The sequence below is a fragment of the Cupressus sempervirens genome, chromosome 9 (assembly GCF_028749045.1).
Source record: "Cupressus sempervirens isolate cs-2001-9-10 chromosome 9, ASM2874904v1, whole genome shotgun sequence".
Classification (NCBI taxonomy): domain Eukaryota; kingdom Viridiplantae; phylum Streptophyta; class Pinopsida; order Cupressales; family Cupressaceae; genus Cupressus; species Cupressus sempervirens.
The window spans coordinates 407,183,228-407,255,316 of record NC_143126.1 but is presented as its reverse complement, the minus strand read 5'-3'; the positions used below and the strand labels follow the sequence as shown (position 1 = coordinate 407,255,316).

General features: G+C 34.7%; 1 protein-coding gene across 1 annotated transcript; it reads left to right on the top strand.

Annotated features, from left to right (window-relative positions):
• The first annotated feature begins 22,873 nt into the window (after window positions 1-22,873).
• On the top strand, window positions 22,874-61,569 carry LOC149538983 (Trm112p-like protein). Its single transcript, XM_089800371.1, has 3 exons — window positions 22,874-23,292; window positions 23,381-23,435; window positions 60,924-61,569. The coding sequence occupies exons 1-3, from the start codon at window positions 23,225-23,227 to the stop codon at window positions 61,098-61,100; spliced, it is 300 nt and encodes a 99-aa protein (XP_089656497.1). The 5' UTR covers window positions 22,874-23,224; the 3' UTR covers window positions 61,101-61,569.
• The last annotated feature ends 10,520 nt before the right edge of the window (window positions 61,570-72,089 follow it).

The window sequence follows — 72,089 nt, the reverse complement described above, 5'->3', positions numbered from 1 at the left end:
ACATCATGTGATGAGAACTCAATTGTCTTTCCAACGCTTGAATGAAAAATCTGAAAGATAGACAGGAGGTTCGTAGAAATGGCTAGAACCAAGAAAACATCCTGTCATAAACCACCTTCTAAAGAGATAGTTCCTGAAGCTGTGTAGAATTAACAATTACAATTTATGTAGTAACACTTTGAGCAAGTGAGGTAACCAAATCAAATGAGTGTATCATATGATGTGAAGCTCTAGAATCAAGAATCCAAGTAGTTGTAGAGGACAATGCTCGTACAAAAAAAGCATGTCCTTTCCCTAAAGGAGGAGGTGGTGGCTTCAAAGAAGCAATACTGTGTTGTTGCATGGTCTCCTCTAAAGCCTTGAGACATTTCCAACACTTGGAAATTATATGTCCTTCCTTGCCACAAAAAATGAGAGGATCACCTGTGAACTAATTAGTATTGGAGGAAGACTCACCAGACTTGGAAGATTTACCCAAGAGGGCTTCTGAGCATCTAATTTAGGAGTAGGCTTGGAGGAACTCTCACTACCTATTCAATTTGTCTTGGGCTTTGGTTTCTACTTTTGCTTCCCTCTAGATGTATGAGCAAACAATCCCAATGTCTTTGAATTAGTGATAGTATCCATGTAAGCTTGGACTGCTGTCTAGTCAATCGATCACAAAAGACCTCAAAAGTGGGCATGGTAAATCTGGGACCAAGTAATCCATAGTGGAATGGAAGGTAGAAGAGAAAACCTAAAAGTTTCCTCGAACCTTGGAGAGAATCAAGTAGATGCACTCCTTATCTATCTTCTCTTTCCTATATCCCTATAACAAAGTCCTCTACTACTTGAACCACATAAGAAAGTCCTCAATAGAGGGGAAAACATCAGGTACAAGAGAAGTAAGCTTTGCCTCAATCTGAAGTGCTTTGAACTCGTTAATGGTGCCAAACAAATCTTTAAACTTGTCCCACATTTCTTGAGGAGTGGAACACTCTTCAAGATGAAATTGTAAGTTGTCTAAAATACTCAAAGAAATCAAACCCATGGCTTCATCCATCTTATTCTTGTGCTACAAAGTCTGGTATTGACTCTGGAAAACTGACTGCACTATATCTAGACAAAACCACAAACCCTTTGAACGGAGAAGTCACTGCATATGGGTTTTCCATGTATGATAGTTGTGCGGGTTTAGAAGTACTAGAAAAGAAGAGATCTCATCCATTTTTTAGAAGGGTTTTTTGAACTTTTATGATATTTTGATATAATAACATAAAGTAATATAAAAACACCCCCCACAATGCAAATAATTGAACCCCAGCTTACAAGAGGAAAGTGCAAATGAGAAAAGAGAAAAATAGCTTTAGATGTGAATCAAAAATACCTGGTACAAAATACTAGTGAAATGACAGAGAATATGGAAAGATCTTGAGAAAATATTTTTGGCACATTTTCTAGATAGAAAAATGGAGCTAAAAAAAAGAAGTTGTGCCCCCCAGAAAATAGAAGTCATCAACAGACTTCAAGCACAAAAATAGCTACTAAATTGGAAAAAAATCTCAATAATACTTGCTCCATTATCTTAGTCTCTGAACTAGCTTTCTAGTGCTTCTTTCGGATCGAAAAAAGACCCTTCTATGCTTAAGATATCTCAAAAAAAAACTACACAGCCCCTAGAAGCAATAAAAAATGATATATATATTTTTAAAATAATTTTAAAAATCATACACTGGTGGCAACGCGATGGGTAGGTTGAGCTATGGTGGCAAAGGCTAGTGGAGTGGTGGGCAGGTGGTGCTCAAGATAAGTGGTGGCTATGGGAAGGAGGCCAGTGGAGCAAAAGGTTTGATTGCGGCCGAAACTGCAAAGCGGCATCAAAAAAAGCAAAGCGATGACCGATGAGGTGAGTGCATCAGAGTTTTTTAAAAAATTGTCGGTTTGATCAAACTGTAGCAATGTGTTTAAAACCATCATGCAATTTTAGTTAAATAGGTTTTTACAACTCTTTTTCCCTTTCCAATTTATTTATTTATTTTTTAATTCTTCAAAAATGTGTCTTGATATGCATATAGAGGTCATACAGCCCTATTGTACAATTTTTTTGCCTCCTAGATCACGTTGTCCAAAATCAACAAAATTTATATGAAAATGGGGGTTTTGACACCATATGAGTCCAACCTTGAGGTTAGTTTGGCCTCAAAGTGCTTCAAAATTTTGAGACCCCCTATTTTTACAAAAAATACCCAAAAACACCAGATCTATTCTATCAAACCCTCATTCTTCTTTTTCTCCAAATACAAAACAAGCTACAACTGATCTGGCTTTAATACCATGAAGGATTTGAGGAATACAATCCCAAAAAGCCTGAAGAACACCTACATGTAAAAAGTTGTCACAAAGAAGAAAAATACCAGAGGAGGCAAGGGTTTTGCTCTAAAAATATGCAAATTGTATTCTTAGAAATGAAAAGGATAAGAGATAATTACAAAACATCAATCCTTATAGAAGGAAATCAAAACCCGAAAAAGGGTAACTTAAAAGGTAAAATCCATTTAATAATTGCTAATTCATTATTAAATGTGAATGCATAAGTGCATAAAGTGAAATCTTAAAAAGGGAGTAAAGCTAATTTAATAAATTAAATTAAATTAATGCTTTACTCTAACATTCTGGGCCCCAATACTTGTGGTGAGTCACTCACCTAGGGTTTCCTACCCTACTCCAAAAACTAATACAACATGTCATAAAATCTAAGAACAATCTAATGTCTTTCAAAAATTCTAGGTAAACAATAGCAAACATCAAAATCATCCCAACAAAGGAGATTGACTACAAGGTATCATCAGTGAACAATAGGTCTAGATAAATTTATAAAGCTACACATTTATTCCTTATAATTGCACATCTATTTCTTACTAGTGTGCTTTTATTATATCTATGTGTACATCAAGTAGTAAGGGTCATCTATACATTTTAACTATGTGTTTATCTATTATACACATCCATCACATAGAATGACACATTTACAAAGTAGAACTATGTTTTTCTTATATCAACATATTTGTTTAGTAGGGTTGCGCATACATGAGGCAGAAAGGCACAAACATTCAACAATAGGTTGATTGGCGATTGACAAGTTTAGGTATACAATGTTTCACCTATAAATAGTATACCTATGTATATAAGTAGTATATCTACACATCTGTACCAAAGAACATAATGAATCCTATGAATTGAATTCCTAGATTTGATTACATGGAGGAGGGCTTTCTAGCATCATTTGGGCTAAAATCCTAGACTGGAAACCCTATAGCCAATCTAAATTGAGAGCTTCAATTCCTAGCACTCTCTTTCCCATACAAATTTATCGTACAACCATACATGAAATGTGAACACCTTACAAAACTAACCATAATATACATGATACACGTACATAATTAATTCAAACAACAATATTCATGTAAAACATATCAATTATTTCCTATTATTAATTTACTTAGTCTCCACATAAGAGGTAAGAAGACAAATACCTACTTCATTTTTCCTGAGATGAGTTGTGGAGAAACCTATGTGTATCCTTAATCTCTAGGCCTCTTGACTCTAATTGGGTCTAATATTTCTTCTTTCTCCAAGTTTTTTGAATTATAGTTCTAATGTAAATTTTCTTCCAAAATATTTACTATTGCATATGATTTTTCCTATAGTTTTAGCATATATTTTCCTATAGTTCTTGCTTCTCTTCCCCCCTTTTTTACTTTGTCAAGAAATCCTTATTTATAGGGAGAAAAAAATGTTTCCAAATGGTTGTGTTCATTGCAATTGACACCCTCCCTAAGGTTTGATTAAATAAATCAACCTTTAATTAATATTTTTTTAGCTTCCAAAATAACTACTGGGTCTCTAGTTTCCAACAAGGCCCTCATTCAAATAATTGTCATTTCCCAGTGGTGAAGTCTCTACTATCTTTCCAAAGAGGTCAAGGGTTCAATTCTCGCAATCTTTTATTAAATCTAGATTTTACTAAGACATAAATTAAAATATGCTTTCCATGTTATGTTTTACTAAGAGATACATGGTTGAGTTGGTTGAAGGTGGAATCAAAAGGTAGAAGGTTCAGGGTTTGATTATCTTTAACATTTTAATTTAATTATTTTATTTTATTTATCCACTCTTTTATTATTTAGTCATTAAGAGATTGACACGCGCGCACACACACACACACACACACACACACACACACACCCATATATATATTCGGGTATATATGTGTGCACCCATATATTCTTGTATAAACATATATTGAGACTTGAATTATAAAACTCAAATCACAATAGAGATGTAAGTAAAACATCAAAAGAGAATAAAATCCCCAAGTTCCCAAACGGGTAGCTGGATCTCTTAATATGACTCCTAGGTTTAAGGCACCTATATGGATCATCGTTTCTTTTATGAATTAATAGATAGTGTAGAGGCTTTTAGTACATGTTCTTGCATACACTTTCATCACCAAACCAACACAACAAACATCTTCACAAGAATATTATCGAGTAGTAATATAAACATAAGATGGGTTAGCAAGGTTAGAAATCTATAGAGTTTAAAATTCACATATGAAAGAGATAACTACTTGTAGAAGCATAGTTCAAAACTCAAAATGGAAGTATAAAATAAATGGTATCTTTTAATCATAATCATATAAAGTAATTTTAGTGTCTAAATAAATTCTAATCATGTACTAGGGTGGCATTACACTAGCTCTTATTTTATGGATCTTACACAATGTTCATTCTTTATGGATTCCTTCGATCTTGGGTTCAAACTGTGATATTAGACAAATACATTCTCTGATTTTGTTTCTAGTTAGTACACATACATTTCTATCACCAATTATCTAATCTATAGGATAATTTTTTTGACATACCTTGGCCCAAATCTTGCAATTTCTTCTTCTATCAGTCAACTGCTTCTTCCACATTGTTCTATTCTATTGATTTAGGCTCTTATAGTTCAACAAATTCTATTGCCCATTATCTTCTATCTCGTTCCTTCTTTTTCCTTTCGATCTCTCAAGAAATTCATCAATCTTTACATTCACACTCTTAATCAGTTTGTTATTTCTTTTAACAAAACATCTATAAGCTCTAATTTTGTTGAGTACCCCAAGAATATTTCTTTATCACTTTTTCGTTCAAACTTTCTTGAAAAACCATCTCTTTTTATGTAGCACTTACTACCAAAATCCTTGAAATACTTAATGCTAGGAGAGTGACCATACCACAGTTCATGAGATGTCTTGTTTTCTCCCTTATTTATCTACACCTGGTTCAAAGTGTAAACTATAGTACTTATTGCTTCTCTCTTATAGATCTTTGGCATATCTACCTAAATCAATATGGTCCTTGTAGTATCTACTATTGTTCTATTTCTTCTTTTTACAACATCGTTCTTCTAAAGAATTCTTGGAGAAGACATATGTATTTTGATTCCATAGTCCTCAAAACCCTTCATAAACTCATTAGATGTGAACTCACCTCCTCTATCTGATCTTAGACACTTCAAGCTTTTGCTTGTTTCCTTCTCCACCAATTCTCTAAAATATTTGAACTTGATTAATGCCTCATATTTTCCCTTAAGAAAAGTTATCCATATCATTCTAAAATAAGCATTAGTAAATAAGATGGAATATCTATCTCCATTACAACTTTTTTGTCTTATAGGACCACATAGATCAGTATGCACTAAATCAAGTAGATTTTTTGATAAAAACAACTTGCTCTTGAAAAATGAACTAGTTAACTTACCAAGCTGACATTCCTTACACATCGATGCACTAAATCAAGTAGATTATTTGATAAAAATGACTTTCTCTTGAAAGATGAACTAGTTAACTTACCAAGTTGACATTCCTTACACATCAAGTTATCCAGTTCCGTGAGTTGTGGAAAAACCCTTACTGCATTGGCCTTTTTTACTTTCACCAAGATATCAAAATTCACAAGGAAGAACCTTATATGACATAACTATCTATCTTTCATTCTATCCACCAAATAACTATTAATAGGGTTATTCAATTACAATAAGTTACCTCTAGTTTTTTCCCAATAACTATCTCATCATTGAACTTTTCAATGATTCTACATAAGCCTACTTTAAATTATAGCATCTTGTCATTTTCATTTAGCTATCCCACAGTTAATATATTGTGCAATGAACCTTCAATAAAATATACATCATCAATGGTTCCTTTACCATTAATATAAATAGTGCCTTTACCCTTTACTATACATGGTGATCTATTCCCAAATATTACGATTCCACCATCAAATTCATTGAGCTTATGAACTTACTCTTGTTATTAGTTAGGTGATATGAGCACCCACTATCCATGATCTAGTCATCACTTAGTCTAATCTGTGACACAAGTACCTTATGTTCATTTTTGTCTTCTATGGAGTGATCCTCTTTGATTGCAAAAAATACAATCTCTTCTCCATCATTTCCATTTGAATCTTCAACAATTTCCCCATCATCCACAACTACATAACATTACTTCTTGGATTTTACTTTCTACTTCTTGTATGTTTCCTTCTCTTTCTAAAGTTCTCCATTTGGACACCTAGCATAAATATGTCTAGTCTTCTTGCAAGAGTAAAATATTAAAGGTATTCTATTCTACTTATTGGTTCCTCTAGGTACCCTTCTTTATATCAATGGTTCAAGTTCTCCTTGTTTTCTTTCTTCCTCCAAGACTGCATTAATTTCCCTAGAAAGACTACAAAAGCTATTAGATTTAGAAAAAAAATCTCTTTACCTCCTTGAAATATTACTTACTATAGAGGCCTTGAAGTTTGTTTCAAACTGTGGAATAATTTTGTCAAAGTTATTGAACTCAAAATAAATGAGCTTATTATTAGTCCATCAATAGATAAAAGTTAAAAACTTCTTTATTCATTAATAGTTGACACTCTAATGTCATAAGCTAGTAATAAAGTTCTCAAAAACTTCTTTATTCTAACACCATATTGAGCTATGTTCTCTCCTTCTATCATCTTCATGTCATCATACTTGCATTTGATACTTTCTTCTTTAGATTTCTACAAATGGTTGTCACCTCCATAGTCTCGTTCTATATTTTTCCAAACTTGAAAAGTATTTCTAAGACCTCTAACATCAATATAATCAAAATCTAAAAGGGTACTTACAATGGCCTCTTTTTCTTATGTATTCTCTTTCTTCTCCTTTATTTCATCTACAAATAGGGTTCCCTCTAGCATCACATACAGAGTTTCCACATGCTTCTAGTATTTTTTTCTCATTCCCCTGATGTATAATTCCATCCTATAATTCCATACCAGGTAGTTTTTATTTGTAAACTTGGGAGCCTCTCTTTTAAATAACTTGATATTTGAATTTTTTGCCTCAAGTGGTTAAGCTTAGTACCAAGAGGACCCAAGCTATGATAAAAATTGATGGGATAATCAGGCCCAAAGACCACTGATGGGGGTGGGGGGTGGTGAATCATTAATCTATCAAAAAATAAAACTCAGACCTAATAAACAAATTCTTCGAAGTAATCACCACATGCTTGCAATAATAAACTTCTACTTGTAAATGAACATGCAAAAACAAATAATCATCCACACAATATTAACACATAACACTAGATTTTTATCATGGAAACCTAATTTGGGTGAAAACCATGGTATTATTCATTCCCATAAATGTGAAATGTACTATTTTGAAGTACATTGACGTAGGACAACCCCAAATCATGAAATTTAACCAAGAACAACTATTTTATTATTTTGAAAATCACTAATTTCCATCCCTATGAAATAGAATAGGTTTTTTTGTTTTGTAACTCACCTATTTACATTCTTGTGAAATAGAGAAAGTATACTTTTTTATCAAGAAGACTCATGAAATTTCATTGAGTATAAATGATATAGTAGTACTAGGAAATTGTCAAGAAATAAGGCTTGTTTTGTAGGCAATTATACATTGATCAACTTTTCTCAAAGAGGAATTTAAAGTCAAGAGGAGGTCACTTAAATCCTATGAGTATTCCTCAAGTCATTTTAGCAAGATTTGACAGGTTAAAAAAAAAGAAATGAAAAGTTGAAAAAGTTGCTTGTAATATTGTTGTTTTGTCTACTTATCCTTTTGCTTTGCATCCTTCTACCTACATGAACTTAACTTAGCATGTTTGTCTAAGTGGATCACCTTTTTTCATCTCCTTTGATGGGCTTCCTCTTATTCTCAACTCAAATTACCCTTATGAGTCAAGTTGCATATTAGTGTGCTTTTTCGATTGTTCCTCTCTACCAATCTCGATTCCTTCGTATGTGTTTCCAATAATAACAACACCTTTGATGACTAAGTCTACCAGTTTATCTACTAGTTAGTCTTTGAGACACTTAGGCAAACACTATCATTCTTTATGATCCTTTGGTTGCTTTTTGTGAAGCCCACCTAGCTTGCCAGGGAGATACAACCCCAAAATTATACATATATAGATCAAAGTGTTGATATGTCCATAATGGGACAAACATTTTATAGGGGTAGATCTAGCAAAGTGGAACATATAATGTATTACATCACACAATACAATCAGGGAAAGTGGAAAATATAGATTATAGAGTCTCCTCTAGATGTAAATATGATGGATGTTACACATAAGGATTGCATGATGAAAGAGATAGACATAGGAGAGACTACCAATGATAGTGGTAGAGCACTAGAGGCATTGGTCCTCAAGAAATTAAAAATGAAACATAAATCCAGGAATTAAGGAATCAAGTTCAAGCTCTTAAGGAATATATAAATAAGGTTGTAGGTCCTATTGGAAAGACTAATCTAAAAGAAACAATACATACTTTCCTCAAGAAGAGATTGACACCAAATCCTTCATTCAATATTCATCATTTTTTTGTAAAGGCATGTGTTGATTAGAAGTTGAATTTCTAAATATTCATATTGAAAACAATAAAGGCCATATTCATTCATTTGAGGAAACATTTCTCAAAAGAGATACATTTCATTAACTTATAGGAGGGAAAGGAAGGTATCCATGAGTGTACTAGAAAAGTGTTGGAACCTAAAAGAGAATCTTCATGAAATAAAGAGTCAGAGAATAAAAGTTTTATTTTCATTATGTGAGGGTGAATATTTAGATAATTTTGAGGTATTGATAACTTATATTGAGGTTATAGTTCAAGAATACCAAAAATACCTCATGAAGATTGAGAAGTGGATGACACATGCACTATTGTGGGTTGAAAAAATTGAGAAGTTATTCAACAACATTGATGTCCATGCATATCAGGAAGAGGATCAAACGTAGTTATATGAGGAAGAGGTGATAGTGTAATAGTTTGAAAGTACACAAGAAACAATGAAGACTAAAGAGGATACTCAATCAATGTTCACTTACAAGTATAACATAGAGAATATAATTGTACACAAAGATAAGATTTCAGATTTTGAGGCATGTTTAACAAGGTTTCAAAAGAAGCAAGAAGGGAAACAATATGCCTTATAATTTCCCAACTAAAAAGAAGTCCTTAAGGGAATAGAAAGGTTTCACAAGGTGCTTCCAAAAAAAATTTAAGAATATTAAGTGCAATAATTTCACACTTAGTCATTTTTTGGACTCAAAAGTTTTGGACATGAATGCACCTTCAAAAATTTGAGTTGCATTTTGGGACTTATCCATTTTTCCAGAGTTGAAATTTTTAGACATTAAATTACCCTCAAGATTCATTAACTTCGTTTTGGGGACTTGTTGAAATTTTGAGCCCATATTTTTTGCACTTGATAACATCCTCTAAAATTCCATGGTTATGATGTAAAACCCTTCCAAAATAATGTTCTTAGAATTTTATTGATTTCATCTTTAATGCTTAAAGGCAAATATATGCAAGATAGATAATATATTAGGATTGTTGTCAAGATTGATTTGAGCATAGTTGCTTTTCTGGTTGAGGACAACCATTTTCCTTTCCATGATTCAATTCTTGGTTTGATCGTAGTGGTGTCCCAAGGTTTTTTTTTTTCTAGTTCCTTTATCTTGGGGGAGATATGTGTGTTTAATAGGTAATGCCCCTTTTCTAAAGTTAAGGACTTTGCAGATTTCCTCTTCATACTTGGGGTCCATATTGAAGAAAAAATTCAAATTTTGAATTGTTAACCTCTTTACCTAAGGCCAAGGAATAAGTGTCTAATATATTTCTCAAGTTTCTAGCATCCTGACCACCACTTCTAACATACAACATGGTATCATCAATAAATTGTTGATGTGTAGTGTGAACAATACCATTAGTTATATTGATGCCTTGAAGATGAGCATTTTCCTTAGCCTTATTGATGGTTTTGCCCAATTCTTCTATCATTATAGTGAAGAGAATGGGGAAAGAGTGTCTCCTTGTTTGGTTCTCATAGAGGTGAGAATAAAACCTTCTAGAGTGTCATTAATCAAAACAAAGAACTTGGGAGTAAAAATGTATGCAAATTTCAAGTTGACCTATTGTTTAGAGAAGCCAAAACCTTCAAGTACTTTTCAAAGGAACCTCTAGCATATTTTGTCATAAGCTTTGCTTACATCTAATTTTATTAGCATACTTGAATTTCTATTTTTCTAAATAGATTGTATGATCTCTTGGGCTATTATGACCCCATTATAGATGGATCTACCAAGAAAAAATATTTATTCCTCCCTATTGATGAAAGGAAGGAATTTTTTGGATTTTATTGGCCATCTTTTTTGTGAGAATCTTATAGATAGTATTGCATAGTGAGATAGGCCTAAATTAATCATAAACCCTACATATTTTCCTTGTTTTTAATTAGTGTTAAAAATATATTATTGATTTCTCAGAGGAGGTTGCATGAGTTTATAATTCCTTCAAATGAATTTGCAACTTCATCTCCTATGATATGCTAGCATTTTTGGAAGAAAAAAGTTGGGAACCCATATGGGCCTAGTGTCTTGTCATGTTGCATTTGTTTCAATGTATATTCAATCTTTTCCTTGGATAATTTTGCATTCAACATATTGTTTTCTTCCTTTGTGAGAATCTTTCATGTTTTTCCAAGTATATAGTTTTGTTGAGTTAGATTTGGTCTATCTACATTAATTAGGAGATTTTCAAATGATCAAAAACTAAATTTTCTATACCTCGTGGATCCTTAGTAAATTACCCATTTCTATATTTAATTTTATCAATTCTATTAAGGTTTCTTTGATGTTTTGTGCTATTATGAAAGAACTTAGTGTTTATATATATGACCTCCAATTATGTTTTAGTGGATTTTTGGCACCATAGGTGTTGGAATTACAAGTGGGAATAGAGTAAACTTCTGGTGGGGAAGTGAATCAAGAGTTTAAACTTCAACCCATAAAACTTTAACCATTCATTCATCACATGCATTAATATACTGAAGTAACATGTAAAGCATAAATCATGTAAACATGTAATCAATCACACACATAACACTAGATATGATCACCCAGAAACCCTCCAAGTGAGAAAGTAAAATTGGGGTGGGGATGATACCCACAAATCTTCACTACTACAATAATAAAGTGTATCTAATGAAGGTTACAATGATTTGACCATGAATCATGATCTTCCTTGTGAAAGGCCTACCCTGTTAAAGGCTTACAAAGACTATTAAGTCCCACCTTGTTAGAGGATTTCAACACCTTGTTAGGCATGTACCTAGTTAGAGGACTTCAACTTACAATTAAGTAAGCACCTTGTTAAAGGATTTCATACAGCCTGTTAAGACTACTCTATTAAGAGATTTAACTGAAATCATCTATTAAAATGTCTTAGCATAGATCCTATGGTTGACACTTGCTTGCCTCATAAAAAATCACATCTACACAATCTCTAATTGATCCTTTACGATCTGATGTATCAATGTTGTATCCTTCTCTATATCCTCTGTTCTTCTCTAACTGATTCTATAATTCGCTCTCCCAATTCAATCATTCACCCCTTGTACACTGTAAACAGTTTAGGGCTTAATCCTCCTGAAGAAGACTATGGTGGCTTAGGGTTAGGTATGAATCTATGGCTAAGATTCATCCATTTTGCCACTTAAACCTTCCCATTTTCTGATTGGTTGCATGTAATTACATAGGGAATCCAACTATAGATTTGTCCTTATCTCCAAAAGATCGTGATCTATCCTTAAGTCAGCTTAAAAATGGTTTACATAGTTGTTTGTGCCATTACAAACAAATATGTCAAAACTATTTCACTTAGCATATGAAGTCACTGATGCTCAACATGCATTGTATTTCTGTTCTTGACTCGACACTTGCATTACTTGGCATCCACTATTTAATCGGCACTTGAATCACTTGGCATGGTCTATCTGCTTGGTACTTGAGTGACTCGACACTCATTGCAACTCGACATGGTCTAATATTTACATGTTGTGCTTGGCATGTATTACTAGTTTGGCATGAACTGAGTAAATGGCTTAAGTGTGTTGACACTCACTTGTCAAAACCAATCTGAGATCAAAAATCTCCCCCTTTGACATGAGTGTCAAAAACACTTAAATATACAATATTCTACTTAACTTCTCAAGCATAACATATCCATGACTCGACTTATATACAAAACTTCAAAATTCTACAATAACCTATATACCTCAAAATTGATAACTCCCCCTAAGTTAATGTGTCTGTCTCATATCCAAAATGTGTGCTCCTCTCCGACTTCAATGTGTTGTATCTAATACTCTTTCATCTGATATTCTTTGTCTTGGCTAATATCTGTATCTGTTTACTGCTTTCCTTAAAAATGAATTTCCAAAAATGTATATCACCCTAATGATATAACCTAATATTATGCTTTGTCTTCCTCTGTTTCTATCTCTCCCTTTCATTTATTCTTCCCTTGTATTATATCTCCCCCATGGTATATTTCTCCCTTGCTTTATCTCTTGCTTTATCTCCCCCTTTGTTATAATTCTCCCCCTTTTTGACACTTATGTCAAATGGGTTATACACTTATAGTGTGTTTGTCCAAAAAGGATTTATGGACTTCTAGTATGATCTTGAGAGTTGCATCCCAATTGTCACATACAACATCCAATGACTTGATTTAGATTGCAAGCTTGATAACAAGGTGCACTAGGCCGTCTAAGCTAGAAAGATTGGGGTCTTTCTTTAGTAGAGTCTCGACATAAGCTAGTTCCTTGTGCAGTATTTCCATGTGTGGGGTAAGGGATTCCTGTATACATGTCAATTTGGCTCTTATGCTAGCCTCGTCTATTGTTAGTATAGCTAATTGACTTTGTGTTTGAAGCAACATTCTAAAATGCTTCTCACTTTGAGCTGGGTTCTGAGGTAGCTTAGTACTTGATATGTTGAGGTTTCTCTCCAGACTCAAAATATGGCTCTTGGTCTCTTGTGTGAAGAGTGTAGGATCACATAGCTTGGTGTATAGTGAGAATATATTCTCAAGTACCTTCTTCACATTTTCAGCCTTAGTTGCTAATGCAACTTGAGTTAGTGCTATCTCACCAGATATATTTCATTCATTTTTCCTTGGAACTTCTTCTCAAACTATTGTAAAAGTTTTCCAGTAATATCAAGGTCTTCATTACTGACCTTTTCCACTATATCTATCAACTGTTCAATCAATGGCTTGGTCTCTTCAGGAGTTGGTAGGCTCAATGCATCTAAAAAGATGTCTTTAATATCTTGAAGCGCTTGTTTCTGCCTATGTTCTCTCTTGAGCATTTCTTGATGCTTTTTTTCTCTAAGGCTTGTTGCAAAATGCCTATTTGTTCCAATACCATGGTGTCATAGTCAAATTTTGGAATAACTATTTCTTCATCAAGGTTTATGTCTCCATAGTGAATTACCTTATTAACCTTTGATGAGCTAGGGCTTGGCACTGAGATTTGTAATGGAATGGCTTCCGTGCTCGACTTCTGAAGAACTTGTGTAGAAGGACTGCCATATATTTGTAGAGTTACCAATGTTTGGATGGCTTCTTGTTCCTTCACCTTAGGTGTTTGCTCATGTTCTTAAGGCTTGCCTTGATCTAACACTATGACTTGAATAGCACCGTGTTCTTGTGCTTTAGGTATAGATGAGTCTATCTGTCCTATTTTTTGTTGTCTTGCAATATCTTTTTCTTCTATCTGCTTCTTCTCAATAGTATCATCTTTGACACTTGTGTCAACCTTAGTAGATGTGTCTATTATTGTTTGAATTGAAGGTTGTACACTAGTAATTGAAGGGATGACAAAAGATGGTTCTTGTGTATTCACCTTTTCCCTTGTGACCTTAATTACTGCCTTTTGCAATTCTTCCACAATGACCAAAACTGGATTTTCACAGAGTTTTGCTTGGAGTGTAGATTGGTCTAGAATCTTTTTTAGGTCTTCTGTTGTAAGTGGATTGATGTTTTGAGATGATGCATCAGAAACATCCTTTATAGTTATGGTCTCTGTTGTTATACTTGTGACATGAGGGGGACTGACACTTGACACGTGCGTGTCCTGCACACTGTTCAGTTTGTCGTTGTTCAATTGTTGCCTTGTCATCATCTTGCTTTTCAGTTTCCTCCCCAATTATATCATCTTTTTCTTTTTCATCATCATTGTCATCCTCTTTATCATCAAGTTTACCTTTAGAGGGATCAACTTCTCCTTATTTCAAAGTGGTCAACCCATAGGTAAGTTTCCATATTTGGGTTGATTTCTTGACCACATCTTCAATATTATTTTGAAGAATGTTGAAGGGTCTATATTTAGGTGTAAATCTAACAACATATCTTTTGACAGCCTTAGCAATTTGTCCCTTTGTTAGCTCTGGCATCACCTAAGCTAATGTAGTTTCTCCAATTTGTTTTTCCAAATTCAAATAGTAACGCCACTTTTGCTCAACAATATCTTATAAACCTTTTGGTATTGTGTTGGAAAACTCTAGTGGAGTGTTCTTAAATTTAGACATCATGGCATATAATGCCTCTTCCACTTGATTCTTTTCTTCTTTCCCAAGTTTATCTAAATCAATATTCTTTAAACCAGATAAATCTGCATTACTTTTGATATTTTCACATAAATTTTCAAGATTAGATAAAGGGTTGTGACTTACCACTTTAAATTGGTTGTTTTCATTTGATTTTATCCTTTCCTCATTTGAATCAAGTTGTGCAACATATTTTCTTCTTCGTTTCTTTTGCACTTGGCCACCTTGCTCTATTTTCTTGGACTTATCCTTAGCCTTCTGCATTGTGGCACATGTGTTGGCTCTAGTGGTAGGTGTTGTGGGCTTGGCTAGGCTTGTTTTGACAATTTTCTTTGCCTTTGCCACTAGCTGTGCTTTAGCTTTTCTCTTCTTTAGCTTGGCATGAGTAGGTGCTTCCTCGACTTCTTCTCTCTTGGCACCTTCTATTTTATCCTCTTCCTTATTCTCTCCCATGCCTTGAGTCAATGCAAGAGGTTCTTGTGCTTGGGCTTCTTTTTCATCTTCATCCTTTTATTCTTCCTCTTCTTCCTCTTGTGAAATTTGTATGCTGGTGTGAGATCATTGCTAAAATCTTTGAAAATTCCTTGAATAAGTTTCTAAATCACCTTCTGCTCCTCTTGCTCTTGCTTGAATTCATAATGATGAATAATGATCAGAAAATCGATCATTTACCCTTTGAATACCTTGCATTTAATTCTTAGTGCTTACACAGCTCTAAGTTCGGCATCAACCATTTTTTAGAATTATGCGGCATCTATTGATATTTCCATCACTTGACAACTACCACAAACTCAACATCAACTAGATAATCTAGCAACTTGGCATTAACTAGCATTCTACTCGACATACATAGGAGACTTTTCATACTTGGCAACAACATGAAAAACTTGAAGTTTTGACTTGAATTTTCAACAATATCTTGCATCTTTATTCATGCTAATGTAGTCTATTTAGTACTATCTCCTTTTGGAACTAATGTATGATATTACACTTGAATATTAGTCCCACATACCTCTTGATTGTCTAGTTTGATGAGGTGTGATCACTTGACCCATTGAGTGAAGTGATCCCTTCTCCATTTGATGTGCTGCAAGCATCTTTCTTTTTCCATGTCTTGTTCATCTCATCTCTAATGTGTTAAACATATGCCTTGTCTTTGCCTTTATCAAATTCACAACTTGGTGCCTTTGAACTAGTTGGACAATGCTTGCTAATATGACCAGTCTTTAAACAAATAAAACATGTAGTTTGACTCAACCACCTTTTGTAGTTACCACTAAAGTGTGTTCTAATACAATTCTTAGGAATATGTCCATATTCTTGACAATAGTGACAACTATATCTTGTATTATAGTCCCAATTATAAAAGTTTCCATTGTTTCTCACCTTTGTTGGCTTGTTTGATGACCACATGGTTTTGGATCTGCATTCAAAAGCTCTATGTCCATATTTTTGACAGTTGTAGCAATATCCTTCAAATCTTTGTTTTTGCATGGTCCTAGTCCTGCATTCATGTGCTTGATGACCTTGCTTGTTGCACTTATGACAATGAGTCATGTTCTTAGGCTTGACATTTTGATTTGTATTCTTGCTCGTACACACATTAGCAGTATGTCCTTTCTTACCAAAATTATGATAAGTAGGTTTGGAGTTCTTGCCTTTGATGTTCCTTTCTTCAGCAATTTTGGATGATTTTCCTTCTTCAGTGCTTGTGTAGCCCAGTCCTGATGTATCTTTGTTGGATCTAGGGGATCTTGGTAATTGCTCAAAGTATTTGATGGCTTCATTTGGCTTGTTGAGACTTTCAACAAATTCCTTTTCTCTTTTCAGGTCACTTTGCAATTGTTCATTCTGCAACTTCAATATAGTTATAGCGATGTCCTTGACATTTAGTTCATAGTTGGCATTCAACATTTGACTTAAAGTATCTAATTGCATGTTGGAGATCTTGGTTAGCTCTATTGACTTTTCTTCCAATCTGTTTGCCAGAACTCTTTTGTCTTCTTCAATCATGGCTTTGTCTTCCATGGCTTTCTTCTTCTATTTAGTCACCTCACATAGTAGTATAGCTTGTGATTCTTGCTCTAGCTTGAGATTTTTGATTTCCTCAACTTGGATTCTATTCTTTTCCATTAGATCTACAACTGCTACATCAAATTCATTCGTGTTACCATCTACAAATAGCTTGGTGGTGTCTATCTCTTTGTATAGTGTGTCATTCTCTACAATAGTAATATCTTTCCTTCTCTTCAAGGATTTCTTTAGTTCCTATCTTGCCTCATTCAGTTGATGTAGTATGAGATGTATTTCAATCTCTTGGTTCTCAATAGTCTTTCCTAGCTTGTAGACTTCCATTTCAAGATCTTTCCTCAAAGTTGCAAAGCTTCTCTTTTAGAGAACAAGGCTCTGATACCAATTGTTGGAATTACAAGTGGGAAGAGAGTAAACTTCTGAGAGGGGGGGGGGAGTTCAATTAGGAGTTTAAACGTAGACCCATAAAAATGTCACCATTCATTCATCACATGCATTAATATATTGAAATAACATGTAAGGCATAAACTAATCACACACATAACACTAGATATGATCCCCTAAAAATCCTCCAAGTCAGAAGGTAAAACTGGGGTGGGGATGACACCCACAAATCTTCACTACTGCCATAATAAAGCATATCCAATGAAGGTTACAATGGTTTGACCATGAATCATGGTCTGCCCTGTGAAAAGCCTGCCCTATTAAAGGATTACAAAGATTGTTAAGTTCCACCTTGTTAGAGGATTTCAACACCCTATTAGAAGTGTGCCTGGTTAGAGGACTTCAACTTATAATTAAGTAAGCACCTTGTTAAAGGATTTCATACAACTTGTTAAGACTACTCTGTTAAGAGATTTAACTGAAATCACCTGTTAGATCCTACAGTTGGCACTTGCTTGCCTGATAACATATCAACTCTACACAATCTCTAATTGATCCTTTACGATTTGATGCATCAATGTTGTATCCTTCTCTATATCCTCTGTTCTTCTCTAACTGATTCTGCAATTCACTCTTACTTCTAAGTAACCTTAAATGCTCTACAAACTATCTTGTTCACTCTTCCAATTTGATCATTCACCCCTTGTACACTATAAAGAGTTTAGGGCTTTGCCCTTCTTAAGAATACTTTGGTGGCTTAGGGTTAGGTATGAATCTACGGCTGAGATTCATCCATTTTGCTACTTAAAGCTTCCCATTTTCTGATTGGTTGCATGTAATTACATAGGGAATCCAAATATAGATTTGTCCTTATCTCCAAAAGATCGTGATCTATCCTTAAGTCGGCTTAAAATGGTTTACATAGTTGTTTGTGCCATTACAAAAAAATATTTAAAAACTATTTCACTCAGCATATGAAGTCACTGATGCTCGACATACACTATATTTCTGTTCTTGACTTGGCACCTACATAACTCAGCATCCACTATTTACTTGGCACTTGAATCACTCGGCATGGTCTATCTGCTCGACACTTGAGTGACTTGACACATGAGTGACTCAATACTCATTGCAACTCAGCATGGTCTAATATTTACATGTTGTGCTCGACATGTATTACTAGTTCGACATGAACTAAGTAAATGGCTCAAGTGTGTTGACACTCACTTGTCAAAACCAATCTGAGATCAACACAGAAGGTCTCTTCTTTGACCAAAATGTCCACATATTTTAACTTTATCTCTTTTTATTTAAGGTAGGGTTTTTCATCCATTCCATTGTCTAATACCAACTTATTGAGATTTTCAAGCTCATCTTCTAATGAGATTTTGGCTTCAAAGATGTTTCCAAAAACATCTTTATTCCAAGATAGGAGTTTATTTTTTATATACTTCATTTTAGTGATAACAAAACACGTTATAAAGCCCTTAACCTTAGCCTTAAATAACCATTCTTCAATTAGTTCCAATATATTCTTCTCTTTGAACCACATTTTTTCAAATTTGAAGAGGCACCTACTAGGTTGAGAATCCTTTATAATTAATGATTAAATAGGGTAAATGATTTCATCCTAAATATGGTAAGATTTTTGCCAAAATATTGAAGGGAATTTAGAAAGGATCAAGTTTCTCTCCAATATTTTTGAAACCCTTCTTTTCTATTGTTCCATAAAAACGTGTCACTTTTTGACCCAATTCCATTTAATTGATTCCTATAGATCCGATCTCTCAAATCTAAATGTGTTGTTGAAATTTTATTGGTGCCTCCTAATTTATTTTTTGGGTCTAGAATGGCATTGAAGTCTGCCCCCAAGAATATAAAAATGATCTAGTATAGTTACTAAAAAGGTATCAAATTCCTTCCATACTATCCTTTTAGCTATATTCTATGTGGGGCCATACAAATTAATAATTGTGAATTGTATCTTAGATCTTATACTTTTAACCCTTCCACTTATCCAATTTTATTTGAACACCTTATAGTGTAGGATATCTACCTTGGGCCCCATGCAATCGTGAGTCCCCTTGAGGAACCTTTGGATAATAAATTCTTGTTGATTTCTAAATACCCATTTTTTTAAACAAGTGCCTACTTCTTCCTTGCTTGCTTTTGTTTCTTTAATTGAAACTACTTTTGGTTTAAATATGGAGATACAACATTTCAGGGTTCGTTGCTTGTTAGGGGCATTGAGACCCCTAACATTCCATGACATGAGCTTCACATCTTAGTGAGAAGGTATTGCCTCTTCGCTGCATGTAGTAAGGATGTAATCTTAAGTTGGTTTCAACTAAGCCATATTTTTCTCTTAACTTTGTTAGAGGTTTCTTGTCTCTCTTTTGCATTCTTTGCATAGTCTAGTGTATATTTTTCAAACTCAACGATTGTAAAACCAAGAATAGGTTCAATTTCATTTCCTTCTCTCCCAAAGTTCAACAATCTCCTCTTCCATGATTTCTTGTGATCTCTTAGCTTCTTCTAGTTCTATCACATATATTTTGATCGGTAGTAGTTCTATACATTTTTATATTAGGATTTATTATTATTATTAATAGCTTCAATATCAATCATATCTACAATACTATTATTAATATTCTCCTTAAGTTCTCCCTCACAATATTCCTCAACAACATTGGTTTTCTCCAATGCTTGCACAAATATTAAGTCCCCTTGCTTTCTTTTGGAGTTTCAATCCACATTCCTAATTTTTGATTCTATTGAATGTTTACGGGTGGTTCCTCCCTGATATTATTACCTACCGGGGTATATGAAAAATCACCTTCTTATACCTCATAGTCCTTCTCAATCACTTCTATTCTAAATGAGGAAATTCTTATTTCCTCTTCATATCTCTAGTTTACTTCAATAAGAAAAAGTTGAAATGTGTATTATATTATAATATCTAAAAGGAATAAATATTTCAATAATCATAGAATGTATTTCTTCCTTCAATTTTTTAATGAATAATCTCTTTTTCTACAATTCAAAATTAATACTCATGTACATATAAAATTCAAAAGAAATAAATTCACTATAACTTTAAAGCTTACCTTTAAATTTAAAATCCCTAAACCATGCATCATACTTTAAAATAACTATCACATTCAAGGCTTGGAGTCTTATATTTTGTTAGCATAAATAGAAACGATGTTGTCTATTGTATACAATTTAATAATATATAATTCATATTAGTGTAATAGACTAAAATTATTAATTCATCTATAATGTATACCCAACAATATTGGTGAAAAAAGAAATATGGAGGAAGCCTCTTAAAAAAACATCCCCATAAGATAAATTATTTTCAACCAATGAGATTACAAATAAATAAATTTTTTATTTGAAAAATTAAAAAAATTAGTTTAAACGTTCTAAAACTTGTAATTATTTTAAATATTAAAAAATCAAGTGTTATCATTGGAGCAAAATAATTCACTAATTGTGCATAGGTGAATACAATAGTATATTGCTTATAACAAGTACAATAATGTATAACATGCTTCTATAGAAATACATCTCCAATAATAGAACTTCAAGCAACATAACAAAATATAAAACAATGCAATGAATTTTTCTTTGTCAACTTTAATGAACTTTAGTCTACAATTTGATCTATAAAACAAATCATGAATATACAATGACTCTCTATGTTAGTAAGACTCTTCACCATATCTCACGTAGAAAGTTATATTTTCTATCCTATCAAATGACTCTTAGTCACCTCCATATCCTAACTAGTTCAATTCCTTAACACCATTCTATATGTAATCTTCTCCATCATCCTTTGTGCAACCTCAATCATTACTCTTTGTGCTACCTTCTTCTATATGCAAACCATACTCTTCCTTACACATTTCCTATATGAGGATGCTTGTATGTAATTCCCGAATTGTTTCCTATCTCTTGGAAAATTTAATCACCCAATATCTACGCAATCATTCTCTTTATTATTCTCACCTCCTCCTTATTAATGTTCTTGCATCTTTCATTTCCTCCTTGCACATATCTCTTTGACGTCTCCTTCTTGGAGACTTTACAAAAGTCCATTAATTGAAACAAGGGTCTCACATCCTTATCTCTCTCCTCTCAATAACTTCTATTACTCCTTCAAAATTCTCTATTGTATATGATTAGAGAATACAAAATTTCTCTACCAAATTCCAATGATTCCATATTGTACATAATCTACAATCATTACATTCCATAGGATTACATTTTTCATTTGCAACCATTTTTTGTGTAGAGATAAAATGCTAACTTGAGACACTTTGGTGGGTTAATCATACACCACTAGACATGTGTCTATAGAAAGGGAGAAGGTGAACATTAAGGTTCGTGTCAACATCCACATAATTACATGCCAAGTTCTATTGTGGGTTCTATGGCATCATATGGAAGCTATAAGAGTCAAAATAAACCAAAATTGATACAAGTGTAGTGGAAATATTTTTAGTTGATGTCTATTGGCAATTTTTTCTAGATGCTCTTGCACAAAACTCCCTTAATAGGAAAGTGTTGTGAGTATGATTTACAAATGGAGTTAATTCATAGGACTATCCTCTGAGGTTGCAATGACCTACAATGAACTCTATTACTAATGTAGATGATCACTGTTCTTCTTCCACCTCTTCCAAAACTTAGCTAAGGTTCTTGTTGTCCCCCTCCACCAAGTTCATCATCCCATCCTCCTATTCTCATGGACTCATGCCCATTGTAGCTCAACCTCATCCATATCTCTCTATTCTCTACTCTCCTCCCTTTCATCATAGAATCTTGTCCAATATTAATTGACTAGCTTCATTAATGCCCTACAACATCCTCCACATACTTAACATGTAACCAACTTTCATAAGAAAATCTAGAATGATCTTGTCTCCTATCTTAAAAAAGGTAAACTAAACTCAATATTATAAAACTCATAGAAATTTATGTCTCTTTCTCTACCCTAACATCCTCTTTAGTTTCATTTATATCATCTACAACCTTCATTGTCTCATCTATCTTTATCCCAGTAAGCTTTTCCATCAAGTTTTGGTATATTGTAGAGAATTGTGCCCACACATCTTCCTCCCTAGTTATATTTTATGGTTCTCTTTGAAATTTTAGCTCTGTAATGTTTGCATCACACCATAGTTTGCCTTCATCGTTTTTAATCACTCATACTCTAACATTTACTTCTTTATTTTTATTTCTCCTTCTTTTCTCCTTTCATCAAAATTCTTTAGTTACCATTGCTACAACTTCATCTATTATTGCACAATACAAGTGCTCAATCCTTTAAATCTTTTTCTCGATCAACTGTTTGTTTCTTTCAAAAAGGTTCCTCATCAAACATTAGTCCATTATATATCACTTTATACTCTTAAACTTATGGTCATCTTCTACATCTATGTCCTCTAAAGGCCATGTTATTCTTCCCATTCTCATCCCCAATTTTATCTCTTCCAAGACTTCTTATACCTCTTGCCTCAATTTCCATGCTTTCCTCTCAAGAGTCATCCATTTCTTCTCTCTCTTCCTCCAACACAAAGATTATCAAAATTCCACCAATCAAAAGCTCCTCACTTCTTTCTTCTTCTTTTCTCCGTTGATAAATCCGAGTTTCTCCTCCTTTCTCTATTTCAACTTCTTTCACACAACTGTCACTACTATCCTCTACCCAGGAGTTGCTAGAACCTTTGTCCCTTTTGAGAGTTTTCGTGGCTATTTACCCAAGTCGTAGAAAATGCTCTGAGACGGTGTTAAACCGGAGAAACAGGAAGTCCGAATATGGCGAGGCAATTAAGCAGCAAATTAATGGAGTGCCTGGCATGCCCCTTGTCCAAGGAAGCATTGAGGTAAACTGTACATGTAAAAAGTATTTCTTCTTCTTGTCATAAATTAAAATGCCAGTAACTTTGTCCTAACCTAATCTTTCATTTTTAGGTTCTGTGCAAAATCAAATGCTCTAATCAACGATTCGATGGGTGTTAGTTATCCCGTGAGATCTATCCCTCCATGCGATAGTAGATTATTGCAATCACACTTCAGTTGTTAGGCAAATATTGTTTCTTTTCTTGTTGAATTGTTAGCAATTTCTTTGAAAAGGGGAAATTTTCATTTAGTCTTGGCCGTTTCATTTGCAGTTTACATCACTTTGATATCAAGTTTTCAAATATGTTTATGAAAAAAAAATTGTTTTGCCTGTCTTGCGATTGTTAAGCATTGTTGTTGTAAAGGGTTTATGTAATGGCGTTGTAATTGCTATTACAGGTGACGGTAAGTATTTTGGCCTTTCTCTACCTAGCACACATGCAAGGTTATGTTACGAACAATGGAAATTTACAGAATTTACTTGCATATAATTTCTTTTACTTTGTATTCCTTAGGTTTCTCCTAATGTCCGAGGTCAAAATTAACCAAGACTTTTCATTTCAGATACACCTTTGTTAGTTTTTGGTTGTTTAGCTTGGAAGGTGGAGTAGAGTTGCTTTAAAGCAATTTGAGTTGGATATTTAGCAAAATAAAAAGCCAGTCCACACATAGACAACACAAATATAAAGTTTGAGGGGTTGGGAAAAACAAGAAGTGATTTTAGATATGATTTAAAGCCAAAGAGAGCAAGGAATTTTTTTATTATTACAAGCTAACTAAAGCAGTTGGGCTCTCTATATATGTAAGATTAATGTAGCAAACTTGCATTCGATTTTGTTATATTTTGAGAGAAAGATGGTTGTTAGGTTTTTCCCAAACTAGGGTTTCCAGGGTATATTTGTGTTGTGTATGTGGATTGGCTTATTTTATTTTGCTTCTACTATTAGTTTTAGTTAATTAATGTAGAGTATTGATTGTTATAAATCAAATGGTTTTTTTTGTGAACTTATTGTGCAATTAATATGTAGCTGGAGAAAGATGGTTGTTAGTTTTTCCCCAAACTAGGGTTTCTAGGGTATATTTGTGTTGTGTATGTGGATCGGCTTATTTTATTTTGCTTCCACTATTAGTTTTAGTTAATTAATATAGAGTATTGATTGTTATAAATCAGATAGGTTTTTTTTTTGTGAATTTATTGTGCAATTAATTTGTAGCTGGGTTATGAGAAATTAACATAGTATCAGAGTGAGGTTGAGAAAAATGAGATTAACATGGTATCAAGAGCTATGAGAATTTAACATGGTATCATAGCTCTAAACTCTAAATACAATGCCAATATTTATGACACAGATTTCAGAAAAAAATCGTCTCAAATTTCTTTTCGGCTATGGCAACTAGTTTATGAATAAGAATGAGTTGTAGGGTGGCTATGGTAATCATCCTTTGGCATAGGGTTTGCAGTGTGCAAATCCAAGGAGCAAGGATGAGGTCCGTGGAGACATTGAAGAAAAGATTGGAAGAGATTTCTATGATATATCAAGAGGAAGATCTTTCCTATATACATTGTAAGGAAGAAATTTCTAAGAGAAACTGGGGAAGAAGGGGAAAGAAAATTTCAGCAAGGAAGTGGATGTAATTATCCATGTAGAGAGAAATTGCTATACTTTTTGCTATGAATTTAGATTCTTCAGAAAATAGTTTTTGGCACACGTTTTTGTGTGCATATTCAGTGAGAGTTGTTTTCTTAGTAGAGAGAGGATTGTGAGGATGAAGTTATTTTTGTATAACTGCTGTGGCAATCTTATAGTCTGTTATTGCTCTTGAAGCTAGATAGAAGGTGTAGTTGCAGGTTTTCTTCATTAGAGATTGTGTAGAGAACTAGATTGTGAAACTTCAGTACTTTCCTAGTTACAAATAGATAGTATATATTTTGACAAGGCTTTGGTGAAGAATAATTTTGTATTCCTCAGGGATAAGCTAGGTATTATGTAGAACACCTTCCTTGCTAAGAGGGAGTGATAGTTCTTTGTGGTTTAGCTCTAAAGGTGGAGTGAGTTTCTTTAAAACAACTTGAGCTGGATATTTAGCAATAACATTGTTTTTATTCTTTAAAAGAACATTTTTAAGTTTGTGATGTTGAGAAAAACAAGAAGTGATTTTATATATGATTTAAAGCCAAAGAAAGCAAGGAAAAATCCTTTATTGCAAGGTAGGTAAAGCAGTTGGACTCTCTCTATATGTAAGATTGATGTAATAAACTTGCATTGGATTTTATTGGACTTTGAGAGAAAGTTGGCGTTTAGGCTGAATAGAAGATCCAACATTTGTGGACTTTCCCCAAACTGAGTTTTCCTAAGTATATCTGTGTTATTGTCTATGTATGATTGGATTTTGTTTGTTTGCTTCCCCTATTAATTTTAGTTAATTAACCCAGAGTACTAATTGTTATAAATCCAATAGAATTTCTTTCTCTGAATTTATTGTGCAATTAGTCTGTAGTTGGGTTATGAGAAATTAACAACCCTCAAGATTCCAGGCTTAAGAGCGTGCATTTATAATGATTCTTAAACTTTTCCTATAATGGGCCCAATGAAGATTATGGATTCATGACATTTTATGTACTCTATGCGATTTAAAAAGACATTGAATCTTAAGAACATAAGCAAATTGATAGCAACAAAATGTGAAAAAAAGGAAACATTCAAATTATATTATATTCCACTTTTCAATGTGTTGGAGTGTCATGCCTCATTTTAGATAAATCTTTTTAATCCTTTTAACTGGATTTCCCTTGTAAATATTTTGAGATAATCTTTGTATCCACAGTGTTATTGAATAAGTTTTCTTTTTTCATTGGTTTTTCTATGGAAAATAGTTCTCTTGATTCTTGGTTAAATGAGCAAGATATACATGATTGAGTCCTTTATACAAAGATGCCAACCATGGCAGAAGAATCACATAGCCAAGGGTGGAATTTACAATGTCCAAATAGCTACAAACCTCAAAAACTCAAAGTATATGAGATACAATTGAAGACACACTAATTACCTTACTTAATACCAATTCGATCCTTGTTGTGCCCCAAGACTGAGTCTCATAATGAACTTTTGACATTTGACTTGTAAAATTATTTACTTTCTTCTTTAAATATGTATTTGCAGCTACCTTTACAGAATAATATTTTGTGGGAGGTCCATATGATAACATGGCTTGTCAAGAGTGCTTTGCTGACTCTATTAGTTTGACATGTGAACTACACATTGTTACAAGTCCTCTTTATTCTATGGTAGTGGCATTGGCCCACCTTTTGATATGAAGCTCTTTTTGGTGTTTAGATGTTGTACAACGAGTTATAAGGTCCAGTAAATTTTTTTTTAATTTTTTATATTTTGTTGATTTGTCCAGCCAGTCTTGTGAGTCTACTTAGTTTTTATTGATGTTTAAGGATTTGCTCCAAATGTATTAAGCACTACCTCATTAGGTATGTGTGTTCCAAATGCAACATCCTCTTAGATTTATATATAGAGAATAGACCATGAATAGACATGTCTATCCATTAATCAAATAATTAATATAATAACAAATTTAATCACACACACAAATATTATTCTTAGTTACCGGGTTTTGCTATTTAGGCCTGGGTCTTGGTACTGGTACAATTTTGGTACGGGTTCTTCTGGGGTACTTCACCGGTTCTCTATGGGTCCTTCTATGGAGGACCTATAGTGAACCTAGGCACCTAGGAAGTACCCCAAGGCAGTAGGTTAGTTTATGTACGTATTTATGATTTGTTCATCAGCATGTTCTTTCTATCAGCTTTAGATACTGTCTTGCAACAACTTGGTAATATTATTCAAGCCAAAATTGTTCTATGTAATGCCCTTTGTTTATGACAGTAGTGAATAACAATCTACTTCGATTCATTTAAGGTCAGAGATTGATTTTTTTTCATTTGTAGATCTAAGGACATGACTGTTGATAGATTTGTAAAAGCCAACCGATAGTTATGTTTGTTGATCATGTTCATATTGACGTCAATTGCCAATGCATGTAATCTGAAACTGTATCAGTATTACAATTAATTTATTTAAAACTTTATTGGCCATTATGAGTTAATGAGTATCATTCTTCTTTTTTATTTGTAATTTCAATGTTTTAACATACATACATGCATACATATACAGACGAACCCAAACCTACAAGGGAGGAAAAATTGTTGTACCCACATACCCAAACCTCATACCCGTACTCGAACCGGAACCCGAATCGGCAACTTAGATATTATTATATTAATTTTTCTCATATAACAATAACCTTATATCTCAAATATAAAGATCACACACACACACACATATGTAAATTATATCTCATATACAATAGGTTTATTTGATTAAAGCTATCAAACATCAACACTCCCTTTTAGCTTAGAAGGATAAATACATTAGAATAAATATTACTTCAATGTAATATTACAAATAACAATTTTAAGGATATCTCATTTGACATCTGAGAAGATTTTCACCATTTGATATCACATTCGATATCATGAGTATTGGTCTTTCAGAATATCAACACATGCTATTAACCTAGTACCCAGATAAGGTTTCATATCACATATGATATAAAGAGTATTGGACTCCCAGAATAAAGACATTCGATATTCACCAAGCACTCAAAAGGTTTTGATATCACATTTGATATTAAGAGTATTGGTCTCCCAAAATATTAATGATATTCACTAAGTACTCAAAATAAGGTTTGATATCACATCTAATATCAAGAGTATTGGTCTCCCAGAATATCAATAATATTCACGAAGTACTCAAAAGGTTTTGATATCATGAGTATTGGTCTCCTAGAATATCAATGATATTTACCAAGTACTCAAAATAAGGTTTGATATCACATATGATATCAACAGTATTGGTCTGCCAGTATATCAATGATATTCACCAAGTACTCAAAATATAGTTTGATATCACATCTAATATCAAGAGTATCGGTCTCCCAGAATATCAATGATATTCACCAAGTATTCAAAAGATTTTGATATCACATGTGATATCATGAGTATTGGTCTCTTAGAATATCAATGATATTCACCAAATACTCTGAGTAATGGCTTTCTAGAATGTTGAGATCTAAGACATTCACCATACACTCAATTTGTTTGATCTCATAATACAAGTTATTTAAGATTGTCACATTACAGTAACTTCAACAAATACAAACATCATTTGGAAGTCGTCACTTCCTTATGATGTACACAGGGGTAAGGCCCATTAGAATCATAGCATGAATGCTGATGATACTACTTTGGGGGAGCATCCTAAGCATTGGAGAGTATTGACATGTTGCATTCATGATTATGTTTGTCATTGATGTCAGCATTGCATGAAATTTGTAAATATTGGCTAAGTAGCAGACAAAGATTCTAATGGTACGGACAATATTTTGATTGTCTAGTGATGCACAATCATAGACATGTTCTACACTATGTCCTCATGACGTGGTCGAGTGCGCAGAGTCTAAGTTGAAGATGTACAGAAGTTGTACTTGATTTATAGAGAGCAATTCAGGGACAGAGTATTGGGAAAGTAGTTCTTGATGTTTGTTCGCTATCTTACATCTAAGATGCAGTAAGAAGATGCACAGTCAAGCAGTGACAGAGGGTAGTTTGTTGGTGACGTCAGGGAGTGCACAAGCCTTAGTATCGCACGTGTGAAGTTTTGTCTAGACCGTGAGCAGACAATGCTATTGTAATTGTAATTAATTAATTATCTTATTATAATTAATTGCAAAAGCTTCAAGGCTGACTCAAGGAATTATTTTGAAGATATGGTATAAAGGAAATATATTTTTCCTTATTTGTATTGTATCCATTGAAGGGCCAAGTGTGAAAAGGAGCAGAGTGTTTTGTAAATGTGTGTAAGCGATCCAGGGGATTATTGGATGAGAGTTTTGTGATCTAGTTACAAGATTAGGAGTAGAGGTCCGGTTGATAGGACAGAGGGAGAGGAAGGAAGTACATTTTATTTCTATTATTCTACAAAGAATAATACAAAGATCATTTGGACAGTGGGTTCATTGGTCTTGCCCTTGAAGTTGTTTGGGCAGTGGGTTCAGTTGTCTTCCATAACTCCTAATAGGGTTGGAATCTCCTAATAGGGATTTAAAGTCTCCTAACAGGAACTCATATGTACTTGATTTTGTTATAGACTCCTAATAGGGTCCATCCTCTAACAAGGAATATTTATATTAGTACATCATCTTGTGGGTATCATCCCCATCGGGTTTTTGTTGGAAATACAATAGGGAAAGTAAACTCTAGGTGGGGGTGGGGTGGGGGGGGGTGAATCAACACTTAAAACTTCAATCTCAAAATCATTCACCACACATCCATCTCACAATTTATATATGTAAACTGAAACACCAAATTAACCATATACATCCATAGCATGAAAGTAAAAACATTCAACACATGTATGACACAAGATATTTGGTTACCCATAAACCCTCCAAAGAGAAGGTAAAATTGGGGTGGGGATGACACCCACAAATCTCCACCATTGCAGTAATCAAGTGTATCCAATGAAGGTTACAATGTTTTAATCATGAAACATGATCTACCCTGTGAAAGGTCTGCCCTATTAAAAGCTTACAAGATTGTTAGATCTTACCCTGTTAAAGGATTTCAACACCTTGTTAGAAGTGTGCCTAGTAAAAGGACTTTAACTTACACTGAAGTAAGCACCCTGTTAAAAGATTTACAATGGTTTGTTAAGACTACTCTGTTAAGAGATTTAACCAATTCACCTGTTAGAATGTCTCAACAATGATCCTTCGGTTAGCACTTTGTTGCTTGATGACAGATCACCTCTTTCCTGATGTGTACTTGATCCTTTCTGATAAGATGTATCTCTGTTGTCTTCTAATTCCTTACCTCTGTTCTCCTCTAATTGATTTTGCTATGTATCACAACTCCTTAGTCACCATGAATACTTTGTTTGCACATGCAAACTTCTCTCTTTTCTCATTACTACATTCATAAAAAGTTTAGGGTTCATCGTCCTTAAGAAGACCTAGGTGACTTAGGGTTAGGTATAAATCAACGATTGTGATTCACCCATATTGCCGCTAAATCCTTCCTTTTTTTTGATTGGATGCATGTATTGTACAGGGATCATGAATTAAGATTCGTCCTTATCATCATCTAAGATCGCAATACAATCCTTAAGTCGGCTAAAAAACAATTTACATAGAAGTTTGTGCCATTAAAAACAACTATCAAAACTTTATAACGCGGCATCTAAAGTCCTTGATCCTTGACATCAACTACGACTTCAATGCTGTCACTCGACATTTGAATCTCTCGGCACATACTATTGCTCAGCACTTGAGTGACTCGGCATGCATTGCTTACTTGGCACTTGAATCACTCGACACATATTGTTGCTCGACACTTGAGTGACTCGACATGCACTATTTGACATGTTATGCTCGGCATGCACTATCTGACATGTTATGCTCGGCATGCATTACTTGTTCGGCATGAACTAAATACATAACTTTGACATGTGTATAGACACTCATTTGTCAAAACCAATCTGAGATCAACAGGTTTTCCCTCTGATCAAGGGTTTCCCTAGTTAACATATGTGATGTTATTGTGTACGAGTATCTTGTTGTGGTTTCTGATTATATTTCTCATATGGTTGAAGTTTAATAAGGTTGATAATTGTGATATTAGTTGGATGACTGATTCACCCCCCACTCAGTTATATTGGTACACTAAATATTTTAACAAGTCACACATATGGACTTTCGAACTCCCTTTGAATATCAATCATCTGAGCTCCTCATCCAATAATGCTTTTGATGGATAGTCAGACTCTCAATGAATCTAATATCAATCTCCCTTTTTCTTGTGATAACATTATCAGAGGAAAAGATCGAGGCAAATAGCTCTTATAGTATGTATTTAAAATATAATTAGGAGATAATACTCAATGATGATAATAATTTTGCAATATAAAATCATCCCAATATAATATAGATAAATGTCTAATTTAAATATATCCTTTGAACATATAAGCATATATTCCATCTTCTATATATATATTATAATCTATATTGCAACATATTATTTCCTTAATATATATACACACACATGCAACCAAGTGTAATGTGTTCATCACATCACATATTACCATTAGGATATTGTTTATTAACGCGTTTCCATGTTGCTCCTGCTTAATATCTCTTATTGAATATATATATATATATATATATGTATAACTTTAAAAGATTTGACATAATTTAAAGTACCTTTTTATAATAAATTAATGTAGATGTTATTCTAAATAATCATAAATAATGAATCATACCTTTGTAATACACGACCCCACCTTGCAGTTTGATTGCCTTTGAAATAAGTCAATCAATTTACTTATTCTGACGTTATGATGCATACATGCATCTTGATTTGTGTATATATATATATATATATATATATATATATATATATATATATATATATATATATATATATATATATATATAACTTTAAAAGATTTGACATAATTTAAAGTACCTTATTATAATAAATTAATGTAGATGTTATTCTAAATAATTATAAACAATGAATCATACCTTTGTAATACACGACCCCACCTTGCAGTTTGACTGCCTTTGAAATAAATCAATCAATTTACTTGTTCTGATGTTATGATGCATACATGTGTCTTGATTTGTTTGGTTAAGAAACCCTTATTCACAAGCCTGTCCACTTTTAATTCCTCTCCCATGATCAAGGCAACGAAGGGGTTCATATTATGCCTTCTGTGTGTCGCACAACTTTAATAAGACACATGTCTTCTTCCAAGTCCTTGCCCAGCGGGTTAAGTGGATTCACCTAGGCAATATAGTTTAAAATTATCTTCCAATTATAATGCTAGACCATTCACTTAGAAGTAAATGCAAACATCTAATTGAAATAAAATGAACTCCCAATGCAAACTGCATACATTCCTTTGAAAAATGGGCATCATCTGCTAGAGCTTCGAATAGCATATTGCACCCCTAGTTTCTACCATGTCCCCTCCAAAATTGGACACCCTTGATTTCGTAGAACATGACACTTTGGAGTGTTCCAAATGACGACCAATCACTATCGATGACCCCTAAACTGTGTCGTGTTTGTGGGGTTGGAAACTTTAAAAGAACTCCCCAAACTTGACACTCACAATCATGGTGTTATTTTCATTTGTGTGTGACTTACACAAACATATGCTCATTTAAAAATCATAAGCCATCTGTGCTATGAAGTGGAGAGGCATTCTGTAAACAACTCGTGTGGACTACCAACATGCATATAGACACACCAGTTGAGGCCCCACTCTTGACATCTGATTTAGTGCAATGTATACTACAGGCGGATCAATCTCTATTGATAATGCCCCTTCTCTTCATAAAAAAATGATGCTATCAATAAAACTGCACAACCCATGGCACATTGTTGCTCACCATTCACTGGGCACACCTCTGCTTTACCTAGTATCTCCCATGGTGATGTATGTGATCCACCACTGTGGATGTGTTTTTGCTGATTGTTTCTTTTGCTTTTGCAACCGACCTTGCTTTGATACCATCTTGATTTTCATAGATCTGTTGCAAATGTATTAAGTACTGCTTTATTAGGTATGTGTGTTCCAAATGCAACATCCTCTTAAACTTATATATAGAGAATAGGCCATGAATAGGCATGTCCCTTCATGGGACATGTCTATTCGTTAATCAAATAATTAATATAATAACAAATTTAATCACACACACATATATTATTATATTTTTTTTTTCATATAACAATAACCTTATATCTCAAATATAAAGAACACACACATATGTAAATTATATCTCATATACAATAGGTTTATTTGATTGAAACTCTCAAACATCAACAATTTTGGTTTTTGACATACATTTTTCTAAGAAACTAATTATTCTGTATGCAAAAGCAAAAATCTAGGTAAAGTTTGCAAAATGTTAAATATAGACTTTTAGAGATGTTGGAGTTTGTAGTCTTGTCTAAGATTCTTCTAATGTTTTTTAGCATAAATGGCTTCTTTGGGTTGGCCTCTAATATGCACATTGATGTATATATGTATATGATCAATGATGCAGGAGCATCCTGGGGTAGTTGGTTATCCTGCATGATTAAGGGATTTTGGTAGGGTTGAGTGGACCTATTTGGGTCTTGGGTAGTTAATTTTGATGTATTTAATAATTATTGTAGCCCTCAAAGGCATTTGGTATTTGATTTCTGTTGGACGTCGACTTGTGGCCCTTCAAGTATTTAATGTTAGGTTAGTTTTTAGCATTCTGGGCCGACTTGTGGCTTAGATTGGTATAAATAGGGGTTGTGGTGAAGTCTTAGTGATTATTCATCCATCTTGGAGAAGAGGAGGTGGTAAAGGAGCGAAATTTTGAGAAGGCTAGTAGCCGAGGCTTGGGAAACAAGGAGATTGCTTGGTGGGTTTGCGAGTACCCGTTGGATCTTCCTTGGAGGTTTCTATTAGAGTGTGGATCTGGACTAGCTAGGGTTTGGATTGGATCTTGAGGGATCTTGCAGAACTGTTATTGTAATTGCTATTGTATTTGGCTGTAACCGAGAAGGCCTTACAACTCGACACGTTGCATGTAATAGTTATTTTATGAATAAAGAGTTGTGATTTGGTATCAGATCTTGCATGGTTATTGTGTTTTTGTTGTGTGGTTATTTGTTGGGGGCTAGGACATCTCCTTTGGGGATTCTCCTGCCTTGCACTGCGTCAATCAATGTGTAGGTCCACAAGCCTTAGGGAAGGTTTTGTGTACATTGATAGCTATCCGTGGCACCACATACTTATTAACATACACACCTTGCATATAGGTCATCATGTCATTTCATGCCACCAAAAATAAAATCTCATGTGAATCATTGTGCCAACATGAACTATTCTGCATAACTAAGCATAGGCTCATGCATCATTTGACATAGTTGGTAGTTTTCTTTAGCCAAATTCTTCTTTGGTTGCAAAAATGGAATGCCAACTACTAGGGAACTCAATCACCAGTAGTTGGAATGTCAAGAAATTTACGAATGGGAAATGTGTGTTTCTTCTCTTGGCTTGTACTAGTATTTGCACATATATATGTTCAATCCTTCACATTAGAGGATGATTACGAATAATTGCACAGTGTGGTCAAATCAGTTTGACGTATTCACCCCTTTCTATTCACACGATTCTTCATTCCTCAACTTGTTATTCATTTTTGCATTTGGGATAGAAGTAGCACATTATTCTAGATTCTAGAGGAATTCCACATCTTTGATTATGTATTGGATTAGGTTGTCTTTTGTTTTCCTATGCATGATTAATAACCTTAATTCTTCACCATGATAAAGATGCCCCTTGGGCTACTTGGGATCTAGATCATTGGTATTGGTGTGGTATTTTTTGCATGACACTACAAATGCATGCATAGCAACACATGAGATTGTCCACTCAATTTAACTTTTTAGCATTTTGATGAGTGTCATGGAAAGAGTAGAATGATCAACACACAAAAGAAAACATTGTAAGTGTTTGTAGACATTTGGAAGATGATGAGAAACATCGTTGGAAGATAGCATCAAGAGCTCGTTGAATAGTTCTATGCACTTGTATCAATTTGGATCAATGCCACAGCACATTGATCATATTCCACACAACCCCAAAATCCTTTAGAGTGCAAGTTAACTTGGATATCCTACTGCTTGAAGGAAAAATCGATGGCACAACATTGGATGACTAGGTGTGACAGTTGGAGGTGTGTTTCTTTGTCAATCATTTAAGTGATTTAAAGAAGGCTTCTTTTGTGGTGTTAAAAATGTCAAGAGCATCCCATGGAAACTTTCAACACACAACACAAAGGGGAGCATGTTCCAATTTGGTCATGGGTTTTCTTTGTCAATGTTGTGTATGGGGGATACTATATTTGTATACACTATTAGAATGACCACATGAAGTACCAAAACTTGTCATTATTTTAAGGAGTAATTTATTGTAGACTGCACCCATGAGTTACATGGCTGTATTGCATTCTTGCATGAGAACACCCTTGAGCAATGCAAGGCTCTCAAGGACATAAGTAGGCTATCACCTTCTGTACTCTTCACCTTAAAGATAGTGGATTAAGAGATTAGATGCTTTATTAGGTTGTTCTAGAACCTTTTGTCTCTAAATAGATGGCTAGGTGAAGATTGGATACATTGCTAGATTGATCCATAACTTGTGCATACACAAACATGTGCATCCACTCGCTTGGGATGATAATCTGCTCTACATCCAACATGCCTACAATAGTGCTATGTATAGTTCTACAAGATGTATATCTTCCTAAACGTGTCTTGGTTTCAAATTGTGGGACCCTTTGACATATCCATAGGATTTTCAAAGAGAGGGATGGGGGGAGCAAGGACCTAGATTATGGGGACGACACATTAGATAATAATAATAAATATAATATGTTAAAAAGTTAACAAAATATTGTAATTAAATAGAATAGGAATTTATGGTGTTTATGATACTCGACTGGATATTTATGATTTCATTCCTCTTTTCTTACAACTAATGCAACTCTAGTGTTTGTAACTCATTTTAGATATTCTTTATTGGTTTGCTTGCTGATAATCAAATCACAACTTTAGGTGACAGAGTAACCACAAGTTTCCTTGTGACCAAGTAGCTTAGTATATGGTTGCAAATTTTGATGAAATAGAAGCTTTTCACTATCTTTTTTTTCTGATTTGGAAAAAGGTAAGTAAATAAAAGAGCAGGTCTTTCCTTGTATCATGCACCCTTGCAATTTAAAATGAATTTAGGGGTTTTGTAAGTAAAATTTCTTTTGCTATTTAAGAGTTCATTTTGGGGACAAGGGGGCATTCCCAAGCCATCCCTATTAGGGTGATGTCTTGAATACATCCCTTGCTTTTGTAGGGCACCTTACAAACATTTGTTGCCTACTAGTGGTGGTGAGGCAGTGGCGTATATTGCTATGGAACATTGGATAAATCCTATACATGCCATCTCATGCAGATTCATGCATATAGAAATGAGAAGTAGATGAAGTTTTTATAGCACACTTACAATGTTTCATCAATGTCTCTTCTAAAGTTTTTATAGGCCAGTATGCCAATCTTTAAAAAAGTGTTTCCAGCTGCAGAAATAGCATCTAAGATCTATGATGAGTACTTGATGATTCTATCTGGGCATGGTTGTAACATGCTAAACCTAACTACTCAAAACTTAACAAGTATTGAAAAATTCAACCAAATCTTTTCGTTTAACTAACTCCAATAGAAAATAACTGTTTCCTATTCACATAAATATGACAACTTCTAAAACTTGTTTAACCAACTTCAATATGAAAGGGAAATACAATATTATAATAACTACCTTCACATGACAATGAAATAACAAACATATCAATTACTGTTTAACTCGAAAAGAAATAACTTGATAACTGAATTAGCTACGAAATGCATGAAATCAGAAACCTGTAAAGATGGAAGTGTCTGACCATCTGATTTTGTTCCTTTTTCTGATATTTGTTGATGTTTGGTAGCTTCAGTTGGATAAACTATGAGACTACAATGTACATATTTTTAAAGTATCATTATGTTAATGAATAGACATGTCTACTCTTGATTCTTTCTCTATATCAATATAAGATTATTGTCTTTGGAAAGTATATACCAACAAGGCAATACATCTATGTTTGTAGCAATCTGAGAATCTCAACATGGTATCAGAGCCAGGCTGCAAATGTGGTAGTATAGAATATGTAGTGCATCGTAATATCATATATAATACGAGTCACTCTTCAGCATTATCACCAAGCAGATCATATCATAAATCACTGAATATGCACCACCAAAAACCAATCAGCTATTGAAGATTGGCGGGCAAAGTAAAGAAAAGAACGATAATATCATCAGACATTGGAGATATTAGATCCAGGATATATTGTCCGAATGAGCATACACGGCGTTATTATCAACAGCATAATACAGAAGGAACATAATAGAGAGAACAACTAGACCAATCATCATTTAATCAGATATCTATATATTCAACACTAATATGTGACCAGTGATGAGAGTTAAAAGAATTCCCTACCAACTGGAGTTGCGGATGAAGGAGGGAACTACAGATGACAGGAGCAGTGCTATGAAGAAATGATCTTGAACAGATACATTGACTCAATACTAACAGATGAGGAGAATTTTTTGTCCAATTCCATATCAATGGGGGATCACCAAATCAGAAGTCTGTGTATTTCTAAATGATATTGGAGGATGATTCTGTCAAATAGCTCTTTCTACTTGGAACAATAACAGTATAGTGTCATCTTAGAAGAGTGGCAACGATAATTATTGAAGTGCAAATCATACTAGCTGGAATAAATAATCTCTCGAGGGACCTTAATGGGTATGCCGAACATGAAAGGAAAATAAACCCACGATTCGTTTGGATCGTGGATGGAGTCAGATGCAGTGATTACATGCCAAAATGATAAAGAAGGGTTTGCTTAGGTGGTCGAATAGGAAGACATGAAGTCTCTCACATGTGGAAAAGAAAATGGTAAGGAAGCGTCCAAGTCGAGCAATGTAATTGATACCAAATTGGAGGCTGCTCAAAATAAGGAGCATTTTTATATTGATATGAAGTAATGCCAGCTATAAGTGGTAAAGGAATTACGACCACACACATTGCAAGAGGAGGACGAGGCATTCTTCATCTTTGGGAAGGAAGATCTTGAGTAGAAAGTATGGTCAAAGAACCATATTATATATCAGTTAGTCTGTCTAATAATGGAGCAAAATGACAACTGAAAAATATGGTTCTGTACATCCAAATCTGACGCAAAAAGTGGGAAGGTCACCACATGGGAAGAAAGTGAAGTTATCAAAAAGAAAGCATTTAAAAAGGAATCCACTTCCAAAGATTATGCGGTTCTGAAGCTGTGAAAGAGAAAACAACGATTAACACAGGTGGGCCCTATCTTATTGCTTGGCCCTAAGACACCATAGAGTGCGCAGACTAATCAACACTGACATTGGGAGACCTTGGTGACAAGGATATCCAATGAAGAGGGCCATCCAATCAATAGTAGTTGTATGCAATAAATAAGAACATATCAGGCATTGATGCCTAAGTATATATATATATATATATATATATATATATAAAGAGAGAGAGAGAGAGAGAGAGAGAGAGAGAGAGAGAATTGTTTCATGTTATTAAGTAAGATATTGTTTTTGGTGTCTTGTATTATTAATAGGCTGAGAGATATATGGTGATTATATATGTATATATAGTAAATATATTTATATGAAAGAGAATATCCACAGGAGAATATAGGATACTTTGGATCTTCATAACGAAGAAATAATGAATAATTGATGTCCTACATTTTATTAAGTGGAACTCAAGATAAGGAGAGAGATAAGTCCTTGTTATTATTATATCTTGAGGGATAACTTTATTTATTTTTTGTAGTTAATTTTTATTTGTATTTCTATAAGAGCTATGTGCCTTGATCTTTTCCTCTAGGAATGTTATTGCAGGAAAAGAGAGATTGATATCAAATTCAAAGGAAGTCTGACACATCTTCAAAGATAAAGGAGCTCAAAAGATTGATGTTCAGAGGGAGTTTGACACATCCGCTTTAAAGAGCAAATAGAGGATATGTTTCAGTTGATCTTTGAAGATCTTGATCATATCATAATCAAAGGGAGTTTTGATTTCATGTAAACTTTTGGTATGATGTGTGTAACTGCATGATTAAATTGGCCTACCCCCTGTGTACATCATGAGGAAGTGACGACTTCTAAATGATTATCACTTGTATTTGTAGAAGTTATTGAAAGGTGATGATTTTACAATAACTTAATTTTCTATTATGATAGATATCTTACGATGTCTATGTAGATCATGATAGATTATACTTTGCATGGTGAATGTTTATATGGTATGCATTATGAAAATGCGTGTGCACATACCTTATGTTGGCTTGCCCTCATCACCCAACTTTTAAAATTTTAAAAATCAATACCATGGATTGAATTCCCAAATCATCTTGATATCTCATTGATTTTATTAACACTCATCTAAAGTTTATGTTTGTGAAGAAAATGCATCAAGCAAGTTGCTGAACTTGAACTCCGAATCATCAAATATAAGGTTCAAAGTTTAAATTCACCAATTCAGAAGCATAGACCCGAGTTCTAGTTTCAAAGTTTGAGTTTGTGAGCATGATTCATTCAAGTTTCAAATCACATGTGATCTCTTCAACCTAGGACAAAGAGCATTATTCAAGAAGCCAAATGAATAGATAGGAGTTTGTTGCTTGGTGCATATTGGATGTAGTGATCTTCTTGTTGGCATTGTCTCAACGAAATGCAAAATCTCTTTTTCTACCTTTATTACTCTCTCCATAGAGTCCAAATCACTTCTAGACACGAGCATGTTAGTTCCATGGTTTAAGCTCAAAGCCCCAAAGTGCAGATTTTGCAAAAAATCAAAAGATTAGTGTGTCGCTACTTCATGTTTTGAGAGAGACAAGAGCTTCTTGGTGACATATGTTGTAATAGAAGGGGACATTGGTGAAGTGATTCTTGCAAGTTGAAGGCTTCAAGGAGAAAAGCATTTAAAAATGCCCACTATCTTATTAACATAAATCAAGCAATGTTTTGATATAGTTCAAGGACCCGATGCACGATGTCAAACTAGTAAGGCCAGAAAGGAATGTTCAGCCCTGCTAGCACAAATATGTTATATGTGTTGGTGTAAATAAGTATTTACTTACTACACTTTACTTAAGTTTACTTAGGTCAATGCATCATTTTTTTATTTATTAGTTTGACACCTAGGAGTTTGTGTACTCTTATGAGTTGTCATGTTGACAACACTGGAGTAAGCAACTCTAATTTAGCTCATGGTGTCTACAACATTGGAGTTTGCATAATTAACTGAGTTGTCACATTGACAACACAGTGATTCGCACTCTTATTTTAGCACATGGTATCTACAACATAATTTTACGTGCTACACCTTTGTAGGCTTATCCTCTCATCATTGCACTAACTCCTATGCTTAATGGAGGATAATCCACTCCTTGTGGACATGTGCCTTGTTGTAAGACTTATCAATGTGTTGACTCTTAGTCAATATAGAGGCCTTTATATTCAGGCACTCCTAGTGTATTAGTACATCAATTGAATATCATATTGTTATTCTGATCATACTCTATTGGTCCATTTTTGTGCTTGTGCTTGAGTTCCTTGATCTTGGATGATTTTGCCCTAAGGCGAATGCTTACAATATGAACAAGTGATTCCAATAGGAAATGCCTAGCTAGAGCCACCCATTGGATGTCACGACAACTCAAGAAGTACGTATTGCAATTGTGGTAAAAGTAGCTATCACCAAGTCATTTTGGTGTATGTGGGAAGTGGAAAGGTAGATATGTAAGATTCCTACAATTGTTATTTTCCACCACCAAATGTGTCGCCAAGTAGGTTCGCATATATGCTTGACTATCATTTATAATGGAGGCAATCCTCAAATGAGCAAGCTCACTGTAAGGAAACTTACAAGAAAAATATAACTGTTTCCACATAGCCCATAATGGATCTGAAATAAATAAGTAATTAAAATCCACACACAAGAGAATAGACATCATATCTACAAAAATTGTGACACAAGGTATACCCTGGAAAACTCTCATTGAGGAAAAAATTTAGCCTCGAAAAGCATCCATCACCATGTATTATTCAACAAAAACACTATTGCAATACAACCACAAAAGCTTTCAAAGTCATAGTCATAATCATAATCAAACAATCCATGTGAACAAGCATGAATCTACACATCCATGTTGTGCTTCCAACCTTCACAAATGCTCTCTTGGCTAACCTGTCAAGCTTTGTCTTGCTCGACTTTCCTTTTTTGCCTTTTGTCTTTTTGTCTTATCTCTACAACTACCCTTGTGATTGCTTATATAGTAGCAAGTCCCACAAAACCACCAAGTGGTATTACATAAATCATGTGCTACCAGACCCCCATTGTCCCACATTTAATATTGGACATTTAATTCTTTTTCCCAGTATTAAATAATTACATCAAATATTATCACAATGTTACAATACAATTTATCAAGTATATCCCATGGGAATCTTTCCATGTTGCACGTCCATCTAGGTGATCCTAGGTACAAAATTACATAATGAAATAAAATAATATAATATAACAATATTATGCAATGTGTGCAACACCCATAATCTCAACAATCTCCCACTTGTATACATTGCATAGGGTCAAATCTATAGCCACATAAATGAACAAGGGAACAATCCCTCTTAGCACATCCACCATCATGGATCAAAGTACACCAAGTGCTCCATCCTGGTACCATCAACAAAATCAAAGTATATAAAATCTCGAACATGAATGATCCCACCTCCTATTATGCCACTACCACTGGACATACATAGAAGCCATCCAAAGAGAAAGCCACCCAACCTGTCACATAAGAATTATAAAATCTTGTACCAACTGAAATGTCAAGCACAAACACTTCATCCGAAGGTAATCAAATGTATCCATAGCTAAAATAGCACCCACAACAAGTGCCAAACCCATCCAACTATCCATACCTCCAAAGGTATACCAAGTGAATCCCACAACATCAACACATCTAATCTATAACTTGCAATCACAAGCTTCAACAGCAATACTTGCCACATATATACAAAGAAAATCCCATTGCCAGGGATAATATCAAATCTATAACCAATCCACCCACAACATCTCAAATGAGTGAATCCATGTAGTATCAAGGACATCCACAACACATAAACCAATAGCCTGCAAGAACAACTCTCATAATAAGTTTCCAAAGTCTTTAATGCTCTGCCAAGTTCTCCACAACCAAAAAAGGAAAGAGATAAAGGAATAACCATGTCATCTCTCACATAACATACACGAGCACAAATTAGTGATCACAATCTCTAACTTATTTCAAATCCAATGAAATTGAAAATCTAGGAAGATAACCGGGACCACAGAGAAACCATGCAAATCATAACTTGTATCATGTCCTTTACACACACTTCTAGATGTAAACTGTGCCAAGTATGATCTCCCCCAACCAAGAAGCCACAACAACACTCAAACCATACCATATAACTAATTATGGATCTAAGCCTCTCACAAGAAGATCAAACTCAAATACCATTCTTAAATCTAGGAATAACCATTCCTAATCCAAGGAATATGCCTAATATAAAACCATCTCCCAAATTCAACCAACATAGAAACAATATATGCACAAGGAGATAGCCAATGCTAAACCATCTCTTAAATAAACCCTCCAGAACTAACTCATGTACCATAGGTCAAGATTCATATCCATGAAAGACAAGCATAAATATAATATACCTAAGAGAAACAATGGACTATAGGTCTCAAGTATTAAAACTGCCAAGTAGACCAAGAGTAGGGAAATGGGAATGTTCGTCAAGATATCCAAGTCTCCAACCAAGACTCATCTAAGAACAATCTCCTCTTAAGTCCATATTAGGTGAATGCCCCTCAGACTTTCTGCTGAAACCAAACAACATCCTAACAAGTACATCTCTAATCTAAGAGAAATCGACATCACCACCGTCTCTAAGTATCCATGAACAACAACTATTCAATCCATGCCAACTCCAAATGCAACAACAATATCATGAAGTATCCGACTAATGATCAATGCACTTAATGCCAAGGTCAATGTCAAAGTTCCAACCATGGCTTCATGAACATAAACATGACAACATGATCTAACGATTTCAACCAAAGAGAGAACATGCTCCATATGAACATACCATAACATGTGAAAACTCTAAATGCATATCAAAAGTATACCATAACATAATAGTGAAACCATTTTCACACCAAGGATAACATGTCAAATGAAAGCATAAACCACATCTTTACCAAGAACCCAATGAGTCCCTCAAGATGCAACCATCTCCACACACCATGAAGATAACAAATGCACCATGCAAATGTCAAAGACACTTCTGCAGCAACAGAATCTACGACAAACCTCCAACATTTGCAAACACTCAATAATTATATCAAATAAAAAACTCCCACTTAACTGTGGTACGGAGTCACTGATGGCATCATAATGCTCATCTCTTACATGAAGATCCTTCAAGTCTACAAACACAACTAAAGTGTCAGTACAAAGTGAAATCAAGATCTCCAAACCAAGAAGATACAAACCAAACTAGGAACTAATTCTGCACTGCCACCTCATCACTGTCACAATCTCCCACTATCCAAAACATCCATGACATCGTGATGAAAAACCATTATCTAACTATGAGAATCAACTAAGGAATCAAACCATCAAAGAACTCAAAGTGCACATCATGAGCTCTTTAAAGAAATCAAATTACTATGATCTTCAACCAAGAAGATATACCACCATAACTGAATTAGGATTCCAAACCAATGAAAATCAAGGATATACCTGTATATCCAATCATGTCATGTCAAAATCTATGGCACCATGATCACATATATGAACCAAGCAACTAACTCTCAAAGTGTTCAACTTGTTAGCATAAAATAGTCAACCACCATGATTGTACTTGGTAACATCTCATCCCCCTCTTTATGAATAAAAAATCAGCAAATTATGTGACTAAGGGCATAGACAATGCAAGACCAAGCCACCAATATGAATATGTATCAATAATGAAAGATCAATGGGCAAAGACAACCCATATCCAAGCCATAAATGCAACCTGTAAGTATAGACCGCTTACAACACTGCACAACTTGTAGACCTACCAAGTCATCATATATATCCAAACCAAATACTGATAACCATATTATTATGAGACAAACTTTGAAATATAAGTTGAGTATACAATGACATCAAATCTTAAATTTCCAAAATATACAATATCATAAACTCACAATGTTACCATAGTCAATATATCAATAAACCATTCAGATTAATATATCACATATTAAACCATGCTAAACTTGCACTAAATCTGAACCAATGTATAGAGTTCTCCAAAAGTTGTCCATTGACTACTCAAAGTCCAAAATCCAACTTCGTATGTCTAAGTTATGCCCAAATTTGTCCTTAGAATAATCAACATTTAACTTTCGGGCTTATAGAACCCGACAAAATGTCAAAAATCATATAATCAGACCTGCACCAAGTTGTAGTGCTCTAAATTAGCTTTCCAACGATTGTAAGAAATCTGAAATCCGATATCCTAAGAGAAAGTTATGGCCATTTTACCAAGGCAGTCTTTTTACCATTTTCATTGTGATTTGTTCTTTTGATGAATTTTTTTGACAAAATTAAATTTGAATGCTGCCATGGGCTGAAATTAAAAACCTTTGTATTTTTCTATCAACATGGCCAAACTAGGGCATATTATATATCAAAACTTATGGAAAAGTCAACTCAGAACTAATGGTGAGGTTTGTTTTTGCCTAGGAGGTCATTTCTGCAAACTCCCCCCTAAAAACCCCATTTAAATGAAACATCCAAAAAACCCTTTTGACCAACAATTTCACATGTCCAAAATTTGTCAACATCACATCATGACAACAAATCCAAAACTCTCAAATCTGCAATAAACAACTTACAAAACCCATATATCTTGCCCTCTCTTTTATCCTCTCACATTCCCATGGATTCAGTTTAGGGTTACAGTAACAAAACCATAGCTCTGATACCACTTGTAAGGAAACTTGCAAGAAAAATATAACCATTTTCACATAACCCATAATAGATTTGAAATAAATAAGTAATTAAAATTCACATGCAAGAGAATAGACAACATACTCACAAAAAGTATGACACAAGATATACCTTGGGAAACTCTCATTTAAGGAAAAAAACCTAGCCTCCAAAAGCATCCATCACTATGTATTATTCAACAAAAACACCATTGCAATACAACCACATAAGCTTTCAAAGCCATAAGCATAACCATAACCAAATAATCCATGTGAACAAGCATGAATCTACACATCCCATGCCATGCTTCTAGCCTTCACAAATGCTCCCTTGGCTAATCTACCAAGCCTCGTCTTGCTCGAATCTTGCTCAACTTTCATTTTTTGCCTTTTGTCTTTTTCTCTTATCTCTACAATTACGCTTGTGTTGTTTTATATAGCAGCAAGTCTCACAAAACCACCAAGTGGTATTACATAAACCATGTGCTACCAAACCCCCATTGACCCACATTTAATATTCAACATTTAATTCTTTTTCCCAATATTAAATAATTACATCAAATATTATCACAATGTTATAATACAACTCATCAAGTGTATCCCATGGGAATCCTTCCATGTTGCACGTCTATCTAGGTGAGCCTAGGTGCAATATTACATAATGAAATAAAATAATACAATATAACAATATTATGCAATGTGTGCATCACCCATAATCTCAACACTCGAGACCTTGCTCTTGGCAAACTTGGAAGACATGGGCCAAATGTTCAACCAAATGTCGATCAATAGAGAGAATCGGTTCAATGTGGTCAGGCATGTGAATCGAAACAAATAGGATCTCTATTTTGAACAATCAACACCTAAACCCCTTGGACAAATGATGGATCAATCACATAATGTGTAGTCTGTGGAATTGGAAGAGCTAATACTCTCAATTTTTGATAAGACTGACAATCCTTGAACAGATAAGCATCGTTCATAGTCACTCGTCACATCGAGTGGGAATGTTAATGACAAGAGATGCATATACATGAAAGACTTGCTCATAGGCAAAATAATACAATGTATATCGAGAAGTAAGGGATGATTACACTCAACGATACTAAACCCAAGTTGGACTAAGTGCTCTTCATTGAACTGCAATTGAAATGGAATTACAAACGTGTACAGTGACAAGAAAGAGCGGGTATATAGACACTTAGTAGTTTGAGATTGCACATAGGCATGGTTTACTCTTTCATCGAAGTGGAAAGACAAAGACTCTTCATCCAAAGCTGACTCCTTACAGTTGAAGCCTCGATTTGAGCAAGTTATGGGAAAAGTTGGACTATTCAATTCATCAAATGCAAACCTAGACAATATATGTGATCTGTCTGACAAAATGTCAACACACACAAGGTCAACATTTGGCATATGTTCCATTCGGGATGCAGTTACCCTCACTACACTTGGTGGAAAGCAGTAATTGTCATGACCAACACTATGATATTTCCATGTGTTATGGTTCGGACACCTTACGCTAGAGTTGCTCTATGTAACAAAACGCTCATACAAATTGAGCTTGGTGCTCAAAATACAACAGAAAGCATGTAAGGTATGAGCAAGATGGAGTTGAACGCAATTGTTTGATCAAATGATTGATAAAGGTTGACAACCATGTTGTTATGGAGCCCCAAATAGAGAATCATCAAGCTCTCATGATGAGGAATATCCAACTCAATGCAAAGGGCATTCTTTGATCCCACTCTCAAGGCATTACCAACTTTAATTTATAGAGCAACCCAACGGTCTGCTCGAACAAACATATCTTCTAATGATATCCTACCCATTGGACCCCATGCATTCAAGATTATTGAAAGTGAATAGAAACCCATTAGTTAGCAATCACTGGTAGATACAGAAAAGCCAACATTTGATATTCCTCATGGAATATGGTCCATTCAGACGGCTTGTGAAAACGATGCTAATGTGTTAACACATTCTGTTTTAAATCACAAATTCATGGGTTCTAAAAAAACAATGCTTAAGAGCCCAGAACGAGCCAAGCCTCTGCTCCATGGACGCATGCTTGAGCCCAATAAAATCGGAAGAGTGAAAATAATGGAAATCACTAACCGAATCAGTGGCAACCAAAAAAAAAATATTGTGAGTTCAAGGAGTGTCGAGTTATCATCATGAAGTGATCAAGGATAGTAAGAACAAGAGACAATGTGATTGCCAAATAGGGAGATGTGTTCAAACTATTTGACAAACTGCCAATGCACCTCAAGTAATTGTAGGCCATAAACACTTGAATCGTGCTAATCCCATAGAAAGATAACGATGGTTCCGACAGTGAAAATTTTAGCGATTTATACATCAATGATAGGGCTGTAAATAAACTATGTAGAGATCTACATCATAGTGGAGATAATATGAATTAAAAACTTTTTGTTGGCAAGAGAATTCTAACAAGTTAAAACAAAGCTTTTAATCTTGTGGTGTTAAAGCCATCAATATTCCCTGATCGGGTTATAATGAAAGGATACCACAGTCAACAATATGGCGGATTATAACTATGTGAGCATTGTCTTGAATGTTGAAGATGAAACAAAATATAAAGCATGCCCTTGCCAGTTGGAAGCTTCACAGAGATGCCGAACAAAAACATAGGTGTACTGATTACAAAATACATCATATCAAAGACTAACACCGAAGTTGGAAAAGATAAAGTTTAAAAGGTAAAATGATATGCCACCTGTCCCAAAGTGTGCACATACTCGTAATTCGATAGGCGTCTTCATTCCTATCTTCGGAAACATAATGTTTTTGAAACATCAAACACTAAGGAGAAAGTGGTAAAGACAGATACAATAAGAGAATAAGCAAGGATCACTTTTTATATCTGAAAAGGAACTAATCGGAGACGGAAAAATAAATATGCAACAAAAATACAAATTAAGGGTTCTTTTCTGCAAGTCTTGATGCTACAGGAGGAGGAATATTTCTTATGAATGTTTATTATAACAAGGAGATAAGAGGAGACACATTTATTATTTTTACAGCTTGTTCAATGGCAGGGACAAAGTAATTTGTTGGTTTATTTCTATGCATTTGAAATTAAAGAGAAGTTTATCTTCAGATCTGTTGGTCTGAAAATGTAATTTTCTGAATGAAGTTAATCTGTCGGTTCCCTCATTTATGTTTTCAAATACAACCCTGTCTCATTATGTCAAGTGAATCATGTTATGAAATCTTTTGGTTTCATGCTTTCATATATGCAATATGGGATAGTAAATCTTCTCTCCTTATTTCTTTTCTACTAGAGAGATTGAATGAGTGGTCTATTGGCCATTAATTTGTTTCTTTCCTATGGTATAAATCTAATAATTGTGTTCATTCCATGTCAATGGGGGAATGTTAGTACACATTTGTGTCTTGAGGTTAAAGGCATACCAAGTTATTTGATTCATTGCATATCATTTAAGAGGGAGTTGTATCTCAGAATTAAGAGGAAAGCTATCAACCTCATGATAGCCTTTCCAACTGTTAGTGACATTTGTTCTTCTTTTTGCGCGTCTTAAGTTACTTCTTTTCATCACTTTTCGAAGGACAAATCTGTTTACCAATACCTTATAAACATTTTGAGTACATGATGATTGTTATGCAAATTGATGTTCTAGAGGCCATTAAATAGAGTACATGGTGAATATCATGCCACTTGATGTTCAAGAGGCCATTACTCACAATACTTGGTGAATCTCTTGCATCACGACATTCTGTAGGCCATTACTCAAAAGAGTATTTGGTGAATATCATATGTTGATATTTTGGAGGCCAATACTCATGATATTAAATGTGATATCAAAATGTCGAATATCTTTTGATCAAAGATATTCTTATATCACACCTATGTTAACCCGAGTTTCTGGTATAGGGACGACATTGTTTTGGCAATTTTGGCGATGGGGGGGACGACAAACAGGGACGACTATATATATAGGGAAATTTTAAAATATACATTGAATTTTGCAAATATACATGTCATTCATATGAAACTAAACACAAAGCATGTCATTTAAACATTATAGAACCATAACATACAACATTTGAATGCCCTCTAGAAATTAATATCCGACTTCAGTACACAAGTGTCAAAATGCATATCAATATCAGTGAACAATGAACATTAACAATGTTATAATGTCATAATGATAAACATGATAAATTTGAAAATCTAAATCTAAATATGCCCAAATCTATAGGCCCAAAGGCTAGAGGGCTGCCATAAAGTAATAAGTATCAATGTATCATTATCATGTTCACGCTTAACATAAAAAACAAAACTTAGAAAAATGAAGCAAACTGCTGCTCCTATTCTGCCTTTGCCACCATGGATCATAATCAGGGTCCTCCTCACTATCATTCTCCACAGGAAGCGTAGTCTCATCTAATGGAACCCCAACCAATCCTGGTGCTGTGTCATCCTCATCTATCTGGGCCACATCCTTAGGCTCAACATCCCACCTCAAAGCTGGTGTCTGCCTATATTTTGGAGTCCGATGATCTACAAGTTGAAGAGCATGATGCACTGTCACTAGCTTCTCTGCTCTTTTAGAGGTAAGTCTGTTTCTCTTGATAGAGTGGATATATGAATATGTGGACCAATTCCTCTCTGCAGTTGAAGAATTAGCAACCTGTGCAAGGAGGCGATTGACAAGTATTTTTAACTTCGATGCATCTCTCCCATGCCAGGTCCACCATCCAATAGGATCTCTTTATGCCAAAACAACTTTATCCAACCTTGCTTGTGGCTTACCCAAGTTTGGTCCACAAAGGTTGGTGAAGTCAAGGAATTGTGCATGAAGAGTAGAGGCGTCTTGAGCTGAATACATCTTATCAATTGCTCTTGTGAAGCCATCCAATACCTCAGGATCATCACATGGGAGGCCCCTTCCACCCAACTGTGCATACCGTTTGGGATTTAGAGAAACGATTGCCATATGAAGCGGGGTATTCATCATTTTCCACCTCTGTGTCACAATAGGCCTAATATGCTCCTCATAAAACCCCAATGTAGAATCTTTTATTGCAATAATTCTCTTCATCTTTCCCAACATGTTGTCAATAGTCTCATTGATCTCTCCCAAACTAGGAGCGTCAGTATTAGCATATCTAATGACTTCTACAATGGGTGCTATGATAGAGCAAATATATCTGGGAGATGCAAACAAAAATTAAAATCAGAATTGAAATTTTAAGAATTTTAAGACTGTTAGTAGGAAAATCAGCAAGAAAAAGACTAGCATTAAATTTAAAAATCAGCAACTTACCTCATTGTGGACCACCAACTCTCATCAAGGAGCCTTTGCTTCACTGCTTTTCCTTCAGGGGACTTAGAATTAGACCATTGTCCCTACTCTGGATTCACCGCCATCAATTGAAGGGCCTCATACATCTCAATCATCCTCTTCATCAAGATGAAATATGTGCAATACCTATAGCAACAATTATAAATTAAAATATTAATAAAGTTAAACATTAATGATTAAAACTAAAAGCATCACATGTAAGTAAACTTATAAATAATTTTTTAAAATAACTTAAAGTTATAACAAACTAAAAGTAAACTATAATTAAAATTGACATACCTTGTTTCAGCTGGTTTGAGGAACTCCTTAGAGAATGACCTGAATAGAGCAAGTGAAGTGTGGTGGTTGCAAATAAACATTTGCACTTTTCTAGCTTCTAGCACTGCTTGTTTCACTCATTCAATCTTCCCTATGTCCTTCAATGCATTGTTCAAGGAATGAATACAACAAGGGGTCCAAAAGATGTGCCTATAAGCACCTTCTATCATCATACCAACTGATTTGCACACAGGTACAAAATCTGTGATTACTTGTACAACACTAGATGGCCCAATCTCCTGTATGACATCTCTCAAAATGGTGAACTGAAATTCTGCATCTTTCTTCTTTCTTGAGCAATCTATGGCTTTCAAGAAATAAGAGCCAGCAGGGGATGTGACAATGATATTGATGAATGGTCGATGTCTAACATTGGTCCACCCATCCATCACAATAGAGCAACCCATCCTAACCCAAGTGTGTTTTATATTCTCAAATAACAAAACAACCTTTGAGTACTCTTCATCTAAGATGGTGGTTCGTAGCTTATGCTCATCAGGGGGTACAAATGAGGAATTCATACTCAAAATATTTTTCACCATTTGTTTATAGTAAGTGGAACGAGCTGCATGATATGGGATACCATTAGCAACAAAGAATCTACCAATGGATGCCTCACACTTTCCTTCGCATGTGCATTAAACGTACTTTCCATCGAGCCCTTCTCACCACTACTCATCTTTCTCTTCTCTCTAGACTCAATAGGGCTGCCACTAGTACCAATGGCAAATGACACATGCCTAGATGATTGTGAGGGAATATATGGTGATGTCACTATCAAATTATGCCCCTTCATTTCAGCCTTTAAGTGCAATCTTTGACATTCTAATTTTTGTTTATCAGTCAAGTTAGGACAAGCTTTGACTCCTTCGCATGAGAGACCTGAAAAGCGTGACTTCACCTTTGTATAGCTGCCCCTAAAATCATCAGGGCAAACATGACAATCCAACACCCTAGTTCCTTTTGAATTCTTTTTATCTTTTGCCCTAGGTTTGACATATTGTAAAAGAGGTTTTTTCCTATTGAAAGGACCCTTTGCAAAATCCTTCATAATGGTGGAAGGGCATTTAAACAAATCAGATTTAGGATTGGCTCTTTTCCTAGTCCCACTATTAGCAACATCAACCCCAACCACATTTTCTTCATCACTACTACTACTACTCCCATTGCTGCTTATTGCGCTTTGTTTTGAGGTTTAAATATGCAATAGATATATGAGCTGAAACAATGAAAAATAAATTTAAAAAATCAGACTTTGCAAGTTGCAAATCTATTTAAAAAATGATAGATGAAAGCATAAAGAGTTCCATACTTACATGGTGCACAAAATGGAAGATCAAACCCTTAGTCAAGCTCTTCGAAGCAAAAATATCACCTCCTCTTCTTGCAAAATGAAAACTCCAGCCAGTTGCAACAAAATGAAAACCAAACAAATGACAAAACAACTAAAATGTGGTGAATTTTAAGCCTTTTAGGGTATTTGGAGGGGTGGCGCCCACCTGAGCGACCAGTTGGAGGCTTCAAAATGTTTTTTTTATGTTCACTTTTTTAAATTTTTTGCATACAAAAAAGGAGTACAGCCGACTGTACCTAGTACGGTCTTGGGACGTCTAGACATCTCCTTTCCATACCGGGTACGGCTGGCTGTCCCCCTTTTTGTCCCCAGGTGTCCTTGAGTTTTGGGACGTCCCCTACAAATTTTCCCTTTTTGGGGATCGCTGGGGGACGTCACATACCCATCCCTGCGTCCTCGGGACGTCCCTGTTTCCGAAACTCCTATTTTTAAGCTAGGTACGCATCCTCGAGGAATGTAGTATTACATTGAGGTAGTATACGGTTATGTGTTTATCCTCCCTAGCTAGTGTTGATGTTTGGTAGCTTTAGTTGGATAATCTACAAGACTAAAAAGTGTGTGTGTGTCTAAGATATTATATATTTATATAATTATGTGTTATTATATTAGAGAAATTAATAGAAGGATATATATATATTTGCATTTATATATGTTAATGAATAGACATGTCCCATGAAGGAACATGTCGACTCTTGATTCTTTTTCTATATAAATATAAGATCGTTGTCTTTGGAAAGTATATACCAAGAGGGCAATACAACTACACTTGCAGCGATCCGAGAAACTCAACAATATTGATCTTATGTCATCCAGGGAGAGGGAGAGCATCATCAAAGGTTTTACCTCCCATCCATTGACCTTTTGGTCTTGACGTTCTGGTTTTTTGCACAACTTCCTTTCAAAAGTGGTCCAGCCCTACTCAAAAGGTGTAGAAACGAGATCCGGTCTTATTTTGCCACCTGAGTTCTTGGTGTTTAGAACCCACAGAACCTTAGTCAGTCACACCCTATAGGCCCACAGAACCTTAGTCAGTCACACCCTATAGGCATTCTTGCCTACAAGAATGACCTTCCTGACTAGATTTGCACTACTGTTTCATGTGACTGATGGTCTTTGTGCCATTGTTTAGCACCACCTTGGCCAAGGTTTACATTTGTAGGCACAACAATTCATGTTGTCAGTATCACCACCTTACTGTTATATTCTAGCCCTTAAGACTTGTTCGGTCTTTCCTGAGCTTAGCAGCACTTGCAATCCATCTTGGCATTAATGATCATCGGACTGTTGAATAGTTACTCTCTGACATAATCAGAACTTATGTGTTTCAAGGTTCATAACCGACTAGGTTGTCCCTTCCCAGGTCTACCAGGATATGTCCTACATGTTTCTATTGACATGCCTTACATGTTTGGATTTTACTGACTGAGAATGGTCTCCCATTTACTATAGATAAAATCAGTATCCTAGTGGATGACACTCTGTATTACACTTGTCAAGGCTTGGTTTGACTCACCTCTGAATCATTAGGTATTATAAAGTTAAGCTCAAGGGTTGCTATATCATACTTTCAAAGGGCTTGTCTGTCATGATATGCAAATAGGCTGATGAGGCCCCCAGATTGAATTAAATCACTAATCATTTGAAAAATATATATACATTACCGGTTTTTCCTTTATCCAATCAATAGAATAAAAGATCATTCATAATGCATAATGGTCACTGTTTTTGGTAGATAAGACAATATGCAAGTTGCTAGATATTTTCCAGATTGTCCACTACAGTGGAAGCTATATGCTCTTATACAAGGATTCATCATTAATATACTTGCAGATTAAATGCAGTGAAGCAACTATTATGATAAACAGATTTCTGATTGTCCACCAAATACATGATGAACGATTGAGTAGGATGGAATGCCCTTCTCAAGATATGATAGTTTCGCTAAGCAAATAATTACTTCTTCCATGAATCATTTGTGTTGATGTTTGGTAGCTTCAGTCGTATAAACCTACGAGACAATACTATTGTAGACACACACATATGAGATATAAATTTATATATATCTAAGTATTATTATGTGACAAATTAATATAATAATGATTCATCAAAATTATATATATAATACTATAATAAAAATTTATTATTATATTTATAATCTAATTACGAATAGACATGTCCCTTGAAGCGACATGTCTTTTCTTGGCTTATTCTCAATATATGTACAAGAAAGGTTGCTGCCATTGAAAAACACATACAGCAAAATAGTGCCATTACATTTTCAGTGATTTATCTTTATTCAACATGGTATGAGAGCAGATTCAAACTTCTGGGAATAACAGCAGCATGTTCAAACTCAATGCCCAAATTGTATCAATTCGCTATATAGGAATGACCTTTTGGAATGAGGAAAATACAAAATATCATTTTAGAAATTGTAGGGCAGCAGCAAGCGCAAAATTTACAAATTGACCAAATAAACATATCTCAAATATAATGAAGAGAGAAACAAGAAGCAGTGGATTCCTAAGACGGAATGATGTTTTTGAGAACCAAATTGTGAATTTTTCCATTTGCTGTCCCACACACCACAACGGAAACTCCTCTAATCGCTTATCAAAATGTATTGCGGGCCTTGTAAATGTGTCGCTTGTTATTGGAAAACATGCTGTGAGAAAGATTCAGTCGAGGCCTTGTAAAGAAAAAGTGAACCATTCTGTTGCAGCAAAATCTCATCCAATCTGTTATCTCGAGGCCAATAGAAGAGTCAGGATATTAAAATACACAAAATAATTACTTCATCCCCACACGTAAACATTTGATATATACAACTGCATTCTATTTGAAAACTCTATGAGGGATAAAGAAACCATTAAATGGTTACCCTAGGACATTACTGGTTGAAGAGAGGTCTTTTAATAAGCAAAGAGCATGGTCAAAGAAGGTTAAAATAGAGAGCTAAGCAAATGAACCATTCAGGAATATTTATCATATTCAATGAGAGGAGAGATATAAAATGTATATGAGTTTCATCATGAAAGAAGGAACTGATATTTAATACAGACCTTAATATAAAATAGGAGATATATAAAATTGATCAAGTACTAATCATATAGGAGGAGATAATGTGAGTTACTATTTGCAATTAATATTCATGGGAAAGGAGGAATTTATATAATACTAAGGGAAGAGTAACATATAAGTTAATAACTACGTGAAGGAGGAAATGATAAACTGATGAATGTTTTAATATTATTTGGAAGAAAATAAAAACAGCAAACAAAGGGATATGGGAGATAATTAAACACATTGCATTCCTTTCTATGATTTTAGAAGAAGTCTTTTGTAGGGCATTAATGTTTGACTACATGAGATGAGTATTCTCTTTTGAGTACAATTTTAAGTATCGTATTTTTGATAAAGCAAATCTTTCTCATTTATATTTCTATATGCACTATAAGAGCTATTTGCCTTGATCTTTTACTTTCTCTCCGGAGATGTTCTTGTAGGAGAAGGAAGATTGATATCTGATTTAGAGGGAGTTTGACACTTCATCAGAGGCAGCATTGGATGAGGAGCTCAGAAGATTGATATTCAAAGAGAGTCTGAAAATCCATGTGTAGTACTGCTTGATTTTGATGGGCCTACCCCCTGTGTACATCATGAGGAAGTGAGGATTTCCAAATGATTATCACTTGTATTTGTAAAAGTTATTAGGTGACGATCTTTGAATAACTTAATCTTCTAGTGTGATGGACATCCTATGATGTTTAAGAAGATTGTGATAGATGAAAACTTGCATGGTGGATTAAGTTCCTTAAAACAAACTATTGTCTTCTATTGTGATGGACATCTTACGATGTCTAAATAGATCATGATAGATGATAACTTGCATGGTGGATTACACTCCTTAAATAAATCATGACCTTCTATTATGATGTCTAAGAAGATCATGATAGATGATAACTTGCATGGTGGATTAAATGCCTTAAACAGACCATAGCTTTCTATTGTGATGGATATCTTATGATCTCTAAGAAGATCATGATAGATGATAACTTGTATGGTGGATTAAGTTCCTTAAATAGACCATGGCCTTCTATTATGATGGACAACTTATGATGTCTAACCGGATCCTGATAGATGATAACTTGCATGGTGGATTAAGTTCCTTAAACAGACTGTGGCTTCTTATTGTGATGGACATCTTTGGTGTCTAAGTAGATTGCGATAGATGATAACTTGCACGGTGGATAAGTCCTTTAAACAAACCGTGATTGTTCCTATGTTAAGTGTCATTGAAGATACATGAGCACATACCTTATGAACATTTTTGAGTACTTGGTGAACGTCATGCGACTTGACATTCAGGAGGCCATTACTCTTGATATCATGAGGTGATATCTTTTGATCAAAGATATCCTTAAAACTTGCCATTCCTGATTTTACATTGAGGTAATATTGTATCTTGTGTTTATCCTTCCTTGCTAAGAGGGAGTGTTGATGTTTGGTAGCTTTAGTCGGATAAACCTATGAGACAATACTATTGTAGAAATATACACATACATATATATATATATATATATATATATATATATATATATATATATATATATAACTATAATGAAAAATTTATTGGTATATTAATTATCTAATAATGAATAGACATGTCCCATGAAGGCACATGTCTCTTCATGGCTTATTCTCAATATACGTACAAGAAAGGTTGCTACCATTGAAAAATACATACAACAAAATAGTGACATTACATTTGCAGTGATTTGTCTGTATTCAACAATTTGAAAGACACACTAATGCAAAGTATTTACTAATACCACCATGACATTATGGCTAAACATAGCAATGCTGATGCTTATAGATGTGTACAGAGAATCAATTCATTGCATGGGGCAAGTATTAATATATGGTGACATTCCTCTATTTTACTGCATGATGAAGAAACAGTTGCTGCTACTATATGAAAATTGATCTTATTATCCTTCCATGAATTCTAAATCAAGCATACATATTTATTCTAATTGATAGAAAGTTTAAGATCAATATCAATAGAAAGATCTTGCACAGATAATGAAAGGGATTGCTTGCTTGAGAGCTAGTGAAGAATAGGTGGGATCAGGTGTTGAATCCCTGTGCTTGATAAATGTGGAATGTATACTGTACTGAAATCCAACACTAATGAAAGCTAAAGGCATTTGATGCTGATATTGACAGCTAGAGTGAATTAGTGATATTACTAAATGCAAATTTGTAGAGTTCCTATTGATCAATGAAAGTCTAACCTCTCTATTGAGAGTTGTTCAAGCAATAAAGATAATGCCTTTTCCATCCAGAGGAGCGGCTTCACGAGCATGCAAGAAGGTAACTCCTTGTCAAGGAGTTACGCTCGCCACCTCTAGACAAGTTGAACATGTGCTGGTCATGAAAGACGAAAAATAGATTTCAATTAAGAATTTATGTTATGTTAATCATTTATCCTTATTGACATAATAATGAATGTCCAAATATTTAATATACACACATAGTGTTTTTGTTTAAAAACACTGAGTGCCAATCCTCACATCCCATGTGTACAGATGTTCCAGTATCATTGTAGATGCATATATATATACTCGCTTATTATCCATGACTCTCTCTCTGTCTCTCACACACACGCACACGTATATATATACTCGCTTATTATCCATGACCCTCTCTCTCTCTCTCTCACACACACACACACACACACACACACACACACACACACGTGTGTGTGTGTATTGCATAAATCTGTTGATAAATTAAATGGAGAAAATAATAAGGCTGTTCTGTTAAATTCGATAAAGGAGATCGTCAGGGCGAATTCTTTTTAATGGTATAATAATTACAGATTCTTGATTGAAAGAAAATTAGTTCTTTTTAATTATACAAAGAAGTAGGAAAAGACTTCGAACCCCATCCTGACCATAGGTAGCTAACAGCTAACTAATCCCAAATCCTGGTGACCTGATGACCAAGATACTCAGCTTATTTACTAATGCTGCAATGACATTTTGGCTAAACATAGCAACACTGATGCTTGTAGATGTCTATGGAGAGTCAATTCATTGCATGGGCAAGTATTAATATATGGTGATATTCCTCTATTTTACTGCATAATGAAGAAACAGTTGCTGCAAGCCTGCAACTATATGACAATCATCTTAGTTCCGTTCATGAACTCTAAATCAAGCTTACAGATTTATTTTAATTGATAGAAAGTTTAAGATCGATATCAATAGAAAGATCTTGCACAGATACTGAAAGGGATTGCTTGCCTGAGAGTCAGCGAAGAATTGGTGGAATTAGGTGTTGAGTCCCTGTGCTTGATAAATGTGGAATGTATACTGTACCGGAATCCAACTCTAATGAAAGCTTAAGGGACTTGATGCTGATATTGACAGCTAGAGTAAATCAATGATATTGGTCAAGTAATAAAGATAATGCCTTTTCCATCCAGAGGAGCGGCTTCAAGAGCATGCAAGAGGGTAACTCCTTGAGCTACCATCGCTGCCTCTAGATGAGTTGAACATGTGCCGATCATGAATGAGGAAAAATAGATTTCAATTAAGAATTAATGTTATGTTAATCATTTATCCTTAATGACATTATAATGAATGTCCAAATATTTAATACATACATGTAGTGTTTTTGTTTAAATATGCTTAGTGCCAATTCTCACATCCATCCCTACAGATGTTCAATCTCATTCTAGATGCATACATATACTCTCTTATTATCCATGACTATATGTATGTATGAACATAGTTCTGCTATTTGCCTATATGCCTCATATGGCAATTGGCATACAATGCACACGTCTCTCTCTGTGTGTGTCTGTTTGTGTGTGTGTGTGTGTGTATTGCATAAATCTGTTGATAAATTAAATGGAGAAAATGATAAAGCTGTTCTGTTAAATTCAATAAAGGAGATTGTCAGAACAAATTCTTTTAATGATATAATAATGACAGATTCTTGATTGAAAGAAAATTAGTTCTTTTTAATTATACAAAGAAGTAGGAAAAGGCTTCCAACCCATCCTGACCATAGGTAGCTGACGGCCAACTAATCCCAATTCTTGGCAATCTGATGACCAAGATACTCAGCTCTGGGCTCCGAACTGGATGGCTCCACATGCATGCTCTCTCTCTCTCTCTCTCCCCCTCCCTCCCTCTCTTCCTCTCTCTCCCTCCCTCCCTTCCTTCACGAGGGTTATCTTCTCCTGCATCCACTGACATTTTGAGAAATCGGCCATGCTTACATTTATTCTAGAATGATATTTCAATTAACATAAATCATGTAGCTCATCATCCTTCTTTCAAGTTGTCAGCATACAACATGATTCATCCATGAATGCAAAAACATCATTAGTCAATAATCCTCATAATTGAATTAAATGACTTCATTAATCAATAATCGTCTTAATTAAACAAAATAACTTCAATAATTAATAATACTATTAAATTTAATTTAAATAGCTTTTTCCTGTGAAGTTTTTATTACCATTATTTGAAAAGTTCGCAAGGAAGGGATGTAATACTGGACCTGGGTGAATACCAAAGCTTTTGATGACAGAAGATGCTAAAAGCAGTTGTTTTTCAGCTTTCCCATGGGAAATCAGCCATACACATTAAGTCTATTGCCATTCTAGTACTATCATATGCATGTGATGAATTTTATTTATAAACTCAAAATTCTGTGCTGCTTCTATCTTTTAATTTACTGCTACAACCTATTTAACGAACTCATGTACATAAAATCCAAGTTGCACCTTTCTCCATGAAGAGGCCATCCTTTTTGGGGTATTTATCAGAATTGGATGCGCCTTTGGATGCAATTACACAAATTGTATAAGCCAGGGAGGAAGATACTCCTTTTGGACAACCAAACATAGAATTGGGAGTGGCAGTGGAAGCACTGAAAGAGATGCATCTAGTTCTAGCACTTATAGATAGCATGAGAATTTCCATCATACAGAGCTCTAGTCTAGGGATCCTTTTATTGATTTTTCTCTTTACTTGCTTCCCATATATTCTTAAATTTCTTTAAAATTGCCTTAACTTTGAATGTGGTACCTTATTCTTGTCTTAGAAACTGTGAAGCTTCAATTTAATAGGTGTACATCGAAATAACTTCACTATTTTTGATAGCTTAGTCACAACCAACCTGTAATACAATCACTTTTTTCCAGCATCATAAGTAAGTTGGAACCAAAATTAATCGAAATGCTTGCATTTATCATTACATAAAGAAAGAGCATTAAGCTTTTTGTTGGAGACAAACGTTTAACTTTGTTTCTTTCCCACTTGATTTTACTATATGAATATGATTTCTGCTTTTATAAAGATGACACATTGTAGCTTTCTTAAATTGAGACTCAATATTTATTAGGTCATAATCTATAAAAATGCCACTTGATGCTAATTTGGTATATAATGTTGAATGCTCTAAACATACATGTTTCTGGATGTGCAAGTATATGCATTTTGATTTAGTATCCATCTATATACACCTAAAATTCTGGAACATCAGATTTTCCCCTTAATTGCCTGTGTATTTTTAATTTTGATTGTTGGTTACTTCAAATTTATTTCCTTGCAGACATTGTTCAAGTGCTTCACCATACTTCACTTGCATTGGACCAAGAAAAATATTTTGCAGGTCACTACAAGTTTCATTGGTGTATTCATTACTTCTAAATTTTGCAGGTTATTGATGGTATTCCATATTTGGTGCCAACTTTTGGGCAATTACTTAGTACACAAGATTCGTCAGAAAATAAATCTTTATCTGAAGTAGACGTTACAAGACAAGATTCATCGGAATATAAATCTTCGTCTGAAGTAAATACTAGTAGACAAGATTCGTCAGAAAATAAATCTTAATCTGAAGCAAACGTCATTGAGAAGGGGTTTAGCAGTACAGGAGTTGCATGGCATAAAAAAGACTAAGCAACTTGTACCATTTTGCAGGCTCCATATTTTTATAGTGTGACAGTCTTATAATTACTCCAGTTTTACAAGAAAGTCTCAAAAGTGGCAGTAAAGTCACAATTCAATATTTGTGCCCAACACAAGGTCTAGATGTTCGGTAGAACTTGGATTGAAATTAAATGGTTTGGTTATGTCTCTCACAACAATTTTACTCAATTCTGGATTGCAACCTGTCTATTCTAGGATAAACAAATATTGTGAGTTCCCCAATTAACAATTCTGGAGCAGAAGTTTAGTTGGATGTCCTCAAATGACATGCCTTGTGACACAACAATTATTCTTGTGTTTTCTTGTAAATTGATTAGGATAATTATGGGGGATTATTTGCAAACAGGTAGAATTGATGTTCTGGATTGACTAATAGGTCTCTTACATTTAATATTGTCTTTTAATGTTTGGATGTTAGCTCTTCAATATAATTATTAATTACATTAATTTATTTGCAAACAATTGCAACTGAATTCCTTGATTCTATATTTGGATTCTTTCAATTAAAGATACCGTTCATAGATTTGTATCATTTTCCTGCACATTTGGTTCCTTTTGCAAAATAGTGCGAGATAAAGGGATAATAAATTTGTTATGATGCGTTATTCAATATGCAATACTTGACTAATGACTGAAGTGTGAAATGAAATGGTTAAGTGATGCAGTACAATATCTCATGCAAGGGAAAATAAACTTTCGAAACTTAATCCGGGCTTATCCAATAAGATGCATGCACATACGCATAGTTAACTTAGATTAATAAATGACAGTTGTGGGCATAGACAATTGAAAATTAAATGTTAATGCTTAGAATTATATGCGGTGAATAGATTATGCAGCTTAGTCATGAAGCAGGATGAAGTTGATGTGAGATTCAAATCTGATATTCTGGGGATTATAAAAGGATCCTGTATGTCTCTGTGTTATGTTGGATTTTTTGCAAGATTCATGTCCTTTTGGAGGTCAGTTTCACGTGTTTGGGACAATTTCGTAGACATAAATCTGATTTGTGGGGCCTCTGCTTTCAGGTTTGTCGAATTCTTCGATGTCTACTCTATTACGAATTTATGAGGATCGACACTATTCAAAAATACTTTTAGATGGCTACCAGGTTGATAGAGTAACCATCCTTCAAAGTAGAACCCCCCAAAAAACAGCTTAACAATTGCATAAAGAGGATCTTTTTCAGACTGATCCTGATACTTGTGATGAATTCAAAAACGATGCTACTCTCTGGCCTATTTTTCAACCAGGCCTCACGGATAATTATATGGAAGGGATGAAGGGCTTTGAGCCAAACATATATGAGAAATTCAGGGATCTTGGATTGAAGGCAAAGTAGTCATTGGGGGCATTTCTTTGTGGTCTTTGTGGACACTATTGCTGTTGTGACTAGTCTGCTGGTGGAAGGGACAACACTTCCTAGAAACTTCGAAGCTCATTACAAGCAGGAGTTAAAAAAGTTATTCAGTCATGGAGAGAAAATTCCTTGTTTACAGAATGGTTTCAACCATGAAGAGCTCTCGGGTGAATGGAAGGGATGTGGCTTTAGTGCTTATCACTCTTTATCACCTTCATTATGCTTGAAGGTAGGTTCAAATGTTTCCACTCCCATCTTTTTGTATGCTTAATCATTTTAGGCATGGCATTAAACTTAATTTCCCCTTTTGGATTTTGTTTGTCGCTCTCCCACTCAAGTGTGGAAGCCCAAACTCATTGGGGTGGGGGAACCTATTATTACGATACTAGATATATGTCTATTATTAGTTAATGATAATCTATTGTAAATATTAGAATGTTTCTAATATTTAGTTAGTTATAGTTATCCATTAACTTTTATAGCTTTCTTTTAGCTAGAATAAAATGTTTCTATTTTTTACGATCATTTTCTAAAGAAATATTACTTTATTCATTTGCATATATAGACTTCTCAGTCTCTATTAATAACAAACAAATATTTTCCAATTACTTCATAATACTCTGTTGACAATAAAAAGTCAACTTCTAGATATGTGTTTAATTTGGTATCCGGTGCCGTCACATGTACCAGTAAGAAGCAACAAACAATTTCTCTCTCCTCTAAGGAGGCTGAATATAGAGGGACTATTAAGGCAGGATGTGAAGCTATTTGGCTTCATCAGATGCTGGGGGATATGCAGATGTCACTAGTAGGACCGACTACTCTATTTGTTGATAACAAAGGCTTTATCAAGTTAGCCTGAAATTTAGTTTTCTATGGACGAAACAAGCATGTGGATGTTCATTGTCACTACATACGACAACTAGTTGAAGACGAGACAATAGATTTGCAGTATGTTCCTACCACAAATCAGACTACGACTACAAACATTCTCACCAAACCTCTTGGTCTTGATAAATTTGTTAAATTTAGAGGACAACTTGGTGTTGTGGATAGATTAACCATTAAGGGAGGGTATTACAATAACAGATAAACGACTATTTTTAGTTAATGGTAATCTATTTGTAATCTATTGTAAATATTAGAATGTATCTAATATTTAGTTAATTGTAGTTATCTGTTAGCTTTTTTAGCTTTCTTTTAGCTAAAATAGAATGTTTCTATTGTTTATGATTGTTTCCTAAGGAAACATCGTTTTATTCTTTTGTATATATGAACCTCTTGGTTTTTGTTAATAACAAGCAAATATTTTCTAGTTACTTCATAATGCCTATTGTGTTGGTAGGGTTTGATTCTTCAAATGTATAATTTGATTTTAGCTTTCACCTTGGGATTAGGCCTCAAATATTTCCTTATCATTATTGAAATCTCTAATTAGAAGGATACTAAAAGTGTTTCTACCATAAACTCCCTAGTTCCTCAACTAGGATTAATCCTTGAAGAAAGGCTAAGATGAGATCATTGAGAAAAGGGAAAAATATCAAGGTAATTATATTGTCTCTTAAGTCTTCCTCTTGATGGTCTATAGAGTCGGATTGGATACTTGAAAACACCCCTCTTAAAATGTTAATGACTCAAGACCCCTCACCCACCCCCCGCCCACCCCATCCTCTCTTAAATAATACCTTTGCACCCCTTCCTCTTAAGATGGCCCTAAGTTCTTTTCCTTGCATAATGTCTCTGCCCCTATTCTCATAACCCCACCTGTGAAGATGAATTACCTTGCTACCCTTGCATTGTGGACAAGTAAATCCCCCCCCCCCCCCATGCTCTCTTAAATAATACCTTTGCACCCCTTCCTCTTAAGATGGTCCCAAGTTCTTTTCCTTGCATAATGTCTCTGCCCCCTATTCTCATAACCCCACTCGTGAAGATGAATTACCTTGCTACCCTTGCATTGTGGACAAGTAAATAAAGTGTGTATCTTATATATCATCTAGGTTGCATGGGCATGTGAACCCACACCCCTGGTACAAATACCCACGTACCCAAGTATCGGGTACACATATCCCAAGTACCAGGTACTCAGTGGAGAACATCATAGCTAAGGACCTTGATTAAGATTTTTTTTTTTTGGTTTTCATTTTGCGTATCAACTGCTTGTTTATCAAGATTTATTGATACCTAATCAGTTTGAAACTTTGATACAATATTGATTAACACTTAACTTTGTTACTCTTCAAGTTAGGAGTTTATCATTTGCAATATGTCACTATCATATGATTTATGATCTTGTTCATGTTTGAAGTCCACCTTTGTTATGCATCTAAACATTTATTATATATTATTATTACAAACATATAGCAAATATACTGAAAACAATATATTACATTTTCAAACTTTATCACTATTCTTGTTTTGAAAAACCAATTTCATGACTCATAATTTCAGATTTTCTATAAATATAAAATTATAATTTTAAAAAAAAGTTTGATATAACCAAGTACCCTTGTCCCTTACTTTGAAAAATAGTTGTACCCGTACTCGTACTCTAAGTACACAAGTATTCAACCTTGATAATCGCAAAATGCCATCATTAAATGACTCATAACACAACTTCACACAACCAAGAAAAAATCCAATAGAATTGAAGCTTTGGCAGAGGTTGGGGTTGAGGCCAAAATGAGGGATTGTCATAGAATATGGACTCTCGGGTTGGGAAAGCAGTTGGTGAATTTTCCAAGGAAGATGGACAATTTGGATACCATTAAGGATCAAGTTTGTGAATTGAGAGGTTTGATTCCCTCAAAATTAGGATTAGATGAACAAAAAACATGAAAATATTGTCAATCTCAATGTGGAAAAGAGTGTGAGCTCACTTTATACCCTTGAGGAGGAGTTGAAGTACGTGAAAGGTAAAAGGAGAGTCAAGTACATTGTTGAAGAAATATGGATCTACTTTGGCTCTAGCTCAACACCCTCATAAGAAGGGCTCCTTTTTGGAAACTCTAAAGGAGTTGAATCGGGATTGGAAGAAAGTCAAGACCCCTACCCTTTAGTTTTTGTTTTTGTTTCTACTTTGGCTTTTTGTTTTGTCTAGTTGCTTTTCTGTTGAATTCACTTCTTGTGAATTCCTTTTCTTCTTCCTCCAAGTTGGATGTTACGGATTTGGGCCCTTCCATGATTGACTTTGTTAGAACAATTGTGCATTAAGATGTTCTCTAAGAAATGGGCACATAGTGGGGATTGGGGAGGGAGGGTATGTAAATGTCATTGCGATAGTTTATCCATCATCTATGTTGCATGTGATTGCTAGAATAATCAAGCACTTTAAAGTATATGAGTAAGTACTCACAAACATATATGTATAAAGAAATGAACATTGTTAAATTGCATCTTATGTGTTTGTCCTTTTAGCATGCATGCTCTGTAGGAACCTATATCAAATAGGAGTGTCCAACAATTAACTTTTGTCTGACAAGAGAAAATAGACACATATAAGCTTGCTGCTTAACTATCTACACAATTGAAAATCATAGAAATGAGTAGGGCAAGGAAACTTTGCATGTAGTGAAAACAATGTAATGTGTTTCTAGCTGGCATATGAAAAATGCCTCACCATGTGCTAAAGCTCCATTTGATCACGGTGATGAGTCTTTGTGTAGAAGCTATTACTACTTTGAGGATTCACATTAGAATGTTAGTGACAATATAGACCCTACCTACAATTGGTTGCATCTATACGATGCAAGGGACTAGAGGAAAAGGAAAACAAAAATACATAAAATGTAAATGTAATTTAAGCATGTAAGCATACAACTCGTAAAATAATATCTATGTCTAATGCATAATTTGATGAGTGTGTAGAATGTCTAAATTGGCTAGAGCCATAAACCATACTGGAATGGAGATAAGGTCTAGGGTATAAGGTTCTCCAACATGACATATCGATAATGGTGATATAAAACTTATGGCCAAAAATACCATTGTAGGTACATGAGACCCCAAATGGGTATATGACCCCATTGTGGTGTGCAAGAGTATGGACATATGATGTTTGAGCTAAACCAGTAGGTCCTTTATAATATGATAGGATTAAGAAATTAATGTCAAGTTTATGGTGGTGGAGGCATGGCACCTCCCACTATTAAATAGATTAGCAATCATTTCACAGAGCAAGATGCTTTCACTCAAAAGAGGTAGCTTTGCAAGTGAGGCTTAATTATGTGAACATAAATGATTTGAGGGATTGCATGATGTCTCCAACATAATGACATAACAATAGGATCTCAAAAGGAAGGTGCATGTGATGTGCTTGATGTAATGATGTGGCAATGACAGATCAAATGTGGAATGGGCAAGACAAGGTATCCGTAATGTTTAGATATGTCAAAAGAAGCTCAAGTGTACAATAGGGAAAACATGATGTGTTGGATGTAAAGGTGACTTTAATGATGTGCATATCAATATAGTACAAATACATGACCTCTAAAAACATAGTAAGGAAATATAGGAACATGACAAGCAATCAACTATCATAAGATGAAGGACAAGCATCACATGCATGTGAGCTAGGTATCGTAAATGTCAGTAACATGTGGACAAACACGAGGATCATAAAGGAAACATCATAATAAGTATAGACATACATAAAAAAAACATTTGCAATAGTGAGCACCTTTAAAAACCAAAATGGTGAAGAACACTAAAGTCAAAGTTAGTAAGCATAAATGTTAAATAAGTATGCATATGGATAGGAACTAGAAGGAAAATTAAATAAACTAATCTAAGTTGCACGTAAAATATAAGAGAAGGGAAGAACGAGAATAAAGAATATAAAGATAAAGATGACATCAACACAATATGGGAACAAATGTAAATAAAGAAAATTTAAAAACAAATCTACGCCAAGGATGGAAGATAAACATGAAACTAAAAATAGAAAGATAAGGTAAGCATAAAAAGATTGAGAAACAAGGCACAACAAGGTGGTCATTATGTGAAACCAATAATGAACACAAGATAAATGAAATCTAAGCTATAGATATATACATGTAGAAATGCTAGAATGGTTGTTATTAACATTGGATGAACTTAAGAAGCTCAACTTTTTCCTCAAAATGATCATATGATTGTACTTATCCAACAAATCATCATTATCCCAACAATAATCATCTAATTTATTCTGGTAGATTTAATGTGCATGTTCTTTGCTAGTTATTTATTAAGAGAAAATAGTTTTTGAAGGGGCCTTGAAACCCTATACAAAAGATAACTAAAGATTTAAGACATTACAAACCATATTGAGAGACATGACAAAACGAGCCAAGGCTAGCCGAAAACAAAAGGCCAGCCAAGAAATGACAACAACCAAAGGATAGGAACCAACAGACGAAGAACCACAAAAACACAAAGATTAGACAACATAGGCCTGCTAGCCCAAATTTCTTAGAAGCTTAGTAGCCTCTAGCTCTTATCCATCCTCTTAGCCACCTTTTTGATTTGCTTGATCTCTACAGTGGCAACAAAAGCCATCTTCCTAGAGTTGGATTTGGTTCTCTTTCCTAGACCAACCTGGCTATTAGCATGCTCCTCCTTATCATTTGAAATCTTGACAATGGCTTTATCATCAGAGGTACCCTCGAACTTGTCGATGAGGATTTTAATATGCTCATTAGAGGTTTTCAAGATCTTGAAGCTTTGATTAACGATGACTTTGAGGGTATTCATAATGCTTGGCACCCTATCATCCAAGTCTAAGACTTTGGTCTCTATCTTGTAAAAGGAAACAATATTCATCATAGACCCCGTGTCCACCCCAACTCCCTCAACATTATCTTTCTCCTTCTGATTGACACTGGTCTCAAGGACATTCATCCTTCCCTTGATCTCATTGATCTCATGAAACAACCACTTGATGGACCTAAAATTATTTAGTAGGTTATTCTAGCAATAAGACAAACATCCATCTTTGGTTCTCTGTTGCAATCACTTAGAATTAGCATAGAAGGGTCAATATGGTGTCTAAGATCAACATCACCAATCTCCTCACCCCGACTAACCATGTTCATCTTCTCTCTAGCAATTCCCATCTTCAATGTGCTCAAATAAATATTTGTCCAAACTGTTTTCTTCACCAAGGGGGGGGGGAGAGGGGATTCCCTAATAGGGGAGTGGGAGGAGTTAGTAGACTCTTGGGAAGGCTCTAGGGGAATCTCTTGGTGGCCTTCTTACCCTCTCTGTTGGGAATCTTCAACACTACCTTCTTCTATTTTTTGCTCTTCATGGTAGGGGAAGGAGATCCTTTTTTCTTTCTATGCTAATCCTTCTCTTCTCTATCCGTCTCCATATCATCTCCTCTTCATTGTACTCCTCATTAGAGGAAAGTAATTCTTCCATTTTTACCCTCCTCCTTGGCAGTCTTTAGGGGATGCTTGAAAGATGAGCCGTTGCCTTTGTCTTTGGTGGTAGTGGCCTCAAGGTTTGCAAAATGCATGCCCTCACTATCCACTATCTCTGAAGAATCTTGGGGAAATCCAAATCTTCATACTCTACCCTAGACTCTTCCTTGTCCTCAATAGATTTTCCTCATATAATGAACCTTAATATATTCATAAATAAGAAGCATGAGGCCATCACGTAGAGGAGGGTTTGTAATAACCTTTTCCCTAATCCCATTAATACTAGTATTTACAAATAAAAAAAGAATGAAGATTTTGATAGCATGTCTGAAATGATTTAACATAACAAAGTGATGGGTGCAAATATGAGAAAATCTCTCATCCATAGCAACATAGTAAACAATGGCTCTAAGAATAAACCTTCATAACTAATAGAACTAGGAAAATAATAGATCTTATCATCCTTAATCAAAGCAACACATTCTTCCTCATCCTTAGGAGACTCCTCGACAATACTATCAAAGATCTTCCTATCCCTATAAAAATTCTTCCTGAGAATAGGAATTCCTATGACTTGGGATAAGAGCTCCTTCATTACTATAACACTCCTCCCAAAATATGAGGGTCCCTTCATTCCAACTCTTGAGGAAGAGATTGGTAACATCAAGGTTTCCACCATACAACTTCTCCATGAAGGGCATTAGACCAATGTCATGCAAAATCTCCCAAACCCTGGTTCTTCTTTGCTAATACTCAGAATTTGGAGGCTCCTTGCATCTTTGTTGTACACCAATATTCTTGTCACACAAATCACACTCCAAGAATCCGACCAAACAGCAAAGAATGCACTTGCCCAAAATAAATTGGTTGTGAATGAACAATGAGTAAAAGGCGATCAAATTCACCCATAAAACATGTGAGCAAAAAGGAAAATCATTACAATGCGCGTCCTTGCAATCCATCAAATGTCTTGTAATCGTAAAACCATCACCTCGAGGTACCATTAACATCACTTAGAATAATGCCCTATTTGCCATTTATCAAATCAGATTTAATACTTGAAATGACCTTTGTAGGGAGGGACATATCACCTCACTAGCACATCTTTTGATTGAGTCTCACTACTGTTAACCCTATTTTTAATACGCTAGCAAAGTTTTGTTATATCTTTGGAAACGATAAGCCTTTTGTCTTACAGAGGGTTTGTTTTGGTTTTATTATTGATATCTCTTGTTTCAAATCTTCAAACCCTAGGTTTTTATGTGCTTTGTATTAGTCCCTAAATGTTTTATTTTCTTGTTTCATTCCTTTAATTTTTTTCTCGTTGGTTCACGATTTTGCAAGTGATATAGGGTTTTGATTTTTATGAGTTGTGAAGTCGCAACTTGCAGTTAGTTATGACATTTGTGGTCCTTTTGATAATCACAAATTTGAGTTGCGAAGGCACGATTGACCAAGTTTTAATTGTGAACGTTATATCGCCACAGTTATCATGACAATCACCTTTTTAAGTAGTGATGATGCAATATGTAGGATTGGTATGATATCGTGAAATCTCTACGGTTAGGCATGAAAATATAAAGCAACTATGCAGTCGTGACATAATTTGGTAGCAATTAAGCACATCTCGCTTGTTAATCTCTTGATGTATATCTAAATTACGATGTTGCAATGGATTTGTAAAATGCATTGAGCACCACATCTCTATAGTATGTGCAAGTTGAGGAATTTAAGTTACGAAGTAGCAATGGAATGTTTTGTGGAGCTTTGCTAGGATAGTGGTGAATGAGCATGTTGCCATGTGGAAGAATCTAGTAAAAGGAAATGAAAAGCCAACGATGAGGATTGTATTCACTAGACCACATGTGTTCACAATGTTATATGCATTCAAGTTGCAAAGTGGCGAGAAGTTATGAAATGTGTTAAGTGTAACATCACTAGTCATATATCATGGCTCATGTCAAGGGTTGCTTTGTCACAATGAGTAGTGTAAAGTAATAATCATAACATCTCTACTCTGAGAAGCTTAAGTCTCCTAACTTGCACGATGTCATGAAAAAGGTTTGAAAGATGTTAAGTGCAACTTCACAAGGTGTTTTTAGTCCACACGATAAGGAGGAGTTGCGATCTGGCGATATGAAGCTAAGGGTGTTTTCACAAGATAAGTTGCGTAGTTAGGGTGGAGGGTTGTGATGTTATACAATGAAAATAAATTGTTAAAGTGTATCTTCTCGACTCTGTGACATAGTTTGCAAATAGCAATGGCGAAGTGGAGATTAATTGATAAGTGTGACTGCGCATGGATATGAAGGATATTGATATTTAAGGTTACGAAGCTCCAAGTAGTTAGGATAGTTAAGGCTGACAGTCAGGCATGATAGTTAGGGATCACAATTAGAACTTAGTAGCGAAGTGGGGATAAGCATGAAATAAAGCAAACACAACATCGCAAATGCTAAAAGAATTTTGAGATTGATAGTTGCAAGGATGCAACAAGGGTAAGGAAATTGTTGAATGCAACATCACAACTCCCTAGTTGAAAAATCATGTGGAGTTTATAAGAACAGATGGTTGGGATGCAAACAAGGAGATTAGTACAGTTGCTGACAAAGGAAAATTTATGATGAAGCAATACGAATGTCACAATGTATAAGTGTAGTGTTGTTTCTAAAAATTTGAAAGATTTCATGAATGCAGAATTTTAATGCAATTAATACCATTTCAGACTCGCAAAAGCTTTTAAAAGCTGTCATAACAAAAGCCATTACTAAAATTCTAGAGCTTTGGAATTTGCAGAGAAAAGAATTCACAAAGATTTTTTAGTTTGGTTATTGATTCAAAAATGGCGGAGGAAGAAGGTGCCTTAATTTCATAGGTAGAAACTCAAGAAGATCCATCAAGTCTAGCACAAACCAAAGCCAAGAATCGAAGCCATTTTGTTGAAGAATGTGTGTATTTTCTCTCCGGCTCTTCCAATGAATAATTTGCGAGCTCACACAAGTTGAGAGACCCGTACAGTTTCTGTAGAGATGCAACAGTTCCAAATACTAATGGAAATAGACTATTTTGGTTCTTTTACAATTATAGGTTGAAGAACCCTCTAGCTTTGAACCCATGGTATAGAAATTTGGG

Coding starts and splice junctions, on each gene's coding strand:
- LOC149538983 (XM_089800371.1), top strand. CDS start 23,225: ATGGCGAGGCAATTAAGCAGCAAATTAATGGAGTGCCTGGCATGCCCC. Junction 23,293..23,380: donor TTGTCCAAGGAAGCATTGAG/GTAAACTGTACA, acceptor TTTCATTTTTAG/GTTCTGTGCAAAATCAAATG. Junction 23,436..60,923: donor CGATGGGTGTTAGTTATCCC/GTGAGATCTATC, acceptor TAAATTTTGCAG/GTTATTGATGGTATTCCATA.